This window comes from Anomaloglossus baeobatrachus, chromosome 6, assembly GCF_048569485.1.
Source record: "Anomaloglossus baeobatrachus isolate aAnoBae1 chromosome 6, aAnoBae1.hap1, whole genome shotgun sequence".
Taxonomy (NCBI): Eukaryota; Metazoa; Chordata; class Amphibia; order Anura; family Aromobatidae; genus Anomaloglossus; species Anomaloglossus baeobatrachus.
The window spans coordinates 155,408,531-155,480,619 of NC_134358.1; positions in this window are offsets into that span (position 1 = coordinate 155,408,531).

Consider the following 72,089-nt stretch of genomic DNA (forward strand, 5'->3'; position numbering starts at 1 on the left):
ACGGCCAATTACAAGGTGACACATGACAATTTTAAACAGTATTCCTACTGATAATAAGGTAATCTCCAAATTACCATATTAATGTCTTGTCATCAAAAACAAACCATGTTGATAAAGGGTTGAAATATGTTTGCAGATACACAGTTGATAGACTGGAAAACCTAGTCCTAGAAAGCATGGAGTCATGCATCCGTGATCTCATTAGTCATTGGTCTGAAACGATGTTATGGAAGACTTATTTAATATTCAAAAAATAAGACATTATACAGTAAGTAAATTATGCAACGTGACTGAAGAATACTTAGAGACAAATCTTAATATTTAGACTGAAATTTTATTTCCAGGTATATTTCTATTTCATAATGTATGCAAATCAAAAAGGTCCGTGGAGCCACTGTTAGGAGTCTCGACACAGAAAAATAGCCAGATATCCCTCCGGGAAGGACCTAGCCAAAGAGTGGCTCTTTTTAGGAGACCACCATAACCACCATATAAAGTGGCCCTTTTAGTCAATATCCAGTTCTTGACAAGTTTAAAGATATGACAAGGGAAATATTAAGGCCAGGTATACATCCACAGACAGCTGTTTCGGGGTATTGCCCCTCATCAGTGAGGAGTAGGATTCTGGTTAGGTGGGAGCAATGCCTAGTAGACCAGCAAGACAAAACAATCACTGATCTTGGGAGACCAACCAGAGAAAACACTGCCGGCAGCCAGCAAAGGCACTCGACACAGTGAAATCCTAGGTGCATTGCCCCCTGGGAAGTATGCAAATCAAAAAGGTCCGTGGAGCCTCTGTTAGGTGTCTTGACACGGAAAAATAGCCAGATATCCCTCCGGGAAGGACCTAGCCAAGGAGTGGCTGTTTTTAGGAGACCACCATAACCACCATGTCACTTAATTAGTTAATGGTAGGTGTTTGGTGAAGGCCTCAAAGGTTTCTTTGTGAACATTAGGGATCAAAAAGCAAAAGGAAAATCAAGAAACATACTTGACAGGTCAGGGATAAAGATGTGGAGAACAATAAAGCAGGGTTAGGTGTTTTAAAAAAAATACCCTAATCTCTGGGTATCTCACAAAACCCTATTCAATCCATCATCCAAAAATAGAAGGAGTATGGCACAATTACAAATCTACCAAGACATGGCCATATACCTAAACTGACATCCCAAACAAGGACAGCACTATTTATAGAAGCACAGTTGGGGCTTATGGTCACTGTGGATGAGCTGCAGAGATCCAAAGCTAAGGTAGGAGAATCTGTCCAGTGGACAACTATTAGTCATATTTTCCTCAATTATGGCTAGAGATGAGCGAACCGGCCGTGTCATTCGAGTTCGGTTCGGCGAACTGGTTCGGTGAACCACTCGAACCGCATAGGAAACAATGGCAGAAAATCACAAACACATAAAAACACCTAGAAAACACCCTCAAAGGTGTCCAAAAGGTGACAAACAACTCACAACACAACACAAACACATAGGAAAGTGACAAGGACATATACTCATGTGAAAACAAAAGAGCCTGACAAGGAAAAGGAGAAGGAGACACAGATATAGGCATGGCACGCCCTTCTTAAATCATGTAAAACACCGCAAGGTGACTCCAAGCGGAGTCTCCCTTTTTTTCCAAAAATTGGGCCACACAGACACCCTTTCAGTGGCAGCACTTGTGCCCCAGTTGTACAATTCACAGGTAGATTTGCATCAAGCACATTCAAAAATACGACATCCTTAACTGTCCCAAGGATCACCCCGGGGTAGGTAACAAAGTCTTTGCTGAACCATGACTTGTTCATCTTGGCTCCTTTTAAAAAACACAGCAAGCAAAAATTACTCCAAGCGGAGTTTCCCTTTTTTCCAAAAATTGGGCCACATACACACCCACCCCTTCAGTGGCAGCACTCGTGCCCCAGTTGTACACTTCACAGCTACATTTGCATCAAGCACATTCAAAAATACGCCATCCTTAACCGTCCCCAGGATGACACCAGGGTAGGTAGAAAAATCTTTGCTGAACCATGACTTGTTCATCTTGGCTCCTTTTTAAAAACACAGCAAGCAAGGGTTACTCCAAGCGGAGTCTCCCTTTTTTCCAAAATTTGGGCCACACACACACCCCATCAGTGGCAGCACTTGTGCCCCAGTTGTACACTTCACAGCTAGATTTGCATCAAGCACATTCAAAATACACAAGCATTTACTCTCCCCAGGATGACACAGGGGTAGTAAATTCCTTGTGGATCCATGACTTGTTCATTTTGATGAACATTAGTCTGTCCACATTGTCACTGGACAGACGCGTGCGCTTATCTGTCAGTACACACCCAGCAGCACTGAAGACACGTTCAGAGACAACGCTGGCAACTAGACACGACAAGATCTCCAAGGCGTAAGTGGAGAGCTCTGGCCATTTTTCAAGATTTGAAACCCAAAATGAGCAAGGCTCCATTTGCAAAGTCATGGCATCGATGTTCATTTGGAGATACTCCTGTATCATCCTCTCCAGCCGTTGACTATGTGTCAGACTTGTTGTCTCTGGTGGCCTTGCAAAGGATGGTCTAAAAATATTATGAAAAGATTCAATAAAATTGCTGTTACCAGCACCAGATACGGTGCTACTGGTACGGGTAGACTGTTGAAGATGACGAGACCGTCCCATGTTTGTCAAGTTACAACTGGGAGATTCACTTTCTGCACCTGCACGGTTGTTTGGTGGAAAAGCCGAGCTAAGATCGAGTAACAGCTTCTGCTGATACTCCTGCATACGTGCGTGCCTTTCTATGGCTGGAATTATGTCACAAAATTTGGACTTGTACCGGGGATCTAATAGTGTGGCAAACCAGTAGTCATCATCAATTCTAATTTTAACAATACGAGGGTCATGTTCGAGGTAGTGCACCAAGAAGGCACTCATATGTCTTGCGCAGCCATGCGGACCAAGTCCACGCTGTGTTTGTGGCATAGAGGTGCTAACCATTCTTTCTTCCTCTGACATCTCCCCCCAACCTCTTTCAACTGAAATTTGACCAAGGTCTCCCTCATCCGCTGAGTGTTCCATGTCCATGGACAGTTCGTCCTCCATTTCTTCATGTTCTCCTGCACCTTCCTCACCATTTCGCCTGCTACCATGCGCCCTTGTTGATCCCTGTCCCCCATGGTCCCATGCCTGCCGCCTTGGTGATGATGAACGTCTGGACCTTGGTGATGTTGTTGTCTCTTGCGCATATGAATCCTCCTGTAGTTCCTCCCCTTCCTGTTGTCTGACCCCCTGACTCCGAATAGTGTTTAGCGTGTGCTCCAGCATGTAAATGACTGTAATCGTCATGCTGATAATGGCATTGTCAGCGCTAAACATATTCGTTGCCATGTCGAAACTTTGCAAAAGGGTGCATAGGTCCTTGATCTGAGACCACTCTATCAGGGTGATCTGCCCCACCTCTGCATCTCATTGGCCCAGGCTATACGTCATGATGTATAGCACCAGGGCTCGATCGTGCTGCCACAGTCGCTGAAACATGTGGAGAGTCGAATTCCAGCGTGTCGGCACATCGCATTTCAGGCGATGAACCGGCAGGCCGAAAGACTTCTGGAGCGATGTAAGTCACTCAGCAGCGGTGGTTGAACGGCGAAAGTGAGCAGACAGTTTTCGTGCCCTGTTCAGAAGGCCATCTAGGCCGGGATAGTGTGTTAAAAATTGCTGGACAACAAGGTTCAACACGTGAGCCATACACGGCACGTGTGTCACCTTGCCCAGGTGAAGGGCCGCACCCAGGTTTGCAGCATTGTCGCACACGGCCTTACCAGGCTGCAGGTTGAGTGGAGACAACCATTTATTAAACTCAGTCTCCAGAGCTGCCCACAACTCAGTCGCTGTGTGACTCTTATTTCAAAGTTATTTCAAGCTAAAGGCTGCCTGATGCCATTGCGCTCTGCTGCCAGCATAGTAATGAGGGGTGCGTGATTCCTTCTGCGCAGTTAGAACGCTGGTGGCCTGACCAGGCAGGCTTGGGGTGGAGGTGGAGGACCCAGACGAGGTGGATGAGGCAGAAGCAGTGGCGGAACTTGGACAGAGGATTGACACACAAGTCGTGGGGACGGCAAGACTTGTGCAGCAGACTCTTCACCATCTATCACCATTCTGTAGTTACCCAGTGCCCAGTCAGCGACATGTAATGTCCCTGTCCATGCTTACTGGTCCAAGTATCTGTGGTGAAATGCACCCGTTGACACACAGAGTTTCTCAAGGAAGCGGTAATGTTGCGTGCGACATGCTGGTGTAGCGCAGGCACACCTTTCTTGAGAAGTAGTGGCGACTGGGCATCTGGTACTGGGGCACAGCGACAGACATAAGGTCTCTAAAATAGTGTTTGTCCACCAGGCGGAAAGGCAGCATTTCGGTAGCTAAGAGCTTACAGAGGGATAAAGTCAACCTCTTAGCTTTGTCGTGGGTCACAGGAAATGGCCTTTTATTTGTCCACATCTGAGGGACAGAGATCTGGCTGCTGTGTGTAGACGGTGTTGAGTAGGGTGTCCCTGGAAAAATGCAGTTTGTGAGGAAAGTGCAGGCATAGACATGATGTTGCCTTCATCCAACGTTGGTGCTATCGATGTCTGAGAGAGCTGTACACATGCACTTGTTTCACCTTTCAAACCAACTGACGACCTACCAAGCAAACTGCCAGTTGCGGTTACAGTGATGGAACTTGTGCGTGGAAAACCAGGTGTGACAGCTGTCCTCACAGTCCTAGAAGATGAAGAGCGCGCGGATGCATTGGAAGGGGCAGGCGGTGGATGGTTCCACGGTGGATGGTGGATGGCTAGGCCGCATTGCAGCACGGTGAGCTTCCCACTGGGACATATGATATTCATTCATGTGACGATTCATGGAAGTAGTTGTCAAACTGCTGAGGTTTTGCCCTCTACTAACAGAATCACGACAAATTTTACAGATCACATAATTTGGGCGATCTTTTGCTATGGCAAAAAAGGACCAGGCTAGGTAAGGCTTAGAGGGCATGCGACCTGCTGATCCACCCTGACTAGTGCTCAGAGGCAGAGTGGTGGTTGAGGATGCAGTTGTAGACGTTCTACAAGTGCTCCGACTCTGTCCAGGAAGGCGCAAGGTAACTTCATCGTCAGCTGCATCCTCCACCGCCTCTGTTGACCTCCTCGAGTGCCTGACTGTGGGTTGACAGTAGGTGGGATCTAGAACTTCCTCATTAATTGTTGTGTTTGCACTCCCCTTCCCCTCAGACTGAGCCTCTTCCTGCCCTGACCGAATATTTAAGTTGTCATTCCAATCTGGTATCTGCGTCTCATCGTTACCAGTATGTTCTTTATTGTCTATAACAACAGGTGTTACAGTTTGTAAAAAAGGGTCAACAATATGCTCAGAAACTTGGTCCTCACGGCTTGAATCAGAGACACAAAGGTTCTGGGCATCACTGCAGACCATTTCCTGGTCTGTACTCACTGTAGCTTGGGAGCAGACCTCTGATTCCCAGGCTATAGTGTGACTGAACAGCTCTGCAGACTCAGCCATCTCAGTTCCACCATACTGTGCAGGGCGGATGGAGACTTTAGAGCTGGGAGAAAGCAAGTGTGATTGAGATGACAACTTAGAGGACTGGTGTTTTTTGGATGCGGTAGTTGAGGTGGTGGAGAGGGCACTTGTTGGACCACTTGAGATCCATTCAAGCATTTTCCTTTTTTGGCCATCATCTACCTTTGTTCCAGTTGTTCGTGTCCGTAAAAAAGGGAGCACATCGGATTGTCCACGGTAAGTAGTAGACATCTTACTTTGGCTGGAAGATGGTTTATGTTCAGCAGATGTTAATGGAGCTTTGCCACCTTCCCCACGGACAAAACCTTTTTTTCCTTTTCCAACATGGCTCTTCCCCTTTCCACCAGCATCTGTCATTTTGCCACTCATTTTGTTTGCGACAAGATTGTGCACTTAAAATGTGGTAGTAAAAATTGAGAGGTGGTGTAGATTGCAGCGGTGGTCTACCTTTATTGTCAGCAGAATAAACAACAATAACTATCCCGGACAATAAAACAATGGCCCTTAAAATGGCAGCACAGTATGCTAGTATAATAGCTTAGTAAAATGAGTTTGAGTGTGCAATGCAGAGGTGCTGCAAATAGATTTGCACTAGATGGACACTAATGGAAGTCCAACAGCCACTTTTTGGATGCCACTAAGTATACTCAGTGTTTGCTAGTATAATGGCTTAGTAACAATGAGTTTGAGTGTGCAATGCAGAGGTGCTGCAAATAGCTTTGCACCAGTGGGACACTAATGGAAGTCCAACAGCCACTTTTTGGATGCCACTAAGTATACTTAGTGTTTGCTAGTATAATGGCTTAGTAACAATGAGTTTGAGTGTGCAATACAGAGGTTCTGCAAATAGATTTGCACTAGTGGGACACTAATGGAAGTCCAACTGCCACTTTTAGGATGCTACTAAGTTTACTCAGTGTTTGCTAGTATAATGGCTTAGCAACAATAATTTGAGTGTGCAATGCAGAGGTTCTGCAAATAGATTTGCACTAGTAAGACACTAATGGAAGTCCAACTGCCACTTTTAGGATGCCACTAAGTTTACTCAGTGTTTGCTAGTATAATGGCTTAGTAACAATGAGTTTGAGTGTGCAATGCAGAGGTGCTGCAAATATCTTTGCACTAGTGGGACACTAATGGAAGTCTAACAGCCACTTTTTGGATGCCACTAAGTTTACTCAGTGTTTGCTAGTATAATGGCTTAGTAACAATGAGTTTGAGTGTGCAATGCAGAGGTGCTGCAAATAGATTTGCACTAGTGGGACACTAATGGAAGTCCAACTGCCACTTTTAGGATGTCACTAAGTTTACTCAGTGTTTGCTAGTATAATGGCTTAGTAACAATGAGTTTGAGTGTGCAATGCAGAGGTTCTGCAAATAGATTTGCACTAGTGGGACACTAATGGAAGTCCAACTGCCACTTTTAGGATGCCACTAAGTTTACTCAGTGTTTGCTAGTATAATGGCTTAGTAACAATGAGTTTGAGTGTGCAATGCAGAGGTTCTGCAAATAGATTTGCACTAGTGGGACACTAATGGAAGTCCCACAGCCACTTTTAGGATGCCACTAAGTTTACTCAGTGTTTGCTAGTATAATGGCTTAATAACAATGAGTTTGAGTGTGCAATGCAGAGGTTCTGCAAATAGATTTGCACTAGTGGGACACTAATGGAAGTCCAACTGCCACTTTTAGGATGCCACTAAGTTTACTCAGTGTTTGCTAGTATAATGGCTTAGTAACAATGAGTTTGAGTGTGCAATGCAGTGGTGCTGCAAATAGATTTGCACCAGTGGGACAATAATGGAAGTCCAACAGCCACTTTTAGGATGCCACTAAGTTTCCTCAGTGTTTGCTAGTATAATGGTTTAGTAACAATGAGCTTGAGTGTGCAAAGGGCAGGAGGGTACAGTGGCAGGGTTGTGGGTCTGGGTAGAGGAAAGGAAGCCTGACTTTATATCCCTCCTAATGGGGAAATGCAGCGAGGAAGTCCCTGACCTTAGCTACACAGACGCTGTTCTCTTATGTAGCTGTTAAAATCTGTTTCCACGGACCTGACTGTCACCTATGGCTCTGAGCCTGCTGTAATTAGCCCTTATAAGAGCTGAAAGAAACTTCTATCCCTATTCTGTATAGCGCTGTGTATAGAGCGTACACAGCAGTATCGGAGACAGGAGCTATGCCAGCGGTGACTGACACCCAGACGCAGAAGGCAGATAATGGCGTCCAGACGGGCAGATGCCCGTATTTATAAAGCAGGGACATGTGACATGGACATCCTATCACACATGCCATTGCTTCTCTGGCTAAAAGTCCTCTTAGCTGTGTGTGTGTGTCTGGGATTGGCTGACATGCTGGCCCGCCCCACTACACGCGTGCACTTAGGGAAGGAAGACAAGGAAAAAAAAAATTGCGATCGCCATTATCCCAGCAGCAGTGATCTGAATGCGCTGTTCCCGCAAACTATACGCTGAAATTTCATTATAGTGTGAGTCACAGAGTGACTTACACTGTTACAGCGGAAAGCCAGCTAGTAATTAGCTTGGTTTTTGCTACTAGAACCGTTCTCGAACGTAACTAGAACTATCGAGCTTTAGCAAAAAGCTTGAGTTCTAGTTCGATCAAGAACAGCCCCCAAAATCACTCTAACCGAGAACTGGAGAACCACGAACTACGAACCGCGCTCAACTCTAATTATGGCATTAATGGAAAAGTGGCAAGATAGTCATTTTTTTTAAAAAGCAAACCATAAGAAGTCCTGTTTTCAGTTTGCAAAAATGCAGGTAGGGACAAAGCTAACATGTTGAAGTAGGTTTTCTGGTCAGATGCGACTAAAGTAGAACTTTTTGAGCCAAATGCAAAATGCTATGTACTGAATGGCTGAAAACCGATACTGCATGTCATGCTCAAAACATCATGGCCACCGTCAAACATGGGGATGGCAGCATCATAGTATGGGAAGGCTTTTCTTTAGCAGGGGAATATGGATGGTGCTAAGTACAGAGCAATTCTTGAGGAAAATCTGTTAGAGGCTGCAAAAGGTAGAGACATACATGCAGCGAAAAGTTGTCTTAAAAAGTATTAACTCAGGGGTTCTGAATTTAAATGCATGTCATAATTTTAAGTTTATATACTTAATTTTTTTAGAAAAACATGTACCGCCACCTTTACATTTCACAAAGTTACACTTTACAAGCTCCTTTGTATTTGTATAGCAAATGAAGTTCCTCAAAAAATGTGTTTGTGAGTAGAGATGAGCGATGTTCAAGGTTCGAGGTTCGCGAATTTCATGTTCGAGAGATTTTGGGCGGTGTTCGAGTCGTTCGACGAACTCGAACGATTTGGTAAAAGTTTGGTAGTTCGAGTTACGTTCGAGAACGGTTCGATCAACAAAAAGCCTCAATAGTTACTAGCTGGCTTCTCACTCTAATAGTGTGAGTCACTGTGAATCATGCTATTATCAAAATTCAGCGTATAGTGTGCGGGGGGGGGGGGTGGGGCAGGATTTAGATCAGTGCTGCTGCTGAGTGCTGAAAAAATGGCGATCGCCATTTTTTTTTTCCCTAACCGCCCGTACAGTGGGGCGGGCCAGGCTGTCATCAAATCATAGAGACACACACTGCAAAGTGGATTTTTGCCAGACAAGCAAGGGCTTGTGTCATAGGCTGTGCATGTCACATGTCTTTGCTCTATAAGATCCGGCCATTTTCCCCGTCGCCACCATTAACTCTCTGCTGTGGGTGGGTGACAGTCACTGCTCCCGCTGCTGCTGCTGTGTGCGCTATAGCCATACAGTGCAATCTACACAGCGCTTTAGGGATTAGGGACTCCTTGTAATTTAAGCCCTTTTCAGGGCTGCATTACAGCTGTTCATAGGCATTGTTGCTAGGCTCATCCGTGCAAACGCTGTGCAGGGCTTTAGATAACAGCGTCTGGCTACATCAGCGCTGGCAAGTCCTTGCTGCATTTTTTCATTGGCAGAGATAGAAACTGAGGCTTCCTTTGCTGTCCTGCTACCTACAGCACCTGTGCATTCTACACACCTGCCCATTTTTGCTACGCTATTTTCATAGCAAACAGTGCTGATACTTAGTGGCATCCAAAAAGTGTCTGTTATACTAACTTGGTGTCACACTGGTGCCAAGCAAGGTACACAACCTCTGCATTCTACCCTCCTGCCCATTTTTGATACGCTATTTTTATAGCAAACAGTGCTGACACTTAGTAGTATTTAACCCCCTGCAGATTTAACAGGTTTACACATTCGGAATTAACTTGGCATTGTGACATTTGGACTGTAGATCAGCCTGGAAGTGTGAAATGCACTGCAGCAAAAAAGAATGTTATTTCTTTTTTAAATTGTGAAAAGTTTATTCAGAGGGTCATTTATTATTCAACCCCTCAATCCACCAGAATTCTGTTTGGTTCCCCTAAAGTATTAAGAAGTATTTCAGGCACAAAGAGCAATGAGCTTCACATGTTTGGATTAATTATCTATTTTTCCAGCCTTTTCTGACTAATTAAGACCCTCCCCAAACTTGTGAACAGCACTCAAACTTGGTCAACATGGGAAAGACAAAGGAGCATTCCAAGGCCATCAGAGACAAGATCGTGGAGGGTCACAAGGCTGGCAAGGGGTACAAAACCCTTTCCAAGGAGTTGGGCCTACCTTTCTACACTGTTGGGAGCATCATCCGGAAGTGGAAGGCTTATGGAACTACTGTTAGCCTTCCACGGCCTGGACAGCCTTTGAAAGTTTCCACCCGTGCCGAGGCCAGGCTTGTCCGAAGAGTCAAGGCTAACCCAAGGACAACAAGGAAGGAGCTCCGGGAAGATCTCATGGCAGTGGGGACATTGGTTTCAGTCAATACCATAAGTAACGTACTCCACCGCAATGGTCTCCATTCCAGACGAGCCCGTAAGGTGCCTTTACTTTCAAAGCGTCATGTCAAGGCTCGTCTACAGTTTGCTCATGATCACTTGGAGGACTCTGAGACAGACTGGTTCAAGGTTCTCTGGTCTGATGAGACCAAGATCGAGATCTTTGGTGCCAACCACACACGTGACGTTTGGAGACTGGATGGAACTGCATACGACCCCAAGAATACCATCCCTACAGTCAAGCATGGTGGTGGCAGCATCATGCTATGGGGCTGTTTCTCAGCCAAGGGGCCTGGCCATCTGGTCCACATCCATGGGAAGATGGATAGCATGGCCTACCTGGAGATTTTGCCCAAGAACCTCCGCTCCTCCATCAAGGATCTTAAGATGGGTCGTCATTTTATCTTCCAACAAGACAACGACCCAAAGCACACAGCCAAGAAAACCAAGGCCTGGTTCAAGAGGGAAAAAATCAAGGTGTTGCAGTGGCCTAGTCAGTCTCCTGACCTTAACCCAATTGAAAACTTGTGGAAGGAGCTCAAGATTAAAGTCCACATGAGACACCCAAAGAACCTAGATAACTTGGAGAAGATCTGCATGGAGGAGTGGGCCAAGATAACTCCAGAGACCTGTGCCTGCATGATCAGGTCTTATAAAAGACGATTATTAGCTGTAATTGCAAACAAGGGTTATTCCACAAAATATTAAACCTAGGGGTTGAATAATAATTGACCCACACTTTTATGTTGAAAATTTATTAAAATTTAACTGAGCAACATAACTTGTTGGTTTGTAAGATTTATGCATCTGTTAATAAATCCTGCTCTTGTTTTAAGTTTGCAGGCTCTAACTTATTTGCATCTTATCAAACCTGCTAAATCTGCAGGGGGTTGAATACTACTTGTAGGCACTGTATGAGAGCATCACACGAGACGAGCTATTGTGTGATGCATCGTCGGGGTCACGCTTTTCGTGATGCACATCCGGCATCGTTTGCGTCGTCGTTTCGTGTGACACCTCCGAGCGACGCTGAATCGATCACAAATCGTGAGTCGTATACACGTCGCTTATTTTTAAAAAATCGTTTATTTTTCTTTTCGCCGGCTGTTTATCCGTATCCGGGGCAGCACACATCACTCCGTTTGACACCCCGGAAACAATGAACACAGCTTACTTGCGTCCCACGGCACCCGCCAGCTATGCGGAAGGAAGGGGGTGGGCGGGATGATTACGTCCCGTTCATCTCCGCCCCTTGGCTTCTATTGGCCGGTGGCTGTGTGATGTCACTGTGATGTCGAATGTCCCTCCCCCTTCAGGAAGAGGATGTTCGCGAGGTCGCTAAGCAGGTAAGTACGTGTGACGGCGGTTTAACGACTTTGTTCGACACGGGCAGCAATTTGGTGGGTACAAACGCTCGTGCGATCGAACGATAGATCGTACCGTGTGATGCCCGCATTAGTGGCATCCAAAAAGTGTCTGCATTCTACCCTCCTGCACATTTTTGCTGCACTATTTTTATAGCAAACAGTGCTGACACTTACTGGCATGCAAAAAGTGTCTGCTATACTAACTTAGTGTCCCACTGGTGCCAAGCAAGGTCAACCACCTCTGCATTCTACCCTCCTGCTCATTTTTGCTATGCTATTTTTATAGCATAAAATGCTGACACTTTGTGGCATACAAAAAGTGTCTGCTATACTAACTTACTGTCCCACTGGTGCCAAGCAAGGTACACCACCTCTGGATTCTACCCTCTTGCCCATTTTTGGAGCACTGGAGATCCATTGAAGCATCTGCTTTTTTGTTGCCTCATCTACATTTGGTAGCGATGGTCGTGTCCCTGAATAAAGGGATCATATCAGATTATCCAAGGGAAGAAGTAGACCTCTTAATTTGGCTGGTAGTTGGTGTTACAAATCGGTGCCGCCGTAGACGCAAGCAGCCAGCTGCGGTTCCAGTTGCGCCCAGGCGTCAGCTGCCATTTTTGTCCGTCCATCGGGTCGTCCAGCTGGCTGCTTCCTCATCTACACGTCTAAGTGTGGAGAGACGGCAAGTGTGCATGTGTCTGCCGATTTACCACAGAACCAGCCTAAGTACAGTGTTTCGCCTAGTGAGCATGCTCAGCATGACTGTGCCATTCCTGAGGCTAAGTCCTCAGTTTGTGCTACTGTGTATTCTCCCACACTTAGTGTGAAAAGCCTCTTTGCACAGGTACTTGGACTCCTTGCCGTGTCTAAGTCCTGTATTGGGCCTACAGAGCATGCAGAAGCTGATAGTCTGTTTTCTGAGACTGTTTTCAGGCAAATGAGCATGCTCATTCACTTACTGCATCAGAGGCTTGGTCCATAAAGGAACTCAATGGCCATGTCCGTGAGCTGTCATTCCATGATAGTCCAGAGGGCATCAGGTGTCTCGATGATGTGGCCACTCCGGACTGGCTCGCAGAGGCCCACCCCTATGATTTAGCACCTCATCATTGTTCGTCAGATGATGATTGGTTAGGTGTTTGGGGCGTGGCTGCCATGAGATCATCATTGAAGTGGCGGTTTTGGATAGGCCGCTGGTTATGTCACTGATGACGTGGCAGTCTGCTTTTGGCTCATGGAGGTGCATTGTGGTCCATCCTGGGTTGGGGCGAACCCAGGTTAGAAAAGGGGCTGGAGACAACAAGGAGGTGTGCAGTCTTATGTTATGCTCAGACAGAGCACACCTCCATGTGTTGAACCCATTGCAACTTTAGGCAGGGATAGGGTGTCGGTGCAGGACGCCACCACACTTGGTAGCGCAGAACGGTTATGACTAGAGTTGAGCGCGGTTCGTGGTTCGTGGTTCTCCAGTTCGCGGCTCGAGTGATTTTGGGGCATGTTCTAGATCGAACTAGAACTCGAGCTTTTTGCAAAAGCTCGGTAGTTCTAGAAACGTTCGAGAACGGTTCTAGCAGCCAAAAAACAGCTAAATCATAGCTTGGTTTCTGCTGTAATAGTGTAAGTCACTCTGTGAATCAAACTATTATCACATTTCAGTGTATAGTGTGCGTGAACAGCGCCTTCAGATCACTGCTGTTTCTATAATGGCGATCGCCATTTTTTTTTTTTTTTTTTCTTGTCTTCCTTCCCTAAGCGCGCGCGTCTTGTGGGGCGGGCCAGCATGTCAGCCAATCCCAGACACACACACAGCTAAGTGGACTTTGAGCCAGAGAAGCAACGGCATGTGTGATAGGATCTGCATGTCACATGTCCCTGCATTATAAAACCGGACATTTTCTTCACGGACGCCATTATCTGCCTTCTGCGTCTTTGGTGTCAGACATCACTGTCGCAGCTCCGTCTTCCTGAGTCCTATAGCCGATACAGCTGTATGCGCTGCATACACAGCGTTAGACAGCTTAGGGAGAGCACTTTATAGCAGTCCTTTTAAGGGCTCCAACCGGCAGGGTCAGAGAGCCATAGGTGACAGGTCCTGCAAACAGCAACAGCGTCTGTGTAGCCCAGGTCAGGGATTTCCTACCTGCATTTCACCATTAGGAGGGAATAGAAAGGCAGGCTTCCATTCCTCTACCCAGAGCACCACAATCCTGCCACTGTACCCTCTTGTCCTCTGCACACTCCAACTGATAACTAAGCCATTATACTAGCAAACACTCAGTGTACCTAGTGGCATCCTATACGTGGCTATTGGACTTTGCTATAGTCCCACTAGTGCAAAGACATTTGCAGAGCGCGTCTGCCTGCATTGCACACTACAACTCATTCTAACCAAGCCATTATACTAGCAAACACTCAGTGTACCTAGTGGCATCCTATACGTGGCTATTGGACTTTGCTATAGTCCCACTAGTGCAAAGACATTTGCAGAGCGCGTCTGCCTGCATTGCACACTACAACTCATTCTAACCAAGCCATTATACTAGCAAACACTCAGTGTACCTAGTGGCATCCTATACGTGGCTATTGGACTTTGCTATAGTCCCACTAGTGCAAAGACATTTGCAGAGCGCGTCTGCCTGCATTGCACACTCCAACTCATTAAAACCAAGCCATTATACTAGCAAACACTCAGTGTACCTAGTGGCATCCTATACGTGGCTATTGGACTTTGCTATAGTCCCACTAGTGCAAAGACATTTGCATAGCGCGTCTGCCGGCATTGCACACTCAAACTCATTTTAACTAAGCCATTATACTAGCAAACACTCAGTGTACCTAGTGGCATCCTATACGTGGCTATTGGACTTTGCTATAGTCCCACTAGTGCAAAGACATTAGCAGAGCACATCTGCCTGCATTGCACACTACAACTCATTCTAACCAAGCCATTATACTAGCAAACACTCAGTGTACCTAGTGGCATCCTATACGTGGCTATTGGACTTTGCTATAGTCCCACTAGTGCAAAGACATTTGCATAGCGCGTCTGCCTGCATTGCACACTCAAACTCATTTTAACTAAGCCATTATACTAGCAAACACTCAGTGTACCTAGTTGTATCCTAAACGTGGCTATTGTACTTTTGTCAATTCACAGTATTGGAACGTTATTTGCAGCACGTCTGCCTGCATTGCACACTCAAACTTTTTTAAACTCAGCCATTATACTAGCAAACACTCACTGTACCTAGTTGTATCCTAAACGTGGCTATTGTACTTTTGTCAATTCACAGTATTGGAACGTTATTTGCAGCACGTCTGCCTGCATTGCACACTCAAACTTTTTTAAACTCAGCCATTTATAGTAGCAAACACTCAGTGTACCTAGTTGTATCCTAAACGTGGCTATTGTACTTTTGTCTATTCACAGTATTGGAACGTTATTTGCAGCACGTCTGCCTGCATTGCACACTCAAACTTTTTTAAACTCAGCCATTATACTAGCAAACACTCACTGTACCTAGTTGTATCCTAAACGTGGCTATTGTACTTTTGTCTATTCACACTACTGCAAATCTATGTGCAGCACCTCTGCATGACAACCTCGTGCTCTGTTTTTAATAAGCTATAATGATAGCACAAAATACTGCCATTTTGTGGCATCATAGAACTGGCTGTTGTATTCCATTAGTGCCCCACTGGTGACAAGCTATTTCTAGCACCTCTACATCACACCCTCATGCACATTTAGCTACGCTAATGTTATAGCAAACTCATGGAATTCATTGCTGCATTTCATAATTCGGAGGGATAGAAAGTCAGGCTTCCTTTAGCTTTTCCTTCTGTTCATAGACAGCATCTCCAAGACAAATTTCCCCTCCACGTCTAAGTGTGGAGAGGCAGCTAGTGCGCATGCGTGTGCCGATGTACCCCAGCTGCAGCATAATTACAGTGTTTCGCCTAGTGAGTATGCTCAGCCTGACTGTGCCATTCCTGACGCTAAGTCTTCATTTCGGGATACAGCGCATGCTCCCACACTAAGTGTGAAAAGCCTCTTTGCACAGGTGCTTGCATTCTGTGCCGGGTCTAAGTCCTGTTTTGTGCCTAGACACCATGCTAAAGCTGATAGTCTTTTTTCAGAGACTGTATTTCATGCTACTGAGCATGCTCAGGCACTTCCTGCATCAGAGACTAGGTCCGGTAATGAACTCTTTGGCCCTGGCCCTGATGTGGGGGTCCCATATAGACCACAGGGCATCAGGTGTCCTCCCAAATGGCTTGCAGAGGCCCACACCTATGACTTGTCACCGCATTATTGATGGTCAGACGATGACTGGTGAGGTGTTTGGGTCATGGCAGCCATGAGGTCATCATTGAAGTTGCGTTTCCAAATAGGACGCTAGTTATGCCACTCATGACGTGTCACTCTGCTTTTGTCTCCAGGAGGTGCATTGTGGTTCACCCTGGTTTGGGGCGGACCCAGGTTATAAAAGGGGCTGGAGCCAACAAGGAGGTGCGCAGTCTTCTATTATGCTCCGAAAGAGCACACCTCCATGTGTTGAACCCATTGCGGCTTTAGGCCAGAGGTAGGCAGGGATAGGGTGGTGGATGCAGGCCACCACCACAGTTGGTAACGCAGAACGGTTAAGACCAGCTCCTGTCCTAACAGTCCTGCTTGTGCAGCCCAGTGGCATTAACAGGCCTGCTGCTGCTGATGCGCCTGCTGTCCACAGGTGTGGCCCCTACGCACACGGTCAGCGTACTCAATGGCCCCTGTGTTGTTAACAGGGAGTTCCTGGGCTGGGTGGGCATGTGGACCCTGTGACGCTAACAGGGCTCACAGTCTCCAGATCCGAATGGCGTCTAACTCGGTTCAGGCTACTATTAGTTTCATAGCCACACAGCTCTGTATCCTCCACCAAACCTTCAAGTTGCCAACCTCTCCTTTTCCAACTGGGAGCACGGTGGACACTGACTGCTGAAGGTGATATATACCTTTCTCTTTCTTTTCTTATTAATTTTTGTTATATAGCGGTCACAGATTATATACCACTTTATCCAAATCTGCCAGTCCCACTGTAACAGATGTTGTTTCTTCAGCAAATGTTACAGTTGTTTAACCACCAAATCCACGGACCAAAATTTTTTTCCCCTTTCCAACACACCTGTTCCCCTTTCCAACAGCATCTGTCCTTTTTCAACTCATTTTGGGATATGACCAAAAGTGCAACTGTGCAGGGACACCGTACTCAACGCCATCTCAGCACAGCAGCCATCCCTCGGTCCCTCCGATGTGGACAAGTAAAAGACCATTTCCTCCTATCCATGACAAAGTGTTGAGATTCACTCTGTGCAGCACTGGTGTTTAGTGGAAAAGTAGATCTAAGATTGCGTACCACATTCTGCAGATACTCCTGTATACGTGCGTCTATTTCTATGGCAGGAATTAGTTCGCCAAATTTTGTCTTGTACCGGGGATCTAACAGTGTGGCAACCCAGTATTCAGGATTACTTCAAATTCATACAATCCGAGGGTCATGTAGGTAGTGCAGCAAGAAGGCGCTCATGTGTCTTGTGCATCCAGGAGGACCAAGTCCTTGGTGTGTTGGTGGCAGAGAGGTGAGAATCGTGCATCCTTCCTCTGCCCTCTACCCACAACCTCGCACAACCGAAATGTGAGCAAGCTCTCACTCATCTGCTGAGTCTTCCATGCCCATCGCCAGTTCGTCCTCCATTTCTTCATGGGCTCCTGCACTTTCATCAACACTTTTTGCTGATACTATGCGCCCTTGTTAATCCCTCTCCCTCACCATGACTGCCGCATAGGTGCCGCTGACCATCTGGACCTCGTAGATCTTGTTATCCCTTCCGCATATGACTCCTCCTGTACTTCCTCCCCTTCCTCTTGTCCCAACACCTGACTCCGAATAATAATTACAGTGTGCTCCATCATGTAGATGACCAGAATTGTCACGCTGAGAATGACATTGCCAGTGCTAAACATCTTCGTCGACATTTCAAAACTGTGTAGCAGGGTGCATAGGTCCTTGATCTGACACCACTCCAGCAGCGTGATCTGCACCACCTCTGGATCAACTTATCCCAGGCTATATGTCTTACCGTATTTCAGCAGGGCTCTGCGGTGCTGCCACACACGCTGCAACATGTGCAGATTCCAATTCCTGCGTGTCGGAACATCGCATTTCCGGCGTTTAACTGCCAGACCCTAAGACTTCCGGAGTGATGAAAGTTGTTGAGCTGCTGTGTGCGCACGATGGAAGTGAGCACATAGCGAGCGTGCCCGCTGCACAAGGCCATGTAGGCCGTGATGGTGTTTTAAAAATTGCTGGAGAATTCGGATCAACACGTGAGCCATAAAAGGCACGTGTGTCACATTGCCCTGAGGATGGCCCGCAGCCAGGTTTGCATCATTGCCGCACACGGCTGTTAAGTCACCAACGGAGTCCGCTCCGTCAATTTGTACTCCGGTCGCCAGGTGACAACGTGTTCCTTTCATGAATAGTGCTGATGATGGGAGAGTAGTCGATGCCAGCGGCGCAGGTGGACGCAGGTTATGCTCACCCACTGGGCTGCATTACCTTGACAGATGCAGAATCTCTGGCTGAATGTAGCTGGTGGGTATCTCACAGATGAAATACCATCATTCAGCTACAACCAATGGGAAGACACCACACCCTTTTTTATGCCCATCCTGTCTGCAGACCACTGCCAGACATAGCTATGAACCTCTGGTTAATTTTACCCCCAGTTCAGTTTTATGATTTTGTGTGCTTGTTACCTGACTACTTTTCCTGCTTGCTGTTTATGTACCTTGTTGGCCGATACGCATTTCACCTCTGCTTGTTTTCTGATTAAGTCCTGGCCGTCCCATTCTGTTCCTGTTCCTCAATTAATGTTTTGACCCTGCCTGACTACTATTCTCTGTAATAGCGGTGTGACTCACATTTCCCATACATTTCAAAGTAAAACTTTGACCGCCTGATGGCATTGAGCTCTGCTGCCAGCATAGTAAGGAGGTGTGTGGTAGTCCTTGTGCGCAGTTGCAAGGAAGGGTGGCCTGACCACACAGGGTTTGCGCAAAGGTAGAGGACCCACACGAGGTTGAAGAGGCAGAAGCAGTGTATTAACTTCTACATACAGAACAAGGATTGAAACAACTCGTGGGGACGGCAAGACTTGTACAGCAGACCCTTCTCCATCTCTCACCATAGTTTGCCAGTGCCCAGTCAGTGACATGTAATGACCCTGTCTATGCTTACTGGTCCAAGTATCTGTGTTGAAATGCACCCTGTCGCACACAGATTTTCTCAAGGAAGTGGTGATGTTGTGTGCGACATGCCGGTGTAGCGCGGGCATGCTTTTCTTGGAGAAGCAGTGGTGATTGGGCATCTGGTACTGGGGCACAGCGACAGACATAAGGTCTGTAAAATCCTGTGTGTCCACTACGCGTAAAGGCAGCATTTCGGTAGCCAACAGCTTACAGAGGGATAGAGTCAACCACTTAGCTTTGTCATGGGTCGCAGTAAGTGGCCTTTTATTTGACCACATCTGAGGGACAGAGATCTGGCTGCTGTCTGTAGACGGTGTTGAGTAGGGTGTCCCTGGAAAAATGCAGGTTTGTGAGAAAAGTGCAGGCGGAGACATGATGTTGGCTTCATCTTGCCTTCAGATCTGTTCATCTTGTATCATTTTTAAAAAACACAGCAAGCAAGGGTTACTCCAAGCAGAGTCTCCCTTTTTTTCCAAAAATTGGGCCCCACACAGACACCTTATCAGTGGCAGCACTTGTGCCCTAGTTGCAAACAGGATGTTTTGATTTGCATCAAGCACATTCCAAATCCACAAGCATTTACTCTCCCCAGGATGACACAGGGGTAGTAAATTCCTTCTGGATCCATGACTTGTTCATTTTGATGAACGTCAGTCTGTCCACATTGTCACTGGACAGACGCGTGCGCTTATCTGTCAGCACACACCCAGCAGCACTGAAGACACGTTCAGAGACAACGCTGGCAGCTGGACACGACAAAATCTTCGAGGCGTAACTGGAGAGCTCTTGACATTTTTCTAGATTTGAAGCACAAAAGGAGCAAGGCTCCATTTGCAAAGTCATTGCATCGATGTTCATTTGGAGATACTCCTGTATCATCCTCTCCATCCGTTGACTATGTGTCAGACTTGTTGTCTCTGGTGGCCTTGCAAAGGAGGGTCTAAAAAAATTATGAAAAGATTCCATAAAATTGCTGTTACCAGCACCAGATACGGTCCTACTGGTACGGGTAGACTGTTGAAGATGACGAGGCCGTCCCATGTTTGTCAAGTTACAACTGGGAGAATCACTCCCTTCACCTGCACGGTTGTTTGGTGGAAAAGCCGAGCTAAGATCGAGTAACAGCTTCTGCTGATACTCCTGCATACGTGCGTCCCTTTCTATGGGTGGAATTATGTCACAAAATTTGGACTTGTCCCGGGGATCTAATAGTGTGGCAAGCCAGTAGTCATCATCACTTCTAATTTTGACAATACGAGGGTCATGTTGGAGGTAGTGCAACAAGAAGGCACTCATGTGTCTTGCGCAGCCATGCGCACCAAGTCCACGCTGTGTTTGTGGCATAGAGGTGCTAACCGTTCTTTCTTCCTCTGTCATCTCCCCCCAACCTCTTTCAACTGAAATTTGACCAAGGTCCCCCTCATCTGCTGAGTCTTCCATGTCCATGGACAGTTCGTCCTCCATATCTTCATGTCCTCCTGCACCTTCCTCAACATCTCACCTGCTACCATGCGCCCTTGTTGATCCCTGTCCCCCATGGTCCCATGCCTGCCGCGTTGGTGATGATGAACGTCTGGACCTTGGTGATGTTGTTGTGTCTTGCGCATATGAATCCTCCTGTAGTTCCTCCCCTTCCTGTTGTCCCACCCCCTGACTACGAATAGTGTTTAGCGTGTGCTCCAGCATGTAAATGACTGTAATCGTCATGCTGATAATGGCATTGTCAGCGCTAAACATATTCGTCGCCATGTCGAAACTGTGCAGAAGGGTGCATAGGTCCTTGATCTGAGATCACTCCATCAGGGTGATCTGCCCCACTTCTGCATCTCGTTGGCCCAGGCTATACATCATGACGTATTGCACCAGGGCTCGCCGGTGCTGCCACAGTCGCTGTAACATGTGGAGAGTTGAATTCCAGCGTGTCGCCACATCGCATTTCAGGCGATGAACCGGCAGGCCGAAAGACTTCTGGAGCGATGCAAGTCGCTCAGGTGCGGCGGTTGAACGGCGGAAGTGAGCACTGCAGACAGTTTCCGTGCCCTGGTCAGAAGGCCATCTAGGCCGGGATAGTGTGTTAAAAATTGCTGGACAACAAGGTTAAACACGTGAGCCATACAAGGCACGTGTGTCACCTTGCCCAGGCGAAGGGCCGCACCCAGGTTTGCAGCATTGTCGCACACGGCCTTACCAGGCTGCAGGTTGAGTGGAGACAACCATTTATCAAAATCAGTCTCCAGAGCTGCCCACAACTCAGTCGCTGTGTGACTCCTATTTCAAAGACATGTCAAGCTAAAGACCGCCTGATGCCGTTGCGCTCTGCTACCAGCATAGTAATGAGGGGTGCGTGATTCCTTCTGCGCAGTGAGAACGCTGGTGGCCTGACCAGGCAGGCTTGGGGCGGAGGTGGAGGACCCAGATGAGGTGGAGGATGCAGAAGCAGTGGCGGAACTTGGACAGACAGAGGATTGACACACAAGTCGTGGGGACGGCAAGACTTGTGCAGCAGACCCTTCACCATCTATCACCATAGTTACCCAGTGGCCAGTCAGCGACATGTAACGTCCCTGTCCATGCTTACTGGTCCAAGTATCGGTGGTGAAATGCACCCGTTCACACACAGAGTTTCTCAAGGAAGCGGTGATGTTGTGTGCGACATGCTGGTGTAGCGCGGGCACACCTTTCTTAGAGAAGTAGTGGCGACTAGGCATCTGGTACTGGGGCACAGCGACAGACATAAGGTCTCTAAAATCCTGTGTGTCCACTAGGCGGAAAGGCAGCATTTCTGTAGTCAACAGCTTACAGAGGGATAGAGTCAACCTCTTCGCTTTGTCATGGGTCGCAGGAAGTGGCCTTTTATTTGACCACATCTGAGGGACAGAGATCTGGCTGCTGTGTGTAGACGGTGTTGAGTCGGGTGTCCCTGGAAAAATGCAGCTTTGTGAGGAAAGTGCAGGCGGAGACATGATGTTGCCTTCATCCAAAGTTGGTGCTATCGATGTCTGAGAGAGCTGTACACACTCACTTGTTTCCCCTTCCAAACCAACTGACGACCTACCAAGCAAACTGCCTGTTGCGGTTACAGTGGTGGAAGTTGTGGGTGGAAAAACAGGTGTGACAGCTGTCCCCACAGTCCTAGAAGATGACGAGCGCGCGGATGCACTGGAAGGGGCAGGCGGTGGATGGTTCGCTCCGCTAGGCCGCATTGCAGCACGGTGAGCTTCCCATCGGGCCATATGATATTTATTCATGTGACGATTCATGGAAGAAGTTGTCAAACTGCTGAGGTTTTGACCTCTACTAAGAGAACCATGACAAATTTTACAGATCACATAATTTGGGCGATCTTTTTCTATGTCAAAAAAGGACCTGGCTAGGCAAGGCTTAGAGGCCATGCGACCTGTTGATCCACCCCGAATAATGCTCAGAGGCAGAGTGGTGGCTGAGGATGCAGTTGTAGACGTGCTACCAGTGCTCCGACTGTGTCCAGGAAGGCGCCAGGTTACTTCGACGTCGGTTGCATCCTCCTCCACCGCCTCTGTTGACCTCCTCGAGTGTCTGACTGTGGGTTGACAGTAGGTGTGATCTAGAACTTAATCATCAATTGTTGTGTTTGCACTCCCCTACCCCTCAGACCGAGTTTCTTCTTGCCCTGACCGAATATTTAAGTTGTCATCCCAATCGGGTATCTGCGTCTCATCTTCATCAGTATGTTCCTCATTGCCTATAACCACAGTTGTTGGAAAGGCAGCATTTTGGTAGCCAACAGTTTGCATATGATGAAAGTCAACCTCCAAGCCATTTCATGCCCTTCTAAAAGCATGTAAAACACAGCGAGGGGACTCCAACCACAGTCTCCCTCGTTGCCACTAACTGGGCCACACACACCCCACTTGACTGGCATCGGTTGAGCCCCCTTTTGAAAAAGAAAAAGATGCTTTGCATGAAGCACTCTCAAAAATACGCGTGCCTTTCCCGTCCCCTGGCTGACCCAGGGGAAGAAAAGTCCTCTGAGAGCCATGACTTGTTCATCTTGGTTCTTTTAGAGACACAGCGAGGGGACTCCAACCACAGTCTCCCTCGTTGCCACTAACTGGGCCACACACACCCCACTTGACTGGCATCGGTTGACCCCCCCTTTTGACAAAGAAAAAGATGCTTTGCATGAAGCACTCTCAAAAATACGCGTGCCTTTCCCGTCCCCTGGCTGACCCAGGGAAAGAAAAGTCCTCTGAGAGCCATGACTTGTTCATCTTGGTTCTTTTAGAGACACAGCGAGGGGACTCCAACCACAGTCTCCCTCGTTGCCACTAACTGGGCCACACACACCCCACTTGACTGGCATCGGTTGAGCCCCCTTTTGAAAAAGAAAAAGATGCTTTGCATGAAGCACTCTCAAAAATACGCGTGCCTTTCCCGTCCCCTGGCTGACCCAGGGGAAGAAAAGTCCTCTGAGAGCCATGACTTGTTCATCTTGGTTCTTTTAGAGACACAGCGAGGGGACTCCAACCACAGTCTCCCTCGTTGCCACTAACTGGGCCACACGCACCCCACTTGACTGGCATCGGTTGAGCCCCCCTTTTGACAAAGAAAAAGATGCTTTGCATGAAGCACTCTCAAAAATACGCGTGCCTTTCGCCTCCCCTGGCTGACCCAGGGGAAGAAAAGTCCTCTGAGAGCCAGGTCCACATTGTCAGTGGACAGACACGTGTGCTTATCTGCCAGCAGACCCCCAGCAGCACTGAAGACAGGTTCCGAGAGAACGCTGGCTGCAGGACACGACAAGATCCTCAAGGCGTACGTGGCGAGCTCAGGCAATTTATCCAGATTGGAAGCCTAAAATGAGCAGGGCTCAAGTTGCACAATAATGGAATCGATGTTTCTTTGCATATACTCATATATCTGTGTGTCTCCCTCTTTTTCCTTGTCCAGCTGTTTTGTTTTCACATGAGTATATGTCCTTGTCACTTTCCCATGTGTTTGTGTTATGTTGTGAGTTGTTTGTCACCTTTTGGACACCTTTCAGGGTGTTTTCTAGGTGTTTTACTGTGTTTGTGATTGCCTGCCATTGTTTCCTATGGGCTCGAGTTCGGTTCGTCGAACGTTCGACGAGCCGAACTCGAGCCAGACCCCCCGTTCGGCGAACCGCCTCGAGCCGAACCGGGACCGGTTCGCTCATCTCTAGTTATGACCAGCTCCTGTCCTACCAGTCCTGCTATTGCAGCACAGTGGCATTAACTGGGCTGCTGCTGCACCTGTTGTCTACAGGTGTGCCCCCTACGCACACGGACAGAGTACCCAATGGCCCCTGTGTTGTTAACAGGGAGTTCCTGGGCTGGATGGGTGTGTGGACCCTGTGACGCAAACAGGGCTCTCAGTCTCCAGCTCCAATTGTCGTCTAACTCGTTTCAGGCTACTATTTGTTTCAGAGGCACCCAGCTCAGTATCCTCCGCCTAACCTTCGGGTTGCCAGCATCTCCTTTTCCATCTAGGAGAGCGGTGGACCCCGACTGGCAATTGGGATATATACCACCTTATCCAAATCTGCTAGTCCCCCCGTAACAGATGGTGTTTCTTCAGCAGATGCTACTGTGCCTTAAGCACCAAACCCATGGACACAAACTTTTTTCCCCTATCCAACACACCTGTTTCCCTTTCCACCAGCATATGGCCTTTTTCCACTCATTTAGTATATGACCAAATTTGCAACTCTGTAGGGACACCCTATTCAATGCCGTCTCAGCACAACATCCACCTCTCGGTCCCTCAGATGTGGACAAGTGAAAGACCATTTCCTCCTATCCATGACAAAGCGTTGAGATTCACTCTGTGCAGCAGTGGCGTTTAGTGGAAAAGCCGATCTGAGATTGCGTACCAGCTTCTGCTGATACTCCTGCATACGTGCGTCACTTACTATGGCAGGACTTATTTTGCCAAATTTTGTCTTGTACCGGGGATCTAAGAGTGTGGCCACCCAGTAGTCATCATTCCTTCGAATTCGGACAATCCGAGGATCATGTTGTAGGTAGTGCAGCAAGAAGGTGCTCATGTGTCTTGCGCATCCAGGAGGACCAAGTCCTTGCTGTGTAGGTGGCGGAGAGGTGAGAATCATGCTTCCTTCCTCTGCCCTCTCCCCCCAGCCTTGCACAACAAAAATGTGATCAAGCTCTCCTCATCTACTGAGTCTTCCATGCCCATCGCCAGTTTGTCCTCCATTTCTTCATGGGCTCCTGCACCTTCCTCAACAGTTTGGCTAATACTATGCGCTCTTGTTAATCCCTCTCCCCCACTGTCCCATGCCTGCCGCCTTGGTGCTGCTAAATGTGTGGACCTTGTAGATCTTGTTATCCCTTCCGCATATGACTCCTCCTGTACTTCCTCCCCTTCCTCTTGTCCCACCACCTGACTCTGAATAATGTTTAGAGTGTGCTCTGGCATGTAGATGACCGTAATTGTCATAATGATAATGGCATCGTCAGCGCTTAACATCTTCGTCGCCATTTGTAAACTGTGAAGAAGGGTTCATAGGTACTTGATCTGAGACCACGTCAGCATCGTGATCTGCCTCACCTCTTGATCTTGTAAGCCCAGGCTAACGTATTGCATAGTCATAACGTATTGCAGCAGGGTTAACCGTTGCTGCCACAGGCGCTGTAACATGTGCAGATTCAAATTCGTGCGTGTCTGCAAATTGCATTGCAGGCAGTGAACAGGCACACCGAAAGACTTCTGGAGCGATGCAAGTTGTTCAGCTGCAGGTTGGGAACGGTGGAAGTGAGCAGTAAGCGAGCGTACCCTCTGCAGAAGGCCATGTAGGCCGGGATAGTGGTTTAAAAGTTGCTGGACAACAAGGTTGAACACGTGAGCCATACAAGGCACGTGTGAAAAAAGTGAAAACAGGGAGCGCATGTGAAGAGTCTCAGGACAGGAGTAACAGGGAGGCCGGTAATTAAAACTGCTCACCTGGAGTGATTGTGCAGCCCTCGCACAACCACGGCAATAGACGGGAGTGTAATGTTCCACTGTCAGGAGGATTATCCGTAAGATCCTTCCAGGGAGACGGATTCCTGTATGCCTGATCCAGCCGCGGGTTAGTGGAGGGAATAGGTATCCAAAAGGTCCTGGTTTTGATGAAGCCTTCGTTTAAGCAGCTCTTGTCATGGACCCCCGAAGGGGGAAATAGGTATCAATAAAGGTGAATCATGGTCTCATAGAGCGCTAAGGATTCTACAAAATCGTTTAGTAAGTTTTATATGTTTTATCAAAGCCACTTTGTTGGCTTTGATAAAACAAATAAAACTTACTAAACGATTTTGTAGACTCCTTAGTGCTCTATGAGACCATGATTCACCTTTATTGATACAAGGCACGTGTGTCACATTGCCCTGGCGAAGGACCGCACCCAGGTTTGCATCATTGTCGCGCACGGCTGTTACGTCACCACCGGAGTCTGCTCCAGCAACTTGTACTCTGATCGCCTGGTGACTGTGTTCCTTTCGTAGATTGTGCTGTTGATGGGAGAGGAGTCGATGACAGCGGCGCCGGTGGCCGCTGCTTTTGCACAGCCACTGGGCAGGGTTACCTTGAGATATGCAGTACCAATGGCTGACTGTAGGTGGTTGTTGTCTCACAGCTGAAGTATCATCATTCAGCTACAACCAATGGGAAGACACCATACCCTTTTTTAGGCACCTCCTGTCTGCTGACCACTGGCAGACATAGTTCTGAAGTTCTGGTTTCTGTTTCGCCCAGTTCTGTTTTGTGATTTTGTGTGCTGACTACCGCTTGTTTCCTGACTATGTCTCCTGCCTGATGTTTATGTACATCGTTGCCCGATCCGCATTAGACCTCTGCTTGTTTTCTGATTAAGTCCTGGCAGTACGATTCTGTTCCTGTTCCTCAATTCATGCTTTGACCCTGCCTGACTACTACTCTCTCGGACTGCAGCCTACCACAGGTATTGATCACCTTTGGCCCTGTGTAATTCCACATCCCGTGCATAGGGGTTAAAAGGTTTCAAGGTTCTAGGTGTGCAGCTTGTTGAGTGGCTTCCCTCTAGGCTATCCTTTACAGCCCGTATGAGTGTGTGGATCCAGGCTGGACAACCAGGTTCAACACATAAGCCATACAAGGCACGTGTGTCACATTGTCCCGGCAAAGGGCCACACCCAGGTTTGCATCATTGTCACACACGGCCTTCCCTGGCTGCTGGTTGAGTGGAGACAACCATTGATGAAACTCGGTCTCCAAAGCTAACCGTCCACAACTCCTCAGATGTGTGACTCACATTTCCCATACATTTCAATGTAAAGATTTGACCGCCTAATGGTGTTGAGCTCTGCTGCCAGCATAGTAAGGAGGTGTGCGGGATTCCTTGTGCACAGTTACAACGCGGGTGGCCTTACCAGACAGGTTTTGAGTGAAGGTAGAGGACCTAGATGAGGTAGAGGAGGCAGAAGCAGTGTAGGAACTTCTACATACAGAGGAAGGATTGACACACAACTCGTGGGGACAGCAAGACTTGTACAACAGACCCTTCTCCATCTCTCACCATAGCTACCCAGTGCCCAGTCAGTGACATGTAACGCCACTGTCCATGCTTACTGGTCCAAGTATCTGTGGTGAAATGCACCCTGTCACACACAGAGTTTCTCAAGGAAGCGGGGATGTTGTGTGCGACATGCTGGTGTAGCACGAGCACGCCTTTCTTGGAGAAGGAGTGGAGACTGGGCATCGGCTCTTGGGGCACTGCGATGGGATAAGGTTTCGAATATCTTCTGTGTAAAAAGGGTGGAAAGGCAGCATTTCTGTAGCCAACAGCTTGCAGATGCTGAAAGTCAACCTCTTTGGCATGTCATGCCCTTCTAAAATCATGTAAAACACAGCAAGGGGACTCCAACCACAGTCTCCCTCGTTTCCAAAAATTGGGCCACACACACACCACTTCACTGGCATCAGTTGTCCCCCCAGTTGCAATCTTACATAGATGTTTTGCATGAAGCACTTTCAAAAATACACCAGCCTTTCGCCTCCCCTGGATAATACAGGGGTAGAAAAGTCCTCTGTGATCCATGACTTGTTCATCTTGGTTCTTTTTGAAAAAAGCAAGGGGACTCCAACCACAGTCTCCCTCGTTTCCAAAAATTGGGCCACACACACACCACTTCACTGGCATCAGTTGTCCACCAGTTGTAATCTTACAAAGATGCTTTGCATGAAGCACTATCAAAAATACACCAGCCTTTCGCCTCCCCTGGATGACACAGGGGTAGAAACGTCCTCTGTGATCTATGGCTTGTTCATCTTGCTTCTTTTTGAAAAAAGGAAAGGGACTCCAACCACAGTTTCCCTCATTTCCAAAAATTGGGCCACACACACACCACTTCACTGGCATCAGTTGTCCCCTAGTTGCAATCTTACATAGATGTTTTGCATGAAGCACTTTCAAAAATACACCAGCCTTTCGCCTCCCCTGGATGACAGAGGGGTAGAAAAGTCCTCTGTGATCCATGACTTGTTCATCTTGGTTCTTTTTGAAAAAAGCAAGGGGACTCCAACCACAGTCTCCCTCGTTTCCAAAAATTGGGCCACACACACACCACTTCACTGGCATCAGTTGTCCACCAGTTGTAATCTTACAAAGATGCTTTGCATGAAGCACTATCAAAAATACACCAGCCTTTCGCCTCCCCTGGATGACACAGGGGTAGAAAAGTCCTCTGTGATCTATGACTTGTTCATCTTGCTTCTTTTTGAAAAAAGCAAGGGGACTCCAACCACAGTCTCCCTCGTTTCCAAAAATTGGGCCACATACACACCACTTCACTGGCATCAGTTGTCCCCTAGTTGCAATCTTACAAAGATTCTTTGCATGAAGCACTCTCAAAAATACACCAGCCTTTCGCCTCCCCTGGATGACAAAGGGGTAGAAAAGTCTTCTGTGATCCATGACTTGTTCATCTTGATGAACGTTAGTCTGTCCACATTGTCACTGGACAAACGCGTGCGCTTATCTGTCAGCACACACCCAGCAGCACTGAAGACATGTTCTGAGAGAACGCTGGCTGCGGGACACGACAAGATCCCCAAGGCGTAAGTGGCGAGCTCAGGAAATTTATCAAGATTGGAAGCCCAAAATGAGCAAGGCTCAAGTTGCACAGTAATGGCATTGATGTTCACTTGCAGATACTCCAATTTCTGAGTCTCCTCCTCTTTTTACTCGTCCAGCTCTTTCGTTTTCGCATGAGTATATGTCCTTGTCACTTTCCCATGTGTTTGTGGTGTCTTGGGAGTAGTTTGTCACCTTTTGGACACCTTTGAAGGTGTTTTCTATGTGTTTTTATGTGTTTGTGTTTGCCTCCCATTCTTTTCAATGAGGTCCGAGTGGTTCGTTGAACGGTTCATCGAACGTTCGTCGAACGGGGCCTCCGTTCGACGAACCGAACCAAACTCGAATGCCAGGGGGTGGCTCATCTCTATTTGTGAGTGTAACTAGAAAAAATGCTGGAAAGTTCAAGGGGTACGAATTTTTCTTATGGTACGCTATATATTTACTCTCCCAGAACCCAAACATCCTTATTATAGAACACATTCCTGGGGCCTCTCAGGCCTGCTAGGTTACTTGTTTTCTATTGTAGATTTCTATGGTTGTGCGTTCTAGGGTTAAATGTTTTAGGGTTTACTTTGTTCATGCAAGCAATATTTTATCTGAATTCTAATATCAGTGTTTGTAAGAGAAAACTAATAATATGCCCCTATGAAAGTTAACCAAGTAACATACGGGGTAGACAGATCCAGAACTAGAGATGAGTGAATCATTTCAAATTGAATTTTCTAGGAGTTTGATAAAAAATTTAGATTCCACAAAATGCAAAGGTTTTTTTTACAATTCCTTTAGCTCAAATACAGCAAAATGGTTCTTTGCTGCTATTTTGTTAGATTGTGCAAAGCAAAAATGAAAAATTGCCCGGTGATGAAAGGGTTAAAGCATTTAAGGCTATGTGCGCACGTTGCGTACTAGCCCTGCAGAAATTTCTGCAGCGATCTGAAGAGCACATGTGCGCTTTAGATCGCTGCAGAAATGTCCGTAGTGAGCGCCGATTCCATGCGCTCTGCCTGCAGCTCCTGCCATAGACAGAGCAGGAGCTGCCGGCAAAGCGTAGGAAAGAAGTGACATGTCACTTCTTTTTGCGCAGCGCTTCGGCAGTAGCCGAAGCGCTGCGCTCTTAAACGCCACGTGCGCACGGCCCCTGCACAATCTCCATAGACTGTGCAGGGGACGCAGGACGCATGCAGTTACGCTGCGCTACAAAGCGCAGCGTAACTGCATGTTTTTACGCAACGTGCGCACATAGCCTAAAGGTTATTTTTAATATTTGTTTTTTCTTCTTCTACTTCCAAGATCGATATTCTGCTACATATTGTACTGGAAAATAAGAAAACAAATACAGGATCAATGATGTCATCTCTACTGTACATAATGTATGCAGTTTAAATTGTGAAATATAATTTCAGATCACCCTACTTCATAACTCCCTATAGCCTATAAATGCCTAGACAGTTCCTGTTTTCGTCTGAAGTCATGTTCTAAAATATCAATGCATAATATAGCTGTCTCATGCTTTGTACAGCTGTGGGAGCAAGGAGTCAGGATCAAACACAGCTGGACCCCATAAAGAGAAGGCAGACATGATTATGATGTCTATCTTCTGGATGGCTGTATACAGAGCACTGAACAAGCACTGTGCATACAGTTTAGGAAGCGTGCCACCTTGTCTGGACCAAGAAATCATGTGATCTCTGGGTGTATTGAGAAAACATAAGCTCATGGGGCTAGGAAACCCAGACAGCACTGCTGTGAATAGAAGAGACTGATTTTCTACAGAAGCTGGGGTTATACCATTCCCAGTTACAGAGAAATTTAACAACAAAAAAAAAAAAAAATCATTTTTTCAAATGCCTCCCAATAATCTTGTAAGACTTTATGGGGTGGACAGGGTTCAAAATAAACAAATTAATAACTAACTAAATAAAAAATAGGATAAATTAATTAAATAAATAAATAAATAAATCAAACAAAACATAAAGAATGACAGTCCAAATCTGTTTTTTCAGCCCCCGCAAACATCTATAAGAATATGTCCAATATATAGAAATAGTTTATACGAAAAGGGTAACAGAACTGAAACTAATTTTAGTTGTTCATTAAGGTTGTAAAAACAAAAAATAAACACATGTGAAATAGACCTATATTTATTTATTTTTCCTTTATTCTCCCCAATATCAGTAAAGAGGGAATATAAAATATCATAAAAATGTGACTCAAGTATAGTTAAAGAGGCAAAAAAAATTTAACATCAGAATGAAATTTGTCTTTAGAGTAAGGGTATGTGCGCACATTGCGTACTAGCCGAGCACCGTAAAAGGTGCGCTTCAGAGCGCAGCTGAAAAGCTCCGTTCTGAAGCGCATGGTGCCGGCGAGAACGTGCGCTCTGCCTGCAGCTCCTGCCATAGACAGAGCAGGAGCTGCCGGCAAAGCGCACGGAAGAAGTGACATGTCACTTCTTTTTGCGCAGCGCTTCGGCAGTAGCCGAAGCGCTGCGCTCTTAAACGCCACGTGCGCACGGCCCCTGCACAATCTCCATAGACTGTGCAGGGGACGCAGGACGCATGCAGTTACGCTGCGCTACAAAGCGCAGCGTAACTGCATGAATTTACGCTATGTGCGCACATAGCCTTAATGTTATAGCTAGAGATGAGCGAACCGGTCCCAGTTCGGCTCGAGGTCGGTTCGCCGAACGGAGGTCCCGTTCAAGTTCGGTTCGTCGAACGTTCGACGAACCAAACTCGAACCGCATAGGAAACAATGGCAGGCATTCACAAACACATAAAAACACCTAGAAAACACCCTCAAAGGTGTCCAATAGGTGACAAACAACTCACAACACAAACACATGGGAAAATGACAAGGACATATACTCATGCGAAAACTAAAAAGCAGGACAAGGAAAAAGAGGAGGACACACAGATATATGAGTATATGCAAGGAAACGTCGATGCCATTACTGTGCAACTTGAGCCCTGCTCATTTTAGGCTTCCAATCTGGATAAATTGCCTGAGCTTGCCACGTACGGCTTGGGGATTTTGTCGTGTCCTGCAGCCTGCGTTCTCTCGGAACCTGTCTTCAGTGCTGCTGGGGGTCTGCTAGCAGATAAGCACACGTGTCTGTCCACTGACAATGTGGACATGGCTCTCAGAGGACTTTTCTTCCCCTGGGTCATCCAGGGGAGGTGAAAGGCACGCGTATTTTTGAGAGTGCTTCATGCAAAGCATCTTTGTAAGCTTGAAAATGGGGGTCAACTGATGCCAGTCAAGTAGGGTGTGTGTGGCCCAGTTAGTGGAAACGAGGGAGACTGTGGTTGGAGTCCCCTCGCTTTTGAAAAAAGAACCAAGATGAACAAGTCATGGCTCTCAGAGGACTTTTCTTCCCCTGGGTCATCCAGGGGAGGCGAAAGGCACGCGTATTTTTGAGAGTGCTTCATGCAAAGCATCTTTGTAAGCTTGAAAATGGGGGTCAACTGATGCCAGTCAAGTGGGGTGTGTGTGGCCCAGTTAGTGGAAACGAGGGAGACTGTGCTTGGAGTCCCCTCGCTTTTGAAAAAAGAACCAAGATGAACAAGTCATGGCTCTCAGAGGACTTTTCTTCCCCTGGGTCATCCAGGGGAGGCGAAAGGCATGCGTATTTTTGAGAGTGCTTCATGCAAAGCATCTTTGTAAGCTTGAAAATGGGGGTCAACTGATGCCAGTCAAGTAGGGTGTGTGTGGCCCAGTTAGTGGAAACGAGGGAGACTGTGGTTGGAGTCCCCTCGCTTTTGAAAAAAGAACCAAGATGAACAAGTCATGGCTCTCAGAGGACTTTTCTTCCCCTGGGTCATCCAGGGGAGGCGAAAGGCACGCGTATTTTTGAGAGTGCTTCATGCAAAGCATCTTTGTAAGCTTGAAAATGGGGGTCAACTGATGCCAGTCAAGTGGGGTGTGTGTGGCCCAGTTAGTGGAAACGAGGGAGACTGTGCTTGGAGTCCCCTCGCTTTTGAAAAAAGAACCAAGATGAACAAGTCATGGCTCTCAGAGGACTTTTCTTCCCCTGGGTCATCCAGGGGAGGCGAAAGGCATGCGTATTTTTGAGAGTGCTTCATGCAAAGCATCTTTGTAAGCTTGAAAATGGGAGTCAACTGATGCCAGTCAAGTGGGGTGTGTGTGGCCCAGTTAGTGGAAACGAGGGAGACTGTGGTTGGAGTCCCCTCGCTTTTGAAAAAAGAACCAAGATGAACAAGTCATGGCTCTCAGAGGACTTTTCTTCCCCTGGGTCATCCAGGGGAGGCAAAAGGCACGCGTATTTTTGAGAGTGCTTCATGCAAAGCATCTTTGTAAGCTTGAAAATGGGGGTCAACTGATGCCAGTCAAGTGGGGTGTGTGTGGCCCAGTTAGTGGAAACGAGGGAGACTGTGGTTGGAGTCCCCTCGCTGTGTTTTACATGCTTTTAGAAGGGCATGACATGGCTTAGAGGTTGACTTTCAGCATCTTGAAACTGTTGGCTACCAAAATGCTGCCTTTACAACCTTTTTAACCGAGGATTTTCGAGACCTTATGCCCATCACAGTGCCCCAAGAGCCGATGCCCAGGCGCCACTACTTCTCCAACAAAGGCATGCATGCGCTACACCAGCATGTCGCACTAAACATCACTGATTTCTTGGGAAACTCTGTGTGACAGGGTGCATTTCACCACAGATAATTGGCCCAGTAAGCATGGACAGGGGCGTTACATGTCGCTGACTGGGCAATGGGTTACTGTGGGGAGAGATGGAGAAGGGTCTGCTGTACAAGTCTTGCTGTCCCCACGAGTTGTGTCAATCCTTCTTCTGTATGTAGAAGTTAATACACTGCTTCTGCCTCTTCAACCTCGTGTGGGTCCTCCACCTTGGCCCAAACCCTGTGTGGTCAGGCCACCCTTCCTTGTAACTGCGCACAAGGAATACCACACACCTCCTTACTATGCTGGCAGCAGAGCTCAATGCCATCAGGCGGTCAAAGGTTTACTTTGAAATGTATGGGAAACGTGAGTCATACCGCTGAGAAGTTGTGGACGGTTAGCTCTGGAGACCGAGTTTCATCAATGGTTGTCTCCACTCAACCAGCAGCCAGGGAAGGCCGGGTGCGACAATGATGCAAACATGGGTGCGGCCCTTCGCTGTGACAATGTGACACACGTGCCTTGTGTGGCTCACGTGTTGAACCTGGTTGTCCAGCAATTTTTAAAGCACTATCCTGGCCCACATGGCCTTCTGCAGAGAGCACGGTGTAACGCCTTCCTTGATCCACACACTCAGATGGGCTGTAAATGATAGGCTAGAGGGAAGCCACTCACCAAGCAGGACCCCTAGAACCCTGAAACCCTTTAACCCCTATACAGGGATTAGGAATTACACAGGGCCCAAGGTGATCAATACCTGTGGAAGGCTGCAGTTCCAGAGAATAGTAGTCAGGCAGGGTCAAAACATTAATTGAGTAACAGGAATAGAATGGGACGGCCAGGACTTAATCAGAAAACAAGCAGAGGTGAAATGCGGATCGGCCAACAAGGTACATAAACAGCAAGCAGGAAAAGTAGTCAGGTAACAAGCACACAAAATCATAAAACTGAACTGGGGGTAAAAGTAACCAGAGGTTCATAGCTATGTCTGGCAGTGGTCTGCAGACAGGATGGGCATAAAAAAGGGTGTGGTGTCTTCCCATTGGTTGTAGCTGAATGATGGTATTTCATCTGTGAGATACCCACCAGCTACATTCAGCCAGAGATTCTGCATCTGTCAAGGTAATGCAGCCCAGTGGGTGAGCATAACCTGCGTCCAAATGCGCCCCTGGCATCGACTCCTCTCCCATCATCAGCACTATGCATGAAAGGAACACGTTGTCACCTGGCGACCGGAGTACAAATTGACGGAGCGGACTCCGTTGGTGACTTAACAGCCGTGTGCGGCAATGATGCAAACCTGGCTGCGGGCCATCGTCAGGGCAATGTGACAAACGTGCCTTGTATGGCTCACGTGTTGAACCTAATTCTCCAGCAATTTTTAAAACACCATCCCGGCCTACATGGCCTTGTGCAGCAGGCACGCTCGTTATGTGCTCACTTCCATCGTGTGCACACAGCAGCTCAACAACTTTTGTCGCTACAGAAGTCTTTAGGTCTGGTGGTTAAACGCCTGAAATGCGATGTGCCGACACGCAGGAATTTGAATCTGCACATGTTGCAGCATTTGTGGCAGCACCGCCGAACCCTGCTGCAATACATTATGACATATAGCCTGGGATAACTTGATCCAGAGGTGGTGCAGATCACGCTGCTGGATGGTGTCAGATCAAGGACCTATGCACCCTTCTACACAGTTTACAAATGTCGACGAAGATGTTTAGCACTGGCGATGCCATTCTCAGCGTGACAATTCTGGTCATCTACATGATGGAACACACTGTAATTATTATTGGGAGTCAGTTGTTGGGACAAGGGGATGGGGAGGAAGTACAGGAGGAGTCATATGCGGAAGGGATAACAAGATCTACGAGGTCCAGATGGTCAGCGGCACCTAGGCGGCAGTCATGGTGAGGGAGAGGGATTAACAAGGGCGCATAGTATCAGCAAAAAGTGTTGAGGAAGGTGCAGGAGCCCATGAAGAAATGGAGGACGAACTGGCGATGGGCATGGAAGACTCAGCAGATGAGTGAGAGCTTGCTCACATTTCGGTTGTGTGAGGTTGTGGGGAGAGGGCAGAGGAAGGAGGCACAATTCTCACCTCTCTGCCACCAACACATCAAGAACTTGGTCCTCCTGGATGCACAAGACACATGAGCGCCTTCTTGCTGCACTACCTACAACATGACCCTTGGATTGTACGAATTCAAAGTAATCCTGACTACTGGGTTACCACACTGTTAGATCCCCGGTACAAGACAAAATTTGGCAAAATAATTCCTGGCATAGAAATGGACGCACGTATACAGGAGTATCTGCAGAAGGTGGTACGCAATCTTAGATCTGCTTTTCCAGTAAACACCAGTGCTGCACAGAGTGAATCTCAACGCTTTGTCATGGATAGGAGGAAATGGTCTTTTACTTGTCCACATCTGAGGGACTGAGGGCTGGCTGCTGTGCTGAGATGGCGTTGAGTACGGTGTCCCTGCAGAGTTGCACTTTTGGTCATATACCAAAATGAGTTGAAAAAGGACAGATGCTGGTGGAAAGGGGAACAGGTGTGTTGGAAAGGGGAAAAAAGTTTTTGTCCGTGAATTTGGTGGTTAAGCAACAGTAACATTTACTCACAGCAAGTTGGGCTGCAGTGTGTACATCGCCCTGGCCAAAAACTGATGCTCTAGCAGGATACAGCTAAACCCCCACTAAGTGAAGGCATCACAGGTGCAGGAGAAGCAGATCACACACACACCTTCATGGAATGGAGGGGAGGTGACTGCTAGATGATAAAACTGCACACAAGTGGCTTGCATAGAGCGCTGTTCACATGCAGATGACACAGTCACAAACCCGCAGCCTATTAGGTAACGCCCTTCTATTAGATCAGGCGGGCTGCCAAGCCGTACTCCACTGTATATCATGCACGGACAGACACTCTACAATGCAAGGCCCAACAGAAAGGGGCCTGGCTGTATCCTGTACAAACAAAAAAATATGAGGTTTTTGTTGGTATTTATGGCCATAAAACGTAAGCCTACACCCTCGTCAAGGGACCTCATGTCTGTAGGTCCCTACACTAAATATAAAAAAAGCAACAATAAGAGGATAATGTCCTCCAAAAATCAAGTATTACTCACAGCAAGTTGGGCTGCAGTGTGTACATCGCCCTGGCCAAAAACTGATGCTCTAGCAGGATACAGCTAAACCCCCACTAAGTGAAGGCATCACAGGTGCAGGAGAAGCAGATCACACACACACCTTCATGGAATGGAGGGGAGGTGACTGCTAGATGATAAAACTGCACACAAGTGGCTTGCATAGAGCGCTGTTCACATGCAGATGACACAGTCACAAACCCGCAGCCTATTAGGTAACGCCCTTCTATTAGATCAGGCGGGCTGCCAAGCCGTACTCCACTGTATATCATGCACAGACAGACACTCTACAATGCAAGGCCCAACAGAAAGGGGCCTGGCTGTATCCTGTACAAACAAAAAAATATGAGGTTTTTGTTGGTATTTATGGCCATAAAACGTAAGCCTACACCCTCGTCAAGGGACCTCATGTCTGTAGGTCCCTACACTAAATATAAAAAAAGCAACAATAAGACCTACAGACATGAGGTCCCTTGACGAGGGTGTAGGCTTACGTTTTATGGCCATAAATACCAACAAAAACCTCATATTTTTTTGTTTGTACAGGATACAGCCAGGCCCCTTTCTGTTGGGCCTTGCATTGTAGAGTGTCTGTCCGTGCATGATATACAGTGGAGTACGGCTTGGCAGCCCGCCTGATCTAATAGAAGGGCGTTACCTAATAGGCTGCGGGTTTGTGACTGTGTCATCTGCATGTGAACAGCGCTCTATGCAAGCCACTTGTGTGCAGTTTTATCATCTAGCAGTCACCTCCCCTCCATTCCATGAAGGTGTGTGTGTGATCTGCTTCTCCTGCACCTGTGATGCCTTCACTTAGTGGGGGTTTAGCTGTATCCTGCTAGAGCATCAGTTTTTGGCCAGGGCGATGTACACACTGCAGCCCAACTTGCTGTGAGTAATACTTGATTTTTGGAGGACATTATCCTCTTATTGTTGCTTTTTTTATATTTAGTGTAGGGACCTACAGACATGAGGTCCCTTGACGAGGGTGTAGGCTTACGTTTTATGGCCATAAATACCAACAAAAACCTCATATTTTTTTGTTTGTACAGGATACAGCCAGGCCCCTTTCTGTTGGGCCTTGTTACGGGGGGCTGTCTGATAATAACTGAAAGGAGTATCAGACAGTCAGGGTCCACCGTGCAAAGACTTTGCTGCAGACTATGGCAGAGTGCAATACCTCTGTTAACTCACAGAAGGATATAATAAGTAAGTAAAGCAATTCCTCCCTTACTTGGAGGGTGTGTGGAATGATCTCTGTTAATAATCACAGAGACAAAGGCAATGTGTGCGAAATGGCACCTACCTAGGTCCGCTCTTCTAGTGGTGCAAAAGAGACGAACAGCAGCGTAAGCCGCACAAAGCTCCTACCTGCGTTCGCTCCACTAGTGTGCGAGGACACGAACCACTAGATATGGCACCTGCCTAGGTCCGCTCTTCTAGTGGTGCAAAAGAGACGAACAGCAGCGTAAGCCGCACAAAGCTCCTACCTCTGTTCGCTCCCCTAGTGTGCGAGGATACGAACAACTGCCAGACGCAGTATAAGGAACGTTACCCTAGCGGCAACGTCCACCTACGAGTAGAATCACAAGGCCCAGCCAGACCATGTGCCTCAGGCACCTGCCTATGTCCGCTCCCCTAAGAGGTAAGGATACGGACAGCAGCCGAAGCTGTAAGGTATAAGAACGCTACCCTGCCGGTAGCGCTCACCTAGCATAGACAGAGGAATGCCTAGAGGAACGCGCACAGAGCGTCTACTCATATGCATGAACCAAGAGGACTGAGCACCATGCGGCGTGTGTCAGGGTCTTATATAGACTCTGTGCCTCATCCAAGATGGAGGACACCAGAGCCAATCCGCTGCCAGAACGACAGGAGTGACGTCATGCTGGCCTATCACCGAGCAAGACGTCACAAGCACATGACCAGCGACCAATCGGCATAGAAGGTGTCAGAGACATGTGACCTCGTGTCAGCGATGATGTCACCCGCACATGTGCAATGGCTCCAAGATTGGACTTAGTCTCCAGCGCTCGCACATGTGCAGTAGCAAGAAATCTGGACTTAGTCTCCAGCGCTCGCACATGTGCAGTAGCAAGAAATCTGGACTTAGTCTCCAGCGCTCGCACATGTGCAGTAGCAAGAAATCTGGACTTAGTCTCCAGTGCTCGCAGCAACCGTAACAGGCCTTGCATTGTAGAGTGTCTGTCCGTGCATGATATACAGTGGAGTACGGCTTGGCAGCCCGCCTGATCTAATAGAAGGGCGTTACCTAATAGGCTGCGGGTTTGTGACTGTGTCATCTGCATGTGAACAGCGCTCTATGCAAGCCACTTGTGTGCAGTTTTATCATCTAGCAGTCACCTCCCCTCCATTCCATGAAGGTGTGTGTGTGATCTGCTTCTCCTGCACCTGTGATGCCTTCACTTAGTGGGGGTTTAGCTGTATCCTGCTAGAGCATCAGTTTTTGGCCAGGGCGATGTACACACTGCAGCCCAACTTGCTGTGAGTAATACTTGATTTTTGGAGGACATTATCCTCTTATTGTTGCTTTTTTTATATTTAGTGTAGGGACCTACAGACATGAGGTCCCTTGACGAGGGTGTAGGCTTACGTTTTATGGCCATAAATACCAACAAAAACCTCATATTTTTTTGTTTGTACAGGATACAGCCAGGCCCCTTTCTGTTGGGCCTTGCATTGTAGAGTGTCTGTCCGTGCATGATATACAGTGGAGTACGGCTTGGCAGCCCGCCTGATCTAATAGAAGGGCGTTACCTAATAGGCTGCGGGTTTGTGACTGTGTCATCTGCATGTGAACAGCGCTCTATGCAAGCCACTTGTGTGCAGTTTTATCATCTAGCAGTCACCTCCCCTCCATTCCATGAAGGTGTGTGTGTGATCTGCTTCTCCTGCACCTGTGATGCCTTCACTTAGTGGGGGTTTAGCTGTATCCTGCTAGAGCATCAGTTTTTGGCCAGGGCGATGTACACACTGCAGCCCAACTTGCTGTGAGTAGTAACAGTAACATTTGCTGAAGAAACACCATCTGTTACAGTGGGACTGGCAGATTTGGATAAAGTGGTATATACTATGTTACCGCTATATAACGAAAATTATTAAGAAAAGAAAGAGAAAGGTATATATCCCCATCAGCAGTCAGTGTCCACCGTGCTCCCAGATGGAAAAGGAGAGGTTGGCAACTGGAAGGTTAGGTGGAGGATACAGAGCTGTGTGGCTATGAAACTAATAGTAGCCTGAACCGAGTTAGACGCCATTCGGATCTGGAGACTGGGAGCCCTGTTAGCGTCACAGGGTCCACATGCCCACCCAGCCCAGGAACTCCCTGTTAACAACACAGGGGCCATTGAGTACGCTGACCGTGTGCGTAGGGGACACACCTGTGGACAGCTGGTGCATCAGCAGCAGCAGGCCTGTTAATGCCACTGGGCTGCACAAGCAGGACTGGTAGGACAGGAGCTGGTCTTAACCTTTCTGCGTTACCAACTGTTGTGGTGGCCTGCATCGACACCCTATCCCTGCCTACCTCTGGCCTAAAGCTGCAATGGGTTCAACACATGGAGGGGTGCTCTTTCGGAGCATAATAGAAGACTGCGCACCTCCTTGTTGGCTCCAGCCCCTTTTATAACCTGGGTCCGCCCCAAACCAGGGTGAACCACAATGCACCTCCTGGAGACAAAAGCAGAGTGACACGTCATGAGTGGCATAACTAGCGTCCTATTTGGAACCGCAACTTCAATGATGACCTCATGGCTGCCATGACCCAAACACCTCACCAGTCATCATCTGACCATCAATAATGCGGTGACAAGTCATAGGGGCGGACCTCTGCAAGCCATTTGGGAGTGGCCTGGCCACATCGTCAGGAGACCTGATGCCCTGTGGTCAATATGGGACCCCCACATCAGGGGCAGGGCCAAAGAGTTCATTACCGGACATAGTCTCTGATGCAGTAAGTGCCTGAGCATGCTCAGTAGCATGAAATACAGAGTCTGAAAAAAGCTTTATGGTGTCTAGGCACAACACAGGACCTAGACCCGGCACGGAGTGCAAGTACCTGTGCAAAGAGGCTTTTCGCACTAAGTGTGGGAGCATGCGCTGTATCCCGAAATTAAGACTTAGCCTCAGCAATGGCACAGTCAGGCTGAGCATACTCACTAGGCGAAACACTGTAGTTAGGCTGCGGCTGGGGTAAATCGGCACACGCATGCGCATTAGCTGCGTCTCCACACTTAGACGTGGAGGAGAAAGCAGCCAGCTGGACAACCCAAGGCACAGCCCTAAATGGCAGCTGACGCCTGGGCGCAAATGAAACCGCAGCAGGCTTCAGGTTACAGGTTTTGTAACAACAAATACCATCCAAAAGAACAGGTGTACTTCTTCCCATGGATAATCTGATATGATCCTTTTTTTCACGGACACAACCATCGCTAACAAATGTAGATGAGGCCAAAACAGCAGCTGCTTCAATGGATCTGAAGTGCTCCATAAAGTGGCCTCTCCTCCACCCCAATTTCAAGATCCCAAATACTCCATTCCTCTGTGGTGTCAATCCAATCGCACTTGCTTCCTAACAGCTCTCAAGTTTCCACCAGCCCTGCTGAGTATGGGGTGACAGAGATGGTTGAGTTTGCATAGCTGTTCAGTCGCACTATAGTCTGGGAATCAGAGGTCTGCTCCAAAGCTGCAATGAGTACAGACAAGGAAGTTATTATTATTTTTATTATTATTGATTTATAGAGCACCATTGATTCCATGGTGCTGTACATGAGAAGGGGGTTACATACAGAATACATAAACAAGTAACTATAGACAGACTGGTACAGAGGGAAGAGGGCCCTGCCCTTGCGGGATTACATTCTAAAGGATTTTTGGGAGGAGACAGTAGGAGTGGTGTAGGTTGAGCGTCAAGTACGTATGGTGGTGGTGTCATTGAAGGTTATAGTCATTTCTGAACAGATGAGTTTTCAGATTCAGTTTGAAGCTTGCGGGTGTAGCAGATAATCTGACGTGTTGAGGTAGCGAGTTCCATGAGACAGGGGAAATGATCTGCGCAGATGGCCAGAAGCTTTGTGAGTGGGATCCAGGCCCCGATGAAGAAGGTGCTGAGCCTAATCTACACCCTCATTTCCAAAAAGTAAATTCTCCTGGTGGAGACAATGGGGAACATGATGAGGAGCACAGATACCTGATTGGAATGACAACTTTACTTTTCGGTCAGGGCAGGAAGAGGTTGTCTTGGAGGACTCAGGACGAGGGGAATGAAAACACACAGGGTTATTGATGAGGTTGGAGACCACACTTACTGTCAAACCAAAGTCAGCCAGTCGATGTGGTCAGCAGAGGAGGTGGAGGAGGATGCTACTGACGACGAGGTTACGTTGCGTCTTCCTGGCCAGAGACAAAGTACTGGAAGCACGTCAACAACTGAATCCTGGACCACAACTTTGACTCTGAGCAGAAGTCGTGTTGGCTATGCAGGTCGCATGGACTGTAAGCCTTGCCTAGCCTGTGAATTTTTGGACATCGCAAAGGATCACCCAAGTCATGGAATCTGTAAGATTTGTCAACAATCTGTAAGTAGAAGGCAAAAACTCACACCTTTGAGTAGTTCCTCCATGAAGTGTCACATGGATATGAATTGATAGCGTGAAGGTGTATTGCTCAGCTTTAGCCACTGTCAATGCAACATGATGATTTGCCATTGCATGCATTGTTGCAGACTACACACAAGGGGCTGCTGTTTTTTTGGATCTGCCTTTGTTTGGTCACTATAGCAATATCAAATTGCTCTTCGGATGTGGACTTGGAGATGCTGTCTATGAACAGAAGGAAAAGCTAAAGGTGTGTGTTACAGCAAGGAGCCACCGCGGAAACACTTCATTCAATTGTGAGGGCAGTCATGTTGTACTTTGATGATGAGCCCCGTAATGCCAGTGAGCAGCATCCTGTACCATAGACCAACATTCTTACAGTGCTGTCTATACTGTTTACCGTGAGAGGAGCGTAAAGTCTGTATTTATGGAAACTGGACATCAGAGTACCCGGGTACGGTAGGCTGTGCCCAGACAATAATGCGGGCACACAACACTTTGTTTTATTAGCAAAACACATATCTGTTCTGGGTAGGCCGACTATATAGACAATAAGACTTGCTGCCTCTGCACTGTCAAATTGTCACGTACAGTTTAAATCATAGAGGGACAGCAACACATGTTTGCATTGACTGTTGCTTTTCAAGATTTCCATGACTGTGTTGCAGAGCTGTGTGGTTTGCATTCACACTGTTATCATCTGCATTATCTGTGAGGCTTCAGCTAAAAAGGGTATTCAGGGGGGGTAATGTGTTTTGACTATGTTTAGGTAGATAACTTGGAAGCTCTTGTGATGCGCCACTGGTAAGTCGTGTTCAAACACACACACACACACACACACACACACACACACGCACAAACACACAATTACTGCTACACAGAGGGATTAGCAGGTAGTAGGCAACAGAATAGATTGTTCAATTATTTAAATTGTATGCATGGTTCTTATTGTTTGTTTTGGTAAAGTTAAACAGTCATTTATCAACCCAACTGCCTAGAGTCCTTTTCCTGTTGCCTGGTTTTGCTGCATACTGGGAAGCCCTCCCTGTACACAACTTAAAATGAAGCATAAGTCGCAATGTGAATTTCACTGTGCTACAATGCGGCCTAGCGTGCCTGTGCAACCACCGCCTGCCCCATCACTTGCATCTGCGTGCTCTTCATCCTCTGTGACTGTGGGAACAGCAGTCACACATGGTTTTTCACACTGAACCTCCACTCCTTTACCCGCAACAGGGAGTGTGATTGGCAGGTCATCACTTGTTTTGGAAGTGGAAACAGAAGGTATTGTTGAGCTGTCAGACATCGAGAGAACCATCATTGGATGCAGGCTACATTATATCCACGCCTGCACCTTCGTCACAGATTAGCTGGACTACCTGCAGTTAATAATTGCATTCCAGAAATGGAAAGGAGTGTAGAATGCACATGTGTTGTACCTTGCTTGGCAGCAAAGAAACACTAACTTAGTATTCCAGACAATTGTAGGATGGCAGAAAAAGAGTCAGCTCTTTGGGCAAATTAAATAGCGTGGCAAAAGTGGACAGATGGGTACAGTGGCCGTGTTCTGTGGGTATCAGGACAGTAAAAGAAGCCTCACTTTCTATCCCTCCTAATGATCAAATGCAGAAAGGAATTCCCTGAGTTTGCTATTAAATTAGCATAGCTAAATGTGCATGAGGGTAGAATGCAGAGGTGCTTGAGATTGCTTGGCACAAGTGGCACAATAAAGGAGTCCAACAGCCACTTTTTGTATGCCACTAAATGGCAGTATTTTTTGCTATCATTATAGCTTATTAAAACAGAGCAGGAGGGTGTCCTGCACAGGTGATAGAAATAGCTTGGCACCAGTGGGGCACAAATGGAATACAACAGCCAGTTCTATGATGCCACTAAATGGCAGTATTTTTTGCTATCATTATAGCTTATTAAAAACAGAGCAGGAGGGTGTCCTGCACAGGTGCTAGAAATAGCTTGGCACCAGTGGGACAATAATGGAATACAACATCCAGTTCTATGATGCCACTAAATGGAAGTATTTTTTGCTATCATTATAGCTTATTAACAACAGAGCAGGAGGGTGTCCTGCACAGGTGCTAGAAATAGCTTGGCACTAGTGGGGCACTAATGGAATACAACAGCCAGTTCTATGATGCCACTAAATGGCAGTATTTTTTGCTATCATTATAGCTTATTAAAAACAGAGCAGGAGGGTGTCCTGCACAGGTGCTAGAAATAGCTTGGCACAAGTGGGGCACTAATGGAGTACAACAGCCACTTCTTGTATGTCACTAAGTTTACTCAATTTTTAGTATTATAACGTCTTAGTAAGTAACAATGAGTTTGAGTGTACAATGCAGGCAGACGTGCTGCAAATATCTTTGCACTACTGGGGCAATACAGCAGTCCAACAGACACGTTAAGGATGCCACTAGGTTCACTCAGTGTTTGCTAGTATAATGGCTTAGTAACAATGAGTTTGAGTGTGCAATGCAGGCAGAGGTGCTGCAAATATCTTTGCACTAGTGGGACTATACAAAAGTCCAATAGCCACGTTAAGGATGCCACTAGGTTCACTCAGTGTTTGCTAGTATAATGGCTTAGTAACAATGAGTTGGAGTGTGCAATGCAGGCAGAGGTGCTGCAAATATCTTTGCACTAGTGGGACTATACAGAAGTCCAATAGCCACGTTTAGGATGCCACTAGGTTCACTCAGTGTTTGCTAGTATAATGGCTTAGTAACAATTAGTTGGAGTGTGCAATGCAGGCAGAGGTGCTGCAAATATCTTTGCACTAGTGGGACTATGCAGAAGTCCAATGGCCACGTTTAGGATGCCACTAGGTTCACTCAGTGTTTGCTAGTATAATGGCTTAGTAACAATGAGTTGGAGTGTGCAATGCAGGCAGACGTGCTGCAAATATCTTTGCACTAGTGGGACTATACAGAAGTCCAATAGCCACGTTTAGGATGCCACTAGGTTCACTCAGCGTTTGCTAGTATAATGACTTAGTAACAATGAGTTTGAGTGTGCAATGCAGGCAGAGGTGCTGCAAATATCTTTGCACTAGTGGGACTATACAGAAGTCCAATAGCCATGTTAAGGATGCCACTAAGTACACTCAGTGTTTGCTAGTATAATGGCTTAGTAACAATGAGTTTGAGTGTGCAAAGGGCAGGAGGGTACAGTGCCAGGATTGTGGGTCTCTGGGTAGAGGAAAGGAAGTCTGCCTTTCTATCCCTCTTAATGGGGAAATGCAGCGAGGAAATCCCTGACCTTAGCTACACAGACACTGTCATCTTGTGTAGCTGTTAAACTCAGTTTTCAGGACCTGTCACCTATGGCTCTGACCCTGCCGGTATGAGCCCTTAAAAGGACTGATAGAAAGTGCTATCCCTATGCTGTACAGCGCTGTGTATGGAGCGTATACAGCAGTATCGGCGATTTGAGCTGCGCCAGTGATGTCTGACACCAAGGACGCAGAAGGCAGATAATGGCGTGCTGGAGGAAAATTTCCGGTTTTATAATGCAGGGACATGTGACATGGACATCCTATCACACATGCCAATGCTTCTCTGGCTAAAAGTCCACTTAGCTGTGTGTGTGTCTGGGATTGGCTGACATGCTGGCCTTCCCCACTACACGCGCGCGCTTAGGGAAGGAAGATAAGGAAAAAAAAAAAATGGTGATCGCCATTATCCAAACAGCAGTGATCTGAATGCACTGTTCCCGCACACTATACACTGAAATGTCATAGTAGTCACAGAGTGACTTACACTATTACAGCGGAAAGCCAGCTAGGAATTAGCTGTTTTTTTTGCTGCTAGAACCGTTCTCGAACGTATCTAGAACTATCGAGCTTTTGCAAAAAGGTCGAGTTCTAGTTCAATCTAGAACAGCCCCAAAATCACTCGAGCCTCGAACTGGAGAACCTCGAACCGCGCTCAACTCTAGTTATAGCTTTTCTAGCGTTAAAAGCCCATATACGATAAATCCCAAAAATGTGCCATTCAAGGCAAACAAGACTGTACAGGGTGGGTCATAAGTGTGGATACACCCTGATAAAATGCATGGGAGGCCGGGTGATAAATCTTTGAGGCCGGGTGATGCCCATGGCAGCCATCTGCAAAGTCGCTATTTTGAATTAAACTTTACTCTTTTTTTTATCAGGGTGTATCCATACTTATGGCCCACCCTGTATATTAACAAAATGCTAATTCTTATGCCAATTTTTTTGTTATTTAATTACTTATAAAAAATAAAAAATATGCAACTCTAGGGTGAACTAGCTTAAAGGGCGCTTTACACGCTACAATAAATCTTATGATGTGTCGGCGGGGTCACGTCGTAAGTGATGCACATCCGGCATCGTAACTATGATTGTAGAGTGTAAAACCTCCATGCAATTGCGATTGAACGAAAATCCGTTCATCGCATGCACGTCGTTCATTTCTCAAAGATTGAACATGCGGTTGTGCAATGTTCCCTAGGCAGCACACATCGCAGTGTGTGACACCCCAGGAACATTGAACGACAGCTTACCTCCATCCGCGGCTCCCGTCGACAATGCGGAAGGAAGGAGGTGGGCGGGATGTTTACGTCCCGCTCATCTCCGCCCCTTCGCTTCTATTGGCCGCCTGCCGCGTGACATCGATATGACGCCGAACGTCCCTCCCACTCCAGGAAGTGGACGTTCGCCGCCCACATTGAGTTCGTATGGAGGGGTAAGTACGTGTGACGGGGGTTAATCGTTTGTGCAGCACATTCAACAAATTGAACGTGCCGCACATACGATGGGGGCGGTTACGATCGCATACGCTATCGTATGCAGAATTGTAACATGTAAAGCAGGCTTAAGACTTGTCTAATTCAACAATACAATTTTTATGTATATTAGATATTCAATGATAGTTTATTAAGCAAAAGTTGATTTTTCAGAACCCCTGAAATAACTTGGTGACTTCTGTAGTATCTTAAAGAATGAATGGTTGACCTTGAGCAAATTGTGTTCTAAGAAATGCACTCAGAAATGTAAAGTTCAAATCCACACAGAAAATACTGATGGAAAATCCAACGCTTTTACCAGTCTTTAGATGCTGAAAACACCTGGCAGGGTTTCCTTTTCTGTATTCATAACTGAGAATATAACTACATCTAAAACCTTCCCCTTTTGATATTACAGTTTGATTTGTTCTGATGGTCCTTCCTTCATCCATTCATTGTATATTTTGGTACATTTGTGGTGCATTGGGTTATAGTAAAAGCCAGTCTCTATGTCTACTTCATCCAACATAATGATGTAATCAAACACCAACGTAACCCAGTATTGTTGCTAATATTATCCAGTGTATTATGCCAGTACAATGCAATACCTTTCATCCGCCATACAAATAGAGATAAGGCTAAAGTTGAAAATGTGAATAATGGTAGCAAATATATAAGTATTAAAGATATCTGAAGAGAGAAAAATGATACCACATGTTTAATATTGTCAAGAGTGTAACCTAACTCTAACAAAATGAAGCAAGAGATTACTGTTTAATGGCTTGATACTTAAATGGCAAAAAAAAAGCTATTTAATAACATTTGTGGCCTATGTTTCAAGTGTCAGAAGCAAATCAAAAGTAAAACACCATCATTTTAAAAAGCAATTATTAACTTTTTAAAAAAGACATCAGCAGGGAAAGTGATTCACTAGATTCTTTGTATTGAAATCTAAATGACACAATAACTCATCAAACATAATGACACTTAATTTCTATTTTATCTTAGCACTCAGTGAATTTTGTATTGTTTTTTTCTTTTAAATTACATTGAATGAATTAATCAAACTCTTTTGTTCTTTGGGATGCTTTATCTTTGAGCCTAGCCACTGCACATAACACTCCACTACCCAATGCTCAAGGTTTTAGCCACTATTTCATTGTTGTAGGTTAAATGTATTCTTTGAAATGTAATGTTTTGTGTTATTCATTGAAAGCACATCAGAGAGTTGCTACATAGTTAACACATGCTTAACATTATTTAAAGAAGGGTATGTCATCAATTTACCCAAAAGGAGAAGCGTCAGGATGTGCCCAAATTTTGCGGCTTTTGCCATTTTTATGCTAGTTTTTGTCAGTTCTGCCAAAATAGGCAGAGATTGGCCTTTATAGAGTGGGAAGGATGTGGCAATGCCTGTCTAAAGTATGAACGTAAGATTTGTGGCGAGGTGCATGGAGGCACACACCACTTTAAAGACTCAACTGATTCATTAAGGTTTGCTCCTCTTAAAAAAATCAGGCACTGTCTTGTGCAGTAAGGGGATAACCGGGGACCAGGATCATAAACTAGCCCTCAGACTAGGAGAGCTCTAGCTTTCACTTATCCCAGAGGTAGTTCTAGTGAAGTTGTCTAGACTGCCAGTCTAGCCGTGCTCCTGGCTAGCCGTGCTCTAGTACTCTTTCTGCCCCACCCCCGGGGAGGACCGTGACAGGAGTGATTAATCCCACACAAAAAGAAAGACAGGAAACAACAAAAACTCAAACTCAATGCAAGCACCCAAAGAGGTATAGACAATACGTACTCAGGAGGAAATTATCACACAACAAGAATATTTCCACAACACACCAAATAACTGGAACACCACAGCACAAGGACTGGTATCGATTCGTAACAAGCTATAACAGGCATCAAATCTACCATCTTGAAAAAGGCAGGGAGTAGCTGTGATAGGTCTTTCACAACATATGACTCCAGAGACAATCACTAGCTCAGCAGAGCTTAACTCCTGAAAGCCTGAACCAAAGAGAACAAAGCTTGTTCGATGCCCATGCCTGTCTGAAAACTCAGAAGTCTAACAAGAGACTTAGGCGGGCTTTGCACGTTGCAACATCGCAAGCCGATGCTGCGATGTCGCACGCGATAGTCCCCGCCCCCGTTGCAGGTATGATATCTTGTGATAGCTGGCGTAGCGAAAATTATCGCTACGCCAGCTTCACATGCACTCACCTGCCCTGCAACCGTCGCTCTGGCCGGTGACCTGCCTCCTTCCTAAGGGGGCGGGTCGTGCGGTGTCATAGCGATGTCACATGGCAGGCGGCCAATAGCGGCGGAGGGGCGGAGATGAGCAGGATGTAAACATCCCGCCCACCTCCTTCCTTCCATATAGTCGCCGGCGGCAGGTAAGGAGATGTTCCTTGATCCTGCGGCTTTACACTCAGCGATGTGTGCTGCCTAATTATGAAAAAGTCAGAGCCTGCACCGATGATACGATAACGACGCTTTTGCGCTCGTTAATCGTATCATCTAGGATTTACACACAACGATGTCGAAAGTGACGCCGGATGTGCGTCACTTTCGATTTGACCCCACCAACATCGCACGTGCGATGTTGCAACGTGCAAAGCCGCCCTTAGACTATAGTGTCAGACTCTACTGTGTGAACAGGGTCAGATGCCGCCCTGATACTTGGTGAGTTCTGAGCAACACCCTATATGACAGGCACCTTGACTCTATTACATCTTCTCTATACGACTGTCATGAACAACATATTCTTGATGAATCAGGGATTTAGCATTAAGGCTTAAGCGGGCTTTACACGCTATGATATATCATACGATATGTCGTCGGGGTCACGTTGTTAGTGACGCACATCCGGCATCATTTGACATATCGTAGCATGTAACAGCTATGAGCGAGTGTGAACGAGCAAAAATACTCACCTTATCATTGCTCGTTGACACGTCGCCCATTTTCAAAATATTGAACGTCCTTCTGCACGCCGGTTGTTCATTGTTCCCGAGGCAGCCCACATCTCTCCATGTGACACCTCGGGAATGATGAACTGCAGCTTACCTGCGTCCCGCCGGCAATGCGGAAGGAAGCAGGTGGGTGGGATGTATACGTCTTGCTCATCTCTGCCCCTCCGCTTCTATTGGCCGGCTGCTGTGTGACGTCGCTGTGATGCCTAACGTCCCTCCCCCTTCAGGAAGTGGATGTTCGCTGCCCACAGCGAGGTCGTTTGGAAGATAAGTACGTGTGACGGGGGGGTTACAACATTGTGCGACACGGGCAACAAATTGCCCATGCCGCATAAACGGGGGGGGGGGGCGGCTGCGATCGCAAAAGCGATCGCACAATTAATTGCAGCATGTAAAGCAAGCTTTAATTCCCACCTTTGTCAAAATACTTTATCAATAAACATTCTGAGTATACAAACAGTTTTTTGGCAGCATGTTAGCTGAAATCGTAACAAATAGGAATTTAATAGAGATGAGTGAATTAGGCAAAACATGAATTTGCTGGGAAATTCAATTTATAGAAAAGTTATTATTTGCAAATCTAAGGTTCGTTATTATTTTCTGGCTCCATTCAAACATAGTAAAGTTAAAATTTGAAACATAAGAAAAATACTTGCACTAACCATACCACTCACCTCTCTGGCCCCTTAGCTCCTCACCATCACCCATCCAGCACCTCATCGCAACTTCTTATCACTGTTGCGAACTTTAGAAACCCTGGACATTCTCATGCTAAGCTAAGACTTGGAGCTGGTATGAGCTCTTGATAGTGTACGTAATGTCACAATATCATAAAATCACAACTATACATAGTTACATAGTTACATAGTTACTAAGGTTGAAAAAAGACCTAGGTCCATCTAATTCAACCTTCCTCCACCAGTTCTACATTTGGTCACAAAGTCATTTATAACCAACAATGTTGTGTGTACTGAGGAAGTCATCCAGCCCTTTTTTGAAAGCTGTTATAGTATCTGCCATTACTACCTCTTGTGGTAGGGCATTCCACAATCTGACTGCTCTAACTGTAAAGAACCCTTTCCTATTTAGCTGTCGGAATCGCTTTTCTTCCACTCGCAGTGAATGCCACTGCATAAATGTCTTGGGCCTCTCAAACTAGCCCAGAACTTCAGGATCTGATGAATTGCCTGTCATTTTTGTGGGTCAGAACTCAGGATTTTAGCACTCACAATAGTTATAAGAAGATGCAACGAGGATCTTTTAATGGACCTGTATGATTTAGCAAATTGGCCATTTTGCTGAATCTGTGAAGAAGCGAAGCACAAAAAAACAGCAGTTTGGTGAATGCTGTTGTAATATTCAAGTAAAATTCAATTCTAATCAAATATATAGTTTCATCCTTAGTATTCAATAATTGAACCATCACAATCTAAATTGTGTTACTTATCATTAGTTGAGTTAAACATTAGTGGCTGTGATATTTTTAGTTCTTTCTACAGTATTCAATGGTTGAATTTAAGATGACAGAAAAAAGAGGACTATATTTTTGTTATATTGCTCATTGTGTGTAGAAACGCTCAATATCGTTCACATAAAAATGTCTCTGCAATTACATCACAAAAACATGCAATGATGTAATAGCAAACGTTTACAAAAACTGGCCCAAATTTATATAAAAATTGTGCGATTTATGTCAATTCTTTTGCATAATCACTGCAACTCCCCCACTCAAAGTTTATTAAATGTTAATGATAAATATTGTGCAAATTTTGCTAGTACAACTTATTACATTCTCTATCACCAATAGAGGGCTGCCGTTTGTATTTATTAAAAGATTTAGCAGTCCCAGACTAGTGATTTTATTACATTTAGTTAGTGCAAAAACACTTAAAAGTGTTACTAATGCACCGTGCAACAGGGCTCGACAGGGCTCAACTTTCTACCAAAGTCTGACCAGAACATACGGGTGATGTAATTCTAAATGATCCCACAACTCTTTACAGCCATGCTCACAGTGAAATATTTTGCGAGATCTCGCTCTGTGCAGTAAGCAAGTGCTGACACGTACATTACTAAACTGTTACTGAACACTAACTGCTGCAAAGATGTTACTGTTTGGTAACAGATTAGGAAAGTATGTGGCAGCATTGGGTTTGTGGAAAAAGCAAGATGTTGCTCTTTCAATGTGAGAGTGGCTGTGTACGGTTGTGGGATCACACATTTAAGGGTTCCTCAACCTGAAGGTTTGAGCATGAATATGGAAGGAAGTTTTGCCATTTTGGAAGGGAGGGGGCATTAGGATCCCTTATGAGTAGTGATGGGTGAACCCCCCGAATGTTAGTGTTTGGGAAACTCGCACAAACCTTTTCTAAAGTTTGAGTCCGGGTTCTGAGATAATGCGAACTTGCGCACAAACCCCGAACTTGGATTTTACAGTTATGGGATCGAGTGGGAGGGTCTGTAAAATAAAGAATATAGTTAATAATAAACATTGTCATTTTTCTGCAGACTCTGTCTCCTGGGCGCTTCTGCTTCTGAGTCCGATCATTAACTTCAGGGGTCGTCACTCGACAGTCTTGACAGGGTTCACCCGAGTCCATGAGCCATGGACTCGATTGAACTTTGACTGTCACTGTGCAAGTCTTGCATTGGTATCACCCAACATGGCACACACTCTGATGACAGAAATAAAACAGAAGACATTTAGGACTCCATCTTTGTTACCCAAAACAAACCCTACGACGTAGTCCAAAGGTGAGCGAGCATCTTCAGCTTTGCTAAATTGAGAAGTGTGAGAAGACAAACACAGGTCTGCTCACACAGACTCAGCTGAGAGCTGTCAGACACTTCACCTGAGTGCACATTTGAGGCTTGCGTATGACTCCTGCGAGTCTTGCATCGGTATCACTCAGCACAGTGCAGACTCTCCTGACAGGAGCGCCTCAGTTGCATGGAAATACATGCAGCCGACCCGCTCCTATCAGCAGAGTGTGCGTGGTGCCGGGTGATGCCGATGCGAGACCCGTACAGTGACAGTCAAAGTGCAATCAAGTCCATGTCTTATAGACTCGGGTGAACCCTGAGATCACCACGAACACGGCCGAAAAAAGCCAAAAACTGCTGAGTGACGAGCATTGCAGTGAATACCACCACCACCGGAAGTTAATGATCGGACCCGGAAGCAGAAGTGGCCAGGAGACAGAATCTGCAGCAAGCGTTGCAGGAGTGGTAAGTATAATCATAATATTTTTTACTAATGTGATTTTTTTTTATACAGTCCCTGGAATCAAACTGGACCCGAAGTGTAGCACAAGATTCCCAGAAAGCTCGTGTTCAAGATCGTGTGCACAAACACTATGTGTTCGGTATGGACCCCGAAGTTTACAGTTCAGGTTTGCCCAACAATACTAATGAGTACTTTTAACACTAATTTATTTTTAATAAAATCACCAGGGGCTGCCCTCTAGAGATGAGCCACCCCCCTAGCATTCGAGTTCGGTTCGGTTCGCCCAACGGAGGCTCCATTCGACTAACCATTCCACGAACCACGCAAACCCCATTGAAAACAATGGGAGGCAAACACAAACACATAAAGCACATTATACATATACACATACAGTTAATAAACATTGCCATAACACTTACAGGTCCCCGCGACACGTCCTGTACTTAGTCTCCCGCCGCTTTTCCTTCCGATAATCGCTACGCCCTCCCGGTAACTAGCACTGATGATAGGACCTATCGTGACGTCAAAATAACATGTGACCAGTCACGTGTCTATTATCTCATTGGCTACAGACTAGTCACATGGCTAGACGTCATTGCTAGGTCCTGTCAGTGCATCTCTCCGGTAAGTGGTGCTCGTTTGAGCATGTCCGTGTACCAGCGAAATACTCTGGCACATGGTCGACTCCCCATTCATCCATGTGGGCACTCTTTACAGAGTCAACACACATGCAGGGACTAAAAAAGTAGAGAACTCCGCCACACTACCCCAATAATGTAAACAGACAAAAAAGTTTCTTTGCAATCACAGTTTTTCTTTATTATGTAGAAAATATTATTGAAAGTCCAAACAAGTTAAACAAGTTGACGTTTTGACCTATACGGTCTTCATCGAATAGGGCTTATCTTTGTGAAACAGGAAATGGTGAGTGTGAGGTCAGAGATGCAGAACAGTGAGTGCCGAGAGCGTGTCTGTCCTGAAAATATGTCTAGGAATTCAGATATACCTTAGTGATATGTATCAATGGCCTCAGATATATGTCCACGATAGGTGAATACTACTGAACGTAGACTGTATGTCAGGTCAAAACTAATAACTTTTAAATTAAATGTAAATGTTGCCAAACGACGCGAATGAAGTAGTTCAAAGTTAATAGTATACCACTATAGAGAAATCCGGGAAGGTAATCTGTAACAGGTTTAATAAATGGCTTGTGCAACAGTAGTTTTCTTCTTAGTGCCATTTATTAAACCTTCACCGCTTACAGCTCGCAGCTTCTGCTCACTCACTGAGTGAATACACTGCACGGGAGCTGCAGCGTTCTTCCCCCCATGCAGTGCTGTCTGATGTAGCAGAGCTGCATGGGTTGAAGGAGAAAGAAGACAGAAGAGCAGGAGTTTACGCAAAATGCAGTAACAGGCGATCAAAACGTAGCATCTGCGCAAAAATGGTACCATTAGAAACATCAGCTCGAGATGCAAAAAATAAGTCATCAGTGAGCCATAAATCCCAAAAAATGAGAACAGTACGGGTTTCGGAAAATGGCACAAAACGTACGCCACTTTTATTGGACAAGCTTGTGAATTTTTTTAACCCCTTAGATACAAGTAAACCTATACATGTTTGGTGTCTACAAACTCGCACCAACCTCAGGCATCATACCCACACATCAGTTTTATCATATAGTGAACACCGTGAATAAAACATCCCAAAAACTATTGTGCCATCACACTTTTTTTGCAATTTTTCCACACTTGGAATATTTTTGCTGTTTTCCAGAACACCATATGGTAAAACTTATGATTTCATTTAAAAGTACAACTTATCCCGCAAAAAACAAGGCCTCATATGGCAAGATTGATGGAAAAATAAAAAGGTAATGGCTCTTGGAAGAAGGGGAGCCAAAAACGGAAAGTGCCCGGGGGCTGAAGGGGTTAAAGTATTTTTTCTCTGTGTGGTGTCTTTTTTTAACCCTTTATTGGAGATTCTTAATGGCTGGGTCAAACTTTCCTGACATTAAGAATCTCTGGCTTAATACTAGCTAGTAAAACAAAGCTAGTATTAACTCATTATTACCCAGCAAGCAACCCGGCTTCAGGGCTGCTGGAAGAATTGGATAGAGCACCAGATGATGGCGCTTCTATGAAAGCGCCATTTTCTGGGGCGACTGCAGACTGCAATTCTCAGCAGAGGGGCCCATAAACCTAGGGCCAACCTGTGCTGCAGATTCCAATCCCGAGCTGCCTAGTTGTACCTGGCTGGACACAAAAATAAGGTGAAGCCCACATCGGTTTTTTTTTTAATTATTTCATGAAATTCATGAAATAATTAAAAAAAGGCCTTCCCTTTATTTTTAGTTTCCAGCCGGGTACAAATAGGCAGCTGGGGGTTGGGGGCAGCCGCACCTGCCTGCTGTACCTGGCTAGCATACAAAAATATGGCGAAGCTCACGTCATTTTTTTTAGTTTTTTGGCAAAAATAATAAAAAAATGCTTCCCTGGATTTTCCATTACCAGTGAAGGTAACACCAAGCAGTGGGGGTTAGCAGCCAGTAGCTGCTTGGATTACCCTTAGCTAGCAATACAAAAAATGCAGTGGGAGCCCATATATTTTTTTTTTAATTATTTATTTAAATAACTAGAAAAAAAAATGGGCTTCCCTGTATTTTCATTGCCTGACATCACAGTATTGTAAAAATAAATCATTAAAAAAAATGACTTAGCGCTCTGCGGTATTTTTGATTCTCAGCGCAGATAAAGCAGACAGCTACGGGTTGCAACCCCCATCTGCCTGGCGTTACCTGGGCTGGCAATCAAAATACATTGAAGCCCATTAATTTTTTTATTTAATAAAATAGTTTAAAAAAAAATGACGTGGAGTTCCCCCATTTTTGATAGCCAGCTAGGGTAAAGCAGACGGCTGTAGCCTGAAAACCACAGCTGGCAGCTTTACCGTGGTTGGGGATCCAATGTGGAGGTCACCCCAGGCTCTTTTTTATAATAATTTTATAAATAATAATAATTACAAAAAAAAGTAGGGTCCCCCCAAATTGGATCACCATCACGCTAAAGGGGACAGCTGTGGTTTGGTATTCTCAGGGTGGGAAGGTCCATAGTTATTGGCCCTTCACAGCCTAAAAATAGCAGGCAGCAGGTGCCGCAGAAGTGGCGCCTCCACTAGAGGCGCCAATCCTGGCGCTTCACCCCAGCTCATCCCGTGCTCTGGTGCGGTGGCAAACGGGGTAATAAATGGGCTTGATACTAGCTGTAAGGTCACCTGACATCAAGCCCAGCAGTTTGCGATGTCATGGCGTCTATCAGATACCTAACATCACAAACTGTCAGTACTAACAAAAACAAATAGACAAAAAAAATGTATTTGAAAAAACACTCCCCAAAACATTCCCTCTTTCACCAATTTATTGTAAAGAAAAAAACAATAAGGGGGTCCTACGACGACTCTGGACCGTCTAGAATATGGGGGGACATGCTCAGGGAATATATCCCCTATTTTCTAGGAGTGCAGACCCTCCATGTGAGTGCAATGAATCTGCACCCACTCTCCCTGGGTCCACAGCAGCAGAGTCCATGTTGTTATAACTGTTGCTACTAAAGCTGCAATGCCCTGCTCATGAGGTAAGGGCATGCCTAATCAGGAGAACTATTCTACATTTCCAAATTTTGGTATTTGCTGATATTATTGCTATTCCGCCTACTATATATTGGGGATAGGATCTTGGAGATGGAATACCACTTTAAGTCCAGTTATCCAGCTGAATGAATACTAAACAACAGAGCTTGCTATTTAGACATGTTTTTTGTGGCGTATAACGGACTCTCATGTTTGGTAGATATTCAGCAGGGCAACTATAAAATCAAATACCTCCATTTGAAATGTAGTATAGCTCTCCAGATCAACTATGTTCCTTACCTCATGAGCAGGGCATTGAAGTAGTTTACAGATGCATGGTTACCGCCACTCACTGTGTCTGAACACAGGAAGCTGAGCTGACAGCTGCTCTGTGCATGCGGCAGCGTCTACTGTGAAGGAGGGGGCCGCGGGAGATCAACGCTGCACAGCTCCCATGGGACACCTAAGAACACTGGTTGGGTTATAGGGGGTGACCTTGCAGGGCCTGGGGAGGAGTTTTCTATCGCATGTGTCGTGGCACATGCGACAGAATTCAGAGTAGGGTGAATGCAGCCGGCGCGCTACTGTGCGCGCGGCCATCTTGGATTTCTGGGAGGGGGTCAGGGGGGGGCACTTTGGTGACACCGGGGGACCGGAGGGGACCGGGAAAGAGATTTATCTCCCATCTGACATGTTTGTTCATGCCAGATGGGAGATAAATAATTTTTTACCGATGCTGTCATTTACTGTAACGTGATCATCGGTATACAGTGTATACCGGTGATCACGTGAGCGGGGACCAGAAAAAACGTCCTGAATCATGATCTCCAGGGTCTCAGCTACCCTCTGAAACCCCAGAGATTTTCTGATGCTGGGGGCGCTATTCACTTATTTTTGCCTGCTGTTTATAAATGGCAGATCAGAATAAGGCTACATTCACACGACCGATCCGTTTTTGCGGTCCGCAAAAAAACGGTCCGTTTTTTCACGAATGCATCCGTGTGGCATCCGTTTCCGTTCCATATCCTGTCCGTATGTCATCCGTTTGTCATCTGTGTGCCTTCCATTTTTTTTGCGTACTGCAAAAAAACTGAAGGAGGGAAAATACATAAATTTACCCAGGAACTATAGCTTCAACCTACATGATTCGGTCACATGCTCACTTCAGTGCCATTTTCTACTGCTTTTCACAGCGTATAGGGCTCTGGTGATTTTCTTCTGCTTGTACACTTCATATCAGTCTTTTCTGTCATTATAATGGCAGAAAGACACATAATGTCCCAGTCTCCTGTATTTTGTAAAATTGCACCCTTTGGTGCCTTTCATGTGGCACTAAGGGGTGCTTAGCCTTGTAGTTAGCAAAAAAAAAAATTAATTTAAAAAAAAATGACGGGGGGTTCCCCTATTTTTGATAGCCAGCTAGGGTAAAGCAGACGACTGCAACCTGCAGACCACAGCTGGCAGCTTCACCTTGGCTGGTAATCCAAAACTGAGGGCATGACACGCTGTTATTTTAAATTAAATAAATAATTAAAAAAAAAAAAAACACGTGGGGGTCCCCCCAAAATTGGATCACCAGCCAAGGTAAAGTGGACAGCTGGGGTCTGATATTCTCAGACTAGGGAGGTCCATGGTTATTGGATTCCCCTCAGCCTAAAAATAGCAGACCGCAGCCGAGACAGAAGTGGCGCATCCATTAGATGCTCCAATCCTGGTGCTTCGCTACAGCTCATCCCGTTGCCCTGGTGTGGTGGCAAACGGGGTAATATATGGGGTTAATACCAAATGTATAATGTCACCTGGCATCAAGCCCTGGGGTTCATGATGTTAGGCGTCTATCAGATACCCGACATCACCAACTCAGTCAGTAATAAAAAAAAAATAGACGACAAACACTCCCCAAAACATTCCCTCTTTCACCAATTTATTAGAAAGAAAAACAAATCAAGGTTTGGTGTAATCCAAGGGGGTCCCATGACGATCCATACCATAGTCAATGTCCCAGTCAATGAAAAACAGAATGTTCCATATTGGCTTGGAGAGCAATGCAGTGACCTGAGCTAACATCAATAGGTCAACCCAGGTCACTGCAGGGCATGAAAAGTGCTGCTCTCAAGAGGATAGTGAGGTACATTCCCTGTGGTGATCACTGCACTCCTGATAGCAGAGCTGTCACTGCAGTGCATGAGAAGTGCTGCTGTCAGGAGGATAGTGAGGTACATTACCTGCGGTGATCGCTGCACTCCTGATAGCAGAGCTATCACTGAGTTCAATGACCGCCGCCTTCACAACCAAGTATTGCAGGTGCCTGTGACGTCACCACTAGTGAAAGTCTTGGGTTGGCAGCGAGAGTAGATGTGACAAGCGGTGGCCATGGAGGACAGTGACAGCGCTGACGTCGGGAGGGCAGGACTTCATCACCGCAGGTAAGGAACTTTACTAACCTCCTGACGGCAGCACTTGTCATCCCTGCGGCTGCTGACACTGCAGTGTGGGCAGCTGCAGACACCGTACAGTGCGGGCAGCTGTGGACACTGCTGAGCGGGCAGCTGCAGGGCTGGGGCTGGGGCTGGAGTGGGACACAGACTGCAGCGGCATCCGACGGAAGTCACACGGTAGTGCTTCTGTGTTGCTTTCGGGGATTTTTGCACACGTAGCCAGGGTAAACATCGGGTTACTAAGCAAAGTGCTTTGCTTAGATACCCGATATTTACCATGGTTACCAGCTTACCGCAGGCTGCCAGCGATGGCTCCCTGCACACATAGCTGTAAAAAGCCACGCTTTTGGGGATCGAACCGTTCTCGAACGTAACTCGAACTGCCAAACTTTTAGCAAATCGTTCAAGTTCGTCGAACGACTCGAACACCCCCCAAAATCACTCGAACATGAAATTGGCGAACCTCGAACATCGCTCATCTCTACTGCCCACTTTTATTTAAAACAAAAAAAAACAGAAGCCACAGATTGGAAATAGCTACTTTTTAAGAATGATTATATATATATTCTGATGTTAGATAAAAGCCAGAAACCAATATGGCTAATAAAGCAGTTCAATTAAACAAATCTTTGTGCAAATTTCACTTTTTACATAAGGTAATTGATACAATTTATAATGTTAGAAAAATGTGAGAAACCAATATGCCAAATGTCACATGTTAGTGTAAAATTTGGGGCAAATAGCAACTTTTTTACATGGTAAAAATAGTTGCAGCAAAAATGTATGTTTCATGCATTTTCTAAGACAGCAATTATATATATCTTGGATGATCAACTTTTTAATGACAGTTATATAGAAATGCAATCATATATATATACAGTTGAAGCCACAAGTTTATATACACTATCTAAAAAGATACATATGCAGAGGGCGAAATGAGCGCAGGAACTAATGCCCTTGCGACTAGTCCCTGCTCTCATTAGCATGTGTGACGTCGCTGTGACGCTGCACGACCCGCCCCTTTAGAAAGGAGGCGGATCGCCGGCCACAGCGACGTCGCAGGGCAGGTAAGCCGTGTGACTGGGGTAAGTGAGGCTGTGCGCGAAATGCCCGTGTCGCACAAACGATGGGGTCGGGTACGCATGATAGCAATATTGTTACCAATATCGCTACCGTGTAAAGCCCCCTTTAGTGTATGTAAGCTTTTGACTTTGTAGAAAGTTTTAAAAATGTCTAAAAACATTCTCTCTTTCTCTCTCTCTCTCTCTCTCTCTCTCTCTCTCTTATTAATCTGGCATTTGGTAAATTTAACTAATTTTTGTAATCCTAAGTGACCTAAAAAATGGAAAGGTTTACTCAGATATTATGTCAGATGGTGCTAAAAACATGCAGATGTGTCTTTTTAGATAGTGTATGTAAACTTGTGGTTTCAAATGTATATTGCACGCACAAAAAATATTATGACACAAATATAATGATAAATCTCTCCCATATAGTATAGAATCATAAAGCAAAGTTGTATGGAATCACTGGGATTAAGTTATCACAGATAAATAGTGATGAGCAAACCCATGGATATTCTTGCTCACCAAATCATTACAAACTAAACAAAAAATTGGGTTCAGCAAGCGATCTTGACGCCAAACTTGATCCCGAATAAAAAAAACCCATACATGTCAATTGGGATAGAATTTCGAGGCTGTAAAATGGCCATAGTAAGCACTAGGGAGCTGGAAATGGAAGTTAAATGGTAGTAAGAGCAGGATAGCTATACATACAGTGTTTCCCAGTAAATGGTTAAAGCAGGACATACCAGTCTCAGGGGCATGCTGTAACACTGCTTCCCTTGCCCATCCTCTGTGCCATTGTCTGTGATTGATTGCAGAATGCTATACAGACTCTCCAGCTTGTGTTCAAGACTGTGACTGGTTGTAGTAAATTTGCTGTGTAAAAATAAATAAATAAATAAATAAAAAAAAAATATGACATAGGCTACAGCCCTATTTGGACAGCTGGCTCATTTAAAACAAAAGCTGCACTCTGTAGCTCCCACCTTTGAGCTTTAGCATGGCTGGATATCAAAATAAAGAGAAAGTAAAGAAGTACAGTCCCCTCATTTTTGATATCCAGACATAGGAACACAGACAGGTGGTTGCTCGTATTATCAGAATGGGAGGTGCTATGGATATTGCCCCCTCAAGAATAAAATTAACCAACTTGCAGCTGCCCAGAATTGTTGTATCCATTAGGTGCGACAATTTTTGAACTTTTCCCAGCTCCTCCCAATTGCCATGGTACGGGTGGTGGCAATCAGGGTAATATAAGAAAATATTGACAGCTGTGATTTGTCAGCTGCCATCAAGCCCTTGATTGGTAATGGGGAGAGGTATTTTAGACCTCCTTTACTAATCCGGTATGGGAAAAGAAGTGAAATATAAACACCCCAAAAATATTTTGAAATAAAGTGTACACACACACTCTTTCACCCCTTTATTAACCCCCAAAACACTCTTGCAGATTCAATATAATGTATACGAAGTCCCACAACGATCACACCTCTGCTATATACTGAAGTTGCAGTGCGTAGGCACATTAGAGAACATGACCGCTGGCTGTGGCTTCAGACAGACAATGTCTGAGCCCCAACAGTGAGCGGTGATGTCATGGAGTTTTTTTTTGCTAAGAGATATAGATTTGGTGCTGGACTTCAAACACTAACTTTCTGCACCAAGTCTCCATCTTCTGTAAAAAAAAAAGGTATCTTAACAAGATGTGGTTTTGATGTGATTTTGAGGTGCTTTTTTGCAAGAAGATGCAGATTCAGTACAGGAATGTCTGCAACAAAATACTCAATGTGCACACATTGCCTAATCCAGCAATCTTCATTAACTTCAGTGACTTCACCTGAGGTGAGGTCACTGAGTTCAATCAGTTCATCTTAGGACAGTTGACCTGACATCCCAGTTGCAGTACAGTGGGAACCTCCAGCTATGACCCCAGCTGAACCCCATACCATCACTGCTAAGAGCTGTGGCTCCATCAGTGTGTCCATGACAGTCGCAATAAGCAGTCATGCTTTTAATGTGAGCACACACTGCAAGCTCAGATGGAGCAAAGGCGGGATCATTAAGAAACCTCCTGTGGATTAGGTCAAACCTGCATGAATGTTTTTGGAGGTACTAAGTTGATGAAAGAGGGTGTTTTTTTAAAAAAAAAATAAGGATTTTTCTCTGTGTTTTGACTTACAAGGCTAATAATGGGGGTGCCTTATAGACCCGTAACTATTACTACTCCAGTGTTTGATAACAGCTGACAAATCACAGCTGTTATTAACCCCTTATATTATCCCAATTTATCCCTGCACCAGGTCAATTGAGATGAGCCTGGAAAAGTGCTGGTATTTTCGTATCTAATAGATGAGACAATCCTGGGCAGTTGTGGGCTGATATTTTTAGGCTAGGACTGTCCAATGTCATGGGCCTCACCAGCCTGAAAATACCAGTTCCCAGCTGTTGGCTTTCTCTTGGCTGGGTATCAAAATTGGGGGGACCGCAAGCCGGATTTTTAAATTATTTATTTACATAATTTTAAAAAAGTTGCATGGGATCCCTCTTATTTTGATACAAGATATTGCCCATGGCTGGGGGTTACAACCTGCAACTATATGTTTTAAATGCACTGCCTATCTATAAATGGGGCATTTTACATAATTTTTTTATTTTTACACTTTCCTTGGGCAAACACACAATTTCTATGAGGGCAACCAATCAAACACACCGGCATGCCAGAAGTCTGACTGCAACTAATCACAGGTGCATTCACAGACGATGGGAGGGGAAGCAGTAACTATGCATGAGATGTAATGAGCAGAGCTGGAAGCATTTGTTTCAGCCACGCCATGGAGACAGGTAAATATGTCCTGCCTTAACCATTTTGCGTCTTTTTTTACAGTGATTTCCCTGGCCAATCACAGCCATGCTAATACTTGTCTTGTCTGCAAGTGCTCCAAATGTACAGCCTAAAAGCTTGCCATATGGCTGCTCTGGAACATTTCTACAAACTTTATTCGGGTGACAAAACCGAACAGGAACTGGACGTACAGTGTAAAGTCTGTGTTCAGGGTTCAGCACAGAATACAAGGTGTTCGGTACCGGTACGGTCCCAGAACTTTGTAGTTCGGGTTCACTCATCCCTACAGATAATCCCAGTGTGGTTTAAAATAATGAGTCATGTTTCCTTACTTTTTACACAAGCTCCACAGAACTATATTAATATTTTATTATTATCATTGTTGCGTATAACTGTTTAGATTCTTATTTTGTACATAAAACATGTCAAATACTTGACTAGGGTTTTTCTGAAATCTCATTTTTTAAAAGTAGAAGATAAGATATAGAAAGTTATTTGTTTAAAATAAGCAATTTTAACAGCATGACAGTAAGTATTTGGAAGCACTTTGTCATGTGCTAGAACTTTTTTAAATATGCCTCAAATATTCTTCGTTTTATATGAAAACATGCTACACTGGGCTGAAAAAAAATAGCCTATCCTAGTTTATGGAGTGTTAACCTTGAATAAAGTGTGATAAACTTTAGCACCATTTGATTAATCTACCAAGTCCACTTAGATGTTGACTATAATGAATAATCATCCATCATTGTAAATTGCTTTTTAGCACAAGGCTACAGTAGGATCTGTTGATAGCACATAATGCTCAGTTTGACCTGAGGTGGACAGTCCATATTGTGATTTCATTGTAAAATGTTAAAGAATAAGAATTAAGTAGAAATTCTCCAATAATAGTGGAATATGTACATGTATACCGGTGTCTATATGCATTATTCTAAATTACATCCTCACTATAAATTATGTGGAATTTTTGTTCGGCAGACCCTGAGTGAAAAATTGCTCCTAAATCAGAATTATCATTCATGAATTAAAATGGTTTGATTACAGTTTATGGTCCATGCTTGCAGTTTCTGATTCTACCAAATTATTATTGATAGTGTTGATGATCCCAACCACAATAAAATCACGTAAGATCTTTAGCATGTATACTGTATATACACAAACAAGCATCATATAATGTTACGAGGGGGACCCAGGGAAGCGTGCCAAGATGGTATAGAACAGCTCCCGCCGGTCAAGGTCCACTGTGCGGTGTAGGGAACCGCTGCTATGGTTGATGAAGAGTGAGCGAGTTGCTGCTGGCGATCGTCTGTTACGTCACAGACGATCTGCGTACACCGGCCCGCCCTAACCCGTAAGGGTTGTATGGCATGGGGCTCACGGCTCGGTGTACCTGTTGCACGAGGAAGCACAGTGGTGCCCGTGCATGTCTGCCAGAGTAAAGTCACGGAATTGTGGCACGAGGGTAGCACAGCGGTGCCCACGCACGTGTGCTTCAAGAACACGCACGTGTGCTTCAAGAACCAGGTGAGTCCGAAGGAGTCTCGAGGAGCTCACCCAGGGCAGGGACACAGCCTGCAAACAAGATACTGCCGGAGCAGCAAGGGAAAGAACACGGCCTGCAGACAAGGCATTGCCGGTGCAGCAAGGGCAAAGCCCACAAGTATACAAAATCACTGCACAACGGCGTAGCAGCACGCTGCCAATCATCCAACAATAGAGGACCATATTGGCAGGAGGAGCTTTGAAAGAGGCACAGCTCTACCCAAGGGTGGGCGCGAGGCGGAGATGACAGACTTGACCCAATCAGGATCCACGACGTCCCAGCCCGGCCAGTCAGGGTTCACCACATCACCAGCCTCGTCATCAAGTCGTGTGACGTCAGTGGGCGAATCAGGACATGCCACGTAGTGCACATGTTCATTTTCCCGCCTCTCGGTTTCACAATGTGCTGAGATAAGGGAAGTCTTGCTGCTTCCCTGAGCAGCTAACCTCTGCACATTGTGTAGTCTCTCGGACCTTTGGCGCTGCTGAGCAGGAGGATCCGTGGCAGGCAAGGAATGGGAGGCCGCCTCATTCCTTGCAACAGGAGAACCACAAGGTGCCACACTCCGGCTGCCTCTCTGAGCAGGCATCTCCTGCATATTGCGTGGTCTCCCAGACCTTCGGTGCTGCTGAGCAGCAGGGCTCGTGGAAGGCAAGGAATGGGAGACCACATCATTCCTTGCAACAGGAGAGCCACGAGGTGTAACAATATGTTATGTAGTCTAAGTACTCAACCCTTTCACGATGTGGACAATTTTCATTTTTCATTTTTTTCCTCCACATCATCCCAGAGCCATATCTTTTATATTTTTCTGTCCACATAGACATATGAGGGTTTGGGGTTTGGAGTGTTTTTGCGAGGCAAGATGTACTCTTGAATGATACCATTCATTTTACCACAAAGCGTACTGTAAAACAAAGAAAATATTCCAAATAGGGAGAAATTAACAAAAAAACACAATTGTGACTTGATTTTTTTGGCAATTTTTTTAGCAATTGTTTTTACAGGGTATATTGCATGGTGAAAATGATCTCGGACTATGATTCTCCTCTACAGCACTCTTGAGCAGGGCACTGCCAGCTTAGGTTTCCATGGTTTTGACCATGAGCAACCAACTGATGGTCACTATATGAGTGGATGTAATGATGGATACCTTAGCTAATATGGTTCAAAAGGATAAGGCATTTCTACCGAATGTCTAGTTACCAGGGTGCTCAGGTAGGTTTCCAGACCATATACAGTAGTAATATATACAAGGCACTCCTGCATTCAGTAAAATGATGATTTTTTATTATTTCATACTCAGTATAGTCAAGTCAAGACGTTGCGGCCCAAACATGGCCTTCATCAGCAACTAGCACCTGAGATGAAGGCAGTATTTGGAATACTAGCAGATATGTGACTGGGATCTGCAGCCTGTTATTTCTGCCATGGGCAGTTGTAGTAATGCTATTAAGAGTCTCTGTGGTTTGCAGTCTGTCATTAGCAATATCCACTTCTGTGTGGAGGGATCCCTTATTTTTTACAGCAGCCAATCACAGCCATGGCAATACTTGACATGGCAGTGCTCAGCAGGTAGAGGATGGTTTTTGCCATCCAAACATTTACTGATCCTTGGCAAGATCGACAACCTTTGCGGTAAATGATCGGATGTCCGATCCTGATCCGATATAGCCATAGATCGAATGATTTTGTAATGTTCCAATCTTTGCTGATCAGGATCACCCATCTCTAATTATAACATAACCACTAACAACCATTTTTGTGATTTGCAGACAATGCTTCCTATATGTCATAGCAGTTGGGTCTCTCTCACTATCTACTACTTGCTTCAAGCACAATTTCATAGCATAAAACAATTGCATATCATGCTTTAACAATGCACTCCTGATTAGAGATGAGCTTTCTTCAAAAAAGGTTCACCAATTTCAAATTTGGCACGAGTCTTGCCTATTTGGATTTATGTTTGTTAATGGTTCTCAGCTGCACTAATGCTTTTCTTCTACCTCATTATCCCTTTGATTAGGATAGTGGGCTGTATGAGGAGTGGAGGATGTGTTTGATGAGGGGAGGGGGTGGGGTGAGGTCAGAAGAGCTGCAGACTTTTTTTTGTTTTATTAACTTTATGTGTGGATTTTCCAGCAGCCAATCAGGGTGCAGAAAAATTCACAACATTCAGACACAAGGGCTTGTGTCATTGGCTACCTAAGCTACATGTCCCTCTGCATATTAAACGTTGGTGCCATTTTGTGATAGCTACAGCTTAGGGATGGTGCTAAACAAATTGTTAGCTTATTGATATGGAGGGCGATAGTGTAGTATAGGGAAGTGCAGGGGCGTGCAGTGTAGGGAAAGTTGTGTGCCACAAATTTGCTTTCTATCAGTGATTGCAAATTATGTGGGCCAGCTAAAAAAAATTGCCATTTCATCATCTAATTAGAGATTGCAAAATCTGTGGTACAGGGAAAAATTGCCATGTCATCATCAAAATAGAGATTGAAAATCTGTGGTCCAGCCAAAAATTGCCTTTTCATCATCTAAATAAAGATTGTAAAATCTGTAGTCCAGCCAAAAATTGCCTTTTCATCTGTAGCAGTAATTTTCCCAAAGTACAAATAGTATAATGGACCACCATAGATACATGGGACAATGCCTGCCCCAACATTTCTACCTTAAACATTGATTAGTAAGAGGTACATCAGTTTGAGTTGTAGGCCTAGTGCTCTGAGCCCCCTTCCACTACTGGTAATACACAAAAAGAAGACCCAACTGTGACTTGCGCATGCAGGTATCCCCAGCCATGTATCTAATCCATCATCTGTGATACAACTTTAGCACATTGCATTACTGCTTGCATAGGTGTCATAGCACACTACTGCTTCTATCCATAGAAATAAATGGCAGTGTTACACATTACACCACTGCTCCCATATAAATAGATGGTGTGGAATCACACATTACAACACTGCTCCCAATGAAGTGTATGGAGCAGGGTCACCTATCTTATCCCATCTTGTGTGATACAGTACACTGATCCATAGATCTAACCCCAGCATGTGATAGTCTGCATATCTAATAGCAACATGTAACACGACACAGTCAGCAGTGTCAACTAAAGCCCACTTTACACGTTGCAATTAGTTGTACAATCGCATTTGCGATGTGACACGCCCAGGTTGCATACGGGATCTATCAGATTTCACGTTGGTCGTTCATTTGCTGTCACACGAGCGTTAGTAGTCTATGTTAAATTGGTCAATTTTGTGTGCGATCCTTTAGATCATGTGTTCTGTGACGTATGCATTGAGCACCTTTTTTTTTTTTTTTATTTATTGACTTGCCAAGCGTGTGTAATGTGGGATGCGTTTTTACTATGTCATCTGCCATTCAGCTCTGCTACATGGCGCTGACAGCAGACACAGACAGCCATGTAGCAGAGCTGAATGGCAGATGACAGCAGACACAGACAGAGCCGCACTGTCAGAATGAACTCGGGTGAACTTCACCCGACTTCATTGTGATGCTGCGGCTCTGTCTGTGTCGCGTCCTGATTAGCGGTCACCAGTGAAGACTCACCGGTGACCACTAATCCCCTGAGTAACTGAAGTTAGCAGCCCTCTCTCATATACTCACCGATCCCCGGCGCCGCGTTGCACGGCATTCACACTGCTCCGGCGGCTTTTACTGTTTTGAAAAAGCCGGCCGCCCATTAAACAATTTCGTATTCCCTGCTTTCCCCGCCCACCAGCGCCTATGATTGGTTACAGTGAGACACGCCCCCACTCTGAGTGACAGGTGTCACACTGCACCCAATCACAGCAGCCGGTGGGCGTGTCTATACTGTGTAGTGAAATAAATAATTAAATAATTAAAAAAAACGGCGTGCGGTTCCCCCCATTTTTAAAACCAGCCAGATAAAGCCATACGGCTGAAGGCTGGTATTCTCAGGATGGGGAGCTCCACGTTATGGGGAGCCCCCCACCCTAACAATATCAGCCAACAGCCGCCCAGAATTGCCGCATACATTAGATGCGACAGTTCTGGGGCTGTACCCGGCTCTTCCCGATTTACCCTGGTGCGTTGGCAAATCGGGGTAATAAGGAGTTATTGGCAGCCCATAGCTGCCAATAAGTCCTAGATTAATCATGTCAGGCGTCTATGAGACACCCTCCATGATTAATCTGTAAGTTACAGTAAATAAACACACACCCGAAAAAATCCTTTATTAGAAATAAAAACACACACATATACCCTGGTTCACCACTTTAATCAGCCCCAAAAAGCCCTCCTTGTCCGGCGTAATCCAGGATGATCCAGCGTCGCATCCAGCGCAGCTGCATGGAGGTGACCGGAGCCGCAGCAGACACAGCCGCTCCGGTCACCTCCACACAGCAAATGAACACAGCCGCGCGATCAGCTGCTGTCACTGAGGTTACCCGCGGCCACCGGTGGATGCAGCGGTGGCCGCGGGTAACCTCAGTGACAGCAGCTGATCGCACTGCTGTCTTCATTTGCTGCATGGAGGTGACCGGAGCGGCTGTGTCTGCTGCGGCTCCGGTCACCTCCATGCAGCTGCGCTGGATGCGACGCTGGATCATCCTGGATTACGCCGGACAAGGAGGGCTTTTTGGGGCTGATTAAAGTGGTGAACCAGGGTATATGTGTGTGTTTTTATTTCTAATAAAGGATTTTTTCGGGTGTGTGTTTATTTACTGTAACTTACAGATTAATCATGGAGGGTGTCTCATAGACGCCTGACATGATTAATCTAGGACTTATTGGCAGCTATGGGCTGCCAATAACTCCTTATTACCCCGATTTGCCAACGCACCAGGGTAAATCGGGAAGAGCCAGGTACAGTCCCAGAACTGTCGCATCTAATGTATGCGGCAATTCTGGGCGGCTGTTGGCTGATATTGTTAGGGTGGGGGGCTCCCCATAACGTGGAGCTCCCCATCCTGAGAATACCAGCCTTCAGCCGTATGGCTTTATCTGGCTGGTTTTAAAAATGGGGGGAACCGCACGCCGTTTTTTTTAATTATTTAATTATTTATTTCACTACACAGTATAGACACGCCCACCGGCTGCTGTGATTGGGTGCAGTGTGACACCTGTCACTCAGAGTGGGGGCGTGTCTCACTGTAACCAATCATAGGCGCCGGTGGGCGGGGAAAGCAGGGAATACGAGATTGTTTAATGGCCGGCCGGCTTTTTCAAAACAGTAAAAGCCGCCGGAGCAGTGTGAATGCCGTGCAGCGCCAGGGATCGGGGATCGGTGAGTATATGAGAGAGGGGGATAGACTGACATGGACTGAGAGTGAGGGACAGAGATAGTGACGGACTGACAGAGATTAGTGCATGACAGACATTGTGAGGCGCTTCAGATCGCAGCTTTTTAGCTGCGCTCTGAAGCAGACCTTTTTTAAGCTGCGGTGCAGAGCGCACACCTGCGCACATAGCATCAGACAACAAAATCGTATGAGGGATGTCACACGTTACAATTGACTAGGTTCGTGCAACAAAACGCACAATTCTAGAGAATGATACGATGTGTTTGCGATCAACGGTTTTGCGTTCAATCCTGATCGCATGTAGCTGTCACACGCAGATACCTCACAAACGATGCCGGATGTGCGTCACTTACAACTTGACCCCAACGACGGATTGTGAGATATATTGAAGCGTGTGTAGCGGGCTTTACAAACAGCGCTGCCAGCCGTCCTTCATGTCGCTGTCCACATGTTAGTATCACTTTGCAGTCCCCAATAATGGCTCTGCACTGTTCAATAGAATATGGGAGGGTGAATGTTATGATCAAAATCCAGAAGGGAGGAGACAACAGACATGACAGCAGTTGCTGCACACATTTACTACAGGTGTAATGTGACCTAGCAGTACACTAGGGTAGCAGGTTCTCACATTGTATATTTTTTTAATTATATACCATTAAAAAGTTTTATCTATTTTTAAATTAATTTTTTTTCTTCAAATCCTTGTGTTTGTTTTTTTTTTTATTTAAGACTCCATCCCTTTTAAAGGAGTTGTCAGTTGCACAATCCTGTTGGATTGGATGACTTGCAGGCTATACCAATTCTACCTGCAGTTCGTTCCTGGGACCTGGCAGATGTACCAATGCAATATCACGTTCATGACCATTTTTTCATACTGGTACGATCATAACCTAGACGGTACTCAACTATTTATTTAAATTTTCTTTAGCCATTTGGGGCTAAAAGTTCTTGCAACTGATTTTCACTAAACATTTTGCAATTTAGGTTTCACAGGCATTTTGTTTTCCTACACCTTCCAACTTTGAGAGAGGGGCTCAGAAAAACAACTTTTTAAACTCTAAGGAGTCTGTCAGAACATGTTCACTGAAAGTTTCTCAAATAACTCGTTATGCAACCATGAACACAAACGCTATAAAAAAAAAACCAAACTGCTAAATATTTGATAAAACTGTAACAAAGATGATTTTTAGGCTGGAATACATGCATTTAAGTAAAAAAAAAAATAATTAAAAAAATCCCGACAGAACAACTCCTCCATTAAAAACTCTAAATTCCAAGCAATACATTTATGCGATGAAGACAAATATTTGAAAATTCTTTTTATTTTTGTTTTTCAGGATACACTGTCAATTAGTCTTGTTTTTATGCTGAAGATCCCACTGTTTACTGTTTTAATGTTTTTATCTACCACAGATAATGCTTATGAATGTTCATAGACAATTTATTTTTATGTTATGTTATCTGGTTTATCTACAAGGGTTAGTCATCACTCGTTTACCCTACACCCCTTTTCCCAGAATAGTAAACTCCTGTTATAAGGAGACGGTTACAGTTATTCTGTGGCTCACCTGACCTGGTCAGGAACCACTGAGTACTGCACCCATTCTGGGGGCAGTACAATACAGGTATCCAGAAGGCTGACCGGGCTGTGGACACACAGGCACATAGTAACCAGGTCTCCCACATTGA